Here is a 72,089-nt window from a genome sequence, read left to right on the forward strand (position 1 = left end):
CTATGTTTTGCAGGAGACCCCAACATATACCCCAACGCTGCCTCTGTAGTGGCTGAGCTGACCCCATACTGGAAACCCTTTGGTTGCAGCTAATAAGGTGTTAGGCATCTTATCCAGAGTCTAGTAATCATGTAAATGAGTAAGAGAAGATGTGGCATGGACCCACTCTAGTCCTCCGTTCAGAATGTCCCAACTGAGGTAGCATTCACGGAATTAGTACCGCTGGTAAGAAACTATCATAGATGCTTCCAATAACCACAGAGGGCTCTCAATACGGTGAAAAACAATGGATCTGAGAAAGCAAAGATTCTGGGTTATTTGTAGGCCTCCCAATGACTGAACAGATTTAACTGCTTGTACCCGATGCACAGAGTACAAATGGACTAGTCCTGTTAACTCCAACTTGGTTAATTTGGTCTATCCTCCGCTTTTTGTTTGCTTCTCTGGCCTCATCTTCTTATGAAAACTCCCTGTACTGTTTACCACACCCCTTTAACTTCAAGCACTCTGAAAGCCGTACTTCCTTCTCTTCTTTTTACAAAAAATATCTTAGTATCTTAGTCTTCCTCCACTATGAAAATTGGTGAAGCCTGAGGTTTACCCAAGATCTCATTCCACTGCTGGGCTCGTGCCCTGGCAGCCAGGCAGGGTCTTCCCGTAGAGTTTGGAGTACTTTGCAAGCTCCCTGGACAGATTAGGATCGAGTAATGCATCTCATTGGATCTGTTCTTCCATATACACAACACAAGTCAATGTTTGTTATGACTTTCTTGATCCTTATTTATAAGACAATACAAGAGGAAACCATGTGTGTATGTTTGAAATAGAAATGATACATTGCACAGATATAGTTCACCACGTTCTGGGATGCGTTGTCAGTGTTCAAATGGGGAGTCTGAAGAGTAGGAACAGATGCTTTTTTTCCTTAATGGCTCTTTCTCTAATTTAAAATCCTTCCATTTATTTCCCTAAGATTTAGTGATAACTTTAAACACTTTAACTAAATTACCCAGCGGCTTGGCAGCCATCACAGAGGCAAATCTTTTTAGAAATCCTAGCAATCTGTTAGATCATGGGTACTATGATACAAAATCTGCATGCTTCACATACAAAAATTAAATCAGTGCAATGGATACAAATACATAATGCAAATGGCACCATTTCCAAACTGAGGGTACATGACCTGCTTCCAAATATTGAATTTCTATGTTTTCTTTCCGTCATTGACTTTCTAAATTTGGGCCAATTTATTCTCATTATTCCTAAGTAAACCTACTTTGATTTTTTTTTTTAACAGTTATTTTATAATCAAATAGAGCCAGCCAGCCCTGATTCATGGATCCTGAGGTTGCTAGGATACATGGTTTCGTACTCGATGAAAGTGTATCACTTCAAAGGAGAAAACTTTCAAGTGTCCTAGAATATGACACGCCCGTCTTCCACTGTGGAAGACAGGCCCAATCCTAGAGCTTCTTGGAAGCTCACAGGCTGTAGGATTGGCCTCCCCTGCTTTGAAATAAGCATCCTTTCTGGGGGGCTGTGCAATTGCTAAAACTAGTCAGGTTGGTCTTCAAGCAAGGAACACATGTATTTATAATAAAACACGTTTTCATGTTTGGTTTTACAGTGAAGAGAAAAAACCCAGAACCCCCAGATTTTATGTACTTTGAAAATATATTTAAAAACATTAAAAATTCTATATTTAAAACATATATTATATGTTAATTAGTACACTTAAATAGAACTTATATTTACAATAGGCTTCTGATGCGGTTAAGTTTTAATGCCAATTTTTTTTCAATAACATAATTATATAAATATACTAAAATACAATAAATATTTTTTTTGTTTTGTTTTACATGGTGAATAATATCTTTACCATAGAGAAAACAAGGCCACAGACATTTACTTACATTTTCAATGGGAATCACCATAAAAAAGCAACAGGCCTGCTCGCATGCATGAAACACTTCTGCCACAAAGAGACCACAGCAAGACTTAAAAAAACAAAAACAAAACAAAAAAACAGAACTGAACAGAACAAAAATGAACAGCAACAGAGAAAGAGTTTAACAAAATAAATCTTAGGTCAACATAAGCCACCAAGCATGTGACTGTGATATATCCTATGGGGTAAGGAGAGAGCCAGTGACCACACAATTGCTCAGTGTCTCCTATCAACCACGTAACAGATCTGGCCTTTGCCAGGACTTTGCAGGACTTTTGAGATTTTGAGACAGGGACTTCCTGTTTTATAATTTTGTCCCTCAGAAGCAAGCTGCAGAAACTTAACGTACAGCAAATATGTGTTACATGTCAAAAATAATTACAAAGACAGTATTTTCAAACAGCACAAAACAAACCTCAACTAACATCTTCCCTCTTTTAAAGGCAGGTGTTCAGATGGTATCGTAAAGGATAGGTTCGGCTTGTTCTAAATGAAAGGCTGAACAAATCAAAATTATTTGCTGATGGCATCTTTATTCCCTGGGTCATGGTGGATGTCCACTTTTGCTGACCCCTCACCCAACTAAGAGCAGCAACTTCTGGAGGTTTTATGTTATTCAAGGACACTGGTCTAGGACATTTTCAGATTTGGATAGTGGACTGAATGGGTGAGTGGGTTTAGCACTATTTCTCCCAGGACCACTACTGCAGACCCCAACTTTACTTCTCCAAACCCAAGACGGCAGAGGTGAGGCAGGGACCCTCTCCATGAACAGACAGAATGGGTAGGAGGTTGCTGAGGTCTTCACTGGGGAGCAACACTTTGTCAGCTCTGTCCTGGCTTCTTCCATCGAGCAAGGCACCTTTCCAAGCCTGCGGTGTCCTAGATGTGCAGACACCTTGTTGAAGTCTTGTCTCTGGACAAGGTTTTCTGTCAGTAGCCTTGGTCATCCAACCTGAGTTTTGGGGCTTTTTCCTGTCCCTTCCCCGTTACCAAAGAAGACAAAACCCTGGTTTCCTCAAGTCTAATTTCAAAGCTTAAGTAAGTGTTCAGGTCACAAGGATATTCTCTTGCTTTGCATTAGTCTCAAGATCACAATGCCACATTTGGTTCTGAACCTGCTCCAGGCTTATCCAGCTTTAGGACAAATTACCCAGGGGTGGAGAGCATAAATCAGCCTGAGTGGGGTCCTCCAGCGAGAACCTCTTAGCACAGTTAGATAATGTAGGCACTTAAAGCGTGAGGTCCAAGCAACTTGACATAGTCATTCCAGAGACACCTCTGAAAGGTCCTTCAGAGGCCTCCCTTCTGGAATGTCTCAAGTACCATTCCCCACCCTCACCTAGACCTCAGGATGGCCACTCAGAAATTCCTCCTGCACCACCCAGAAATGACATGTCAGCTCCACACAGCCTCCATAGGGCTGTTCAGTCTCATTTCACTGGCAGTGTGGACGCCTACCCTGATCTAGGCATTTCTGGGTCCTTACAGAACTCCACCTTTTGCTTGCAAGACAATTTTTAAGCCTTACCATGATTTTGTGAAGCCTTACAATGATTGACTGAATGTTTACCCCTCGTAAAAAAGAATCTTCGTTTTTATATTTTGTTGTTTTTTTCTCTTAAAAAAAAAAAAGGAAAAGAAAAGAAAAAGAAAAGAAAAGAACAGAACGAAATCACTATTCTCCATGCTTATAGGAGTGCGACAAGGACAAAATTGGTTCACTCGTTCATAGCAGTGGTAAAATATTTCAGAGCGCGCAACTGATTTTTCTTCTGAGAGAAAACAAAACAAAGAGGGGACCCAAGGGGGAGGGAGAGCAAAGAATGTGCTCTATGAAAATGTAGGTCTTTCTGATAAAAGGAGCCTCCCCTGACCAAGGCCCAAAGGGCGAGTGGGAGCCTAGGAGGTGCACTGTGGGAAGTGGGAGTGAGCACTTTGTTCAGTTGCCTTAATTTTTATTCATTTTCCAGTCATCTGATTGATATTGCAAACATCTTTACAACATACAAATAAATCCCTTATCAACCAGAATATATAGTTAAAGAATTCTTTCCCCATCCCTACTCCCTATGGGAACTAAAAAACAAAACAAAACAAAACAACAAAACAAACGGAAAAAAAAAAACACAAAACAAACAAAAATATAGCCCTCCCATCCCCCATTCCCTAAGCCAGTAAAGCGATGACAACAGCACCTTGACATTGTTTTAATTCCAACGCTATCAGAAGTTAAAAGCAGTAAAACAGATAATAGTACTAACAAGAACGAAGATACTTACTGTCTAAAATGTAAACGGAATGTTTTGGTTCAAATTGTTGTTGTATTTTTTTTTTTTGTCTGTTTTCTGAAAGAGGACAGTTTATTATCAATTCACAATTAAAGCAGCATGCAATTTATTATTATTATTTTTTTTAACTTTTTACGTTTTCAATTCTTGGCAACGGCAACAAACCACAACATTATCGAGGAATGTAATGCAGACTTTTTAAAGTTGTGCGCAAAATGACTGTTTCCCTTCTGGTCATGGATAGGTCCAATAAATAGACTGTAGAACCACTGTACTGTATAAACTTCATTTATACATGCAGTTCATAAAATTATTTTTCTTAACTGAATAATTTACCCTGTTATGTATATATACAAATAGATAATTTTTGTCTCAATATAATCTATACAACATAAATCAACTATCTTCCCCTTTTAATGGTCAATGTACATACACAGGAAGTGTCAATCCTTATGAATCGCCAGCCAATTCTCTTTTTGCTATCCATGGTAAGGGCCCGCACGTACGACTGGGTAGTTCGGCACTGGGAGTTCCAATGCCTTTTGTCGATGCCCCTGCAGCCCTCCTTTGTGTAACCCATGGGATTGCACTTGGTCTCATAGAAGTACTGCTTCAGCTGGCCTTTTGATACGGGGACTTTTTCAAGGACCGTGACCGTCCCGCCCGACATGTCCACTGCAGTCTTTTTATCCGCCGCTGTCACCCACTCGCTAATGCTGTCGCACACGCTCAGCTCCCCACGGCGGGCGGGGTCAGAGTGGCGCCGGACCCTCATAGACATGTTTGCAGCATCCAGGTAATTTTTGTATTCCTCGAGCAGAAACAGGAGAGGCGGCTCCAAAGGCACTTGACTACTAAGCATTACCCTGGAAGTGTACAAGTCCGCGTCCTTATTGTTCTCTTCGTTGGGCCGCACTTTCTGGTCCTCGTCCAACAGCTCTTCTATCACGTGTTCAAAAGTGTCAGCCAAGGAAGTCAGGCCTCTCGAGCCTGCCTTGGGCCCATTCATGCTCTCCAGAGTCCCATGGGTCCGCACACCTGGGTAGGTCAAGCTGCCTTGTCCTCGGACGTTTGCTTCCTTCATAGGGGCAGCCTTCATGCAACCGAAGTATGAAATAACCATAGTAAGGAAAAGGATGGTCATCACTCTTCTCACCTGGTGGAACTGCAGGGAGAAAGCAGAAAGGAGACACAGAGCTCGTTAGGGCTTGCTTCCGCCGGGCGGGGGGGATGCAGTGCGACTGTACTATGCAGTGCGAAACAGGGGACTGTAATTCCAGGCCATTCTGCAGGGTCAAGGGTTTTATGTACTGGTGATAAACTCCAGCTGCAGTAGGACACAAGTTAAATGTCAGGAGTGTGCTCTCTATGTGGTTTAATATAAACCAGAGACCGTGCTGTGTTTGCCCCAAGACGAGGCACTGAAACCCGAGGTTAGATGGCTTCTAAGCAAGTGAAAAAAAAAAAATGGTGCCTTCAAGGTCTCCTCCTTCCTCCCACTTTAGCAGCTTTGTAAGTTTAATTTTTAATGATCTCTGCTCAGGCTGTCACAAGAAACACAAAATCAGAAATGTTACTAAGCAACAACTGCAACTGTAATAGTCATTTTTTTCCCCCCTGAGTTGGCAACATGGTCCTATTGAGGGAACATGTGACAGGAATGGTCGTGGCCCGAGGGGTCTGTGGGGGCCTTCCTAGCCTTGTGATATCTAGGCTTGGGAAGCATCATAAAAAAGAAGTCAGGGAGCTGTAAAGAGCCTTTACATGGACCCCCCCCCCCCCAGAGATAATCTATCAGAATAAAGCAGAAAGATAATTCCATCAAGCCATCCTGCTTTACAGATAAGGAAACCAAAGGATTTGTTTCCTGTCCTGAAGAAAGTTTATATTAGAGCCTGGGGCTCCCAGCATCAGCTCCAGAGTTTCCCTACTACACCTGGGTGGTCACAACTGAAAATGTTTTGCTTATTTCCAAACACAAATCATTTTCTACCCGTTGATTTTAATGGTGTGTCTATGCCTGGGGCTGATATGAAAACAATGTGTCTGCTTAAGAGAGAACTGGAAAAGTCTGCATTAAAAAGGCACTGAAGTCAATTTCAAATGCCTCCCAGATGCAGATCCACAGTTATCTCCAGCAACTCTCTGAGCTCCTCAGCCCTTGGCTTTCCTGGCTCACGTACAGACAGCCCCATCTCAGAAAGCTCAGCTTCTCCTTCCACTGAAAATGTGGTCTGGTGTATATATGCGTATGAGAGGGCTCCGAGTTTATCACACCTTTAAAAAGCTGAGTGGCATTTTGCACATTTTGGAATAAGCAGCTAGTGCTTCTTTCTGTGCTTTTGAAGTTTTCTGGGAAGTCCCTTAACAGCACACCACAAAATTAATCTTTTCCTGTTTGCCAGAGGGTTTTCCAGTGTAAATTTGGCTGCATGTCTACAGGCAGGCTCTGGGAAGCCAATTAGAATGGGCGAACAAACAACATGAAAACATACCTACGGACCGACCCAAGGTTACCATCAGATGGTGAAGGACTTCAATGTCACTTACCTGAAGCTCTGGGTCCCTTAGCAAGAGACAGAAGCATTCCCCAGGTCCGACACTCTAACTACTCCTAGCTCTCAGTCCCAGAGCAAGGATTTACAAAGAGACACACACATGCCCTAGTTGTTACGCTGTGCTACCTGCTACCCATGGACTTCCTGTCCATGAAGTGTCACCGTACGGGAAGGCAACAACCTACCTCCTCCAGTCAATAGGTCACACTGCAGAAACGGCTGCAAATGCTGGTACGGAGAAACAATGCTTCTGTTCTCCGCTTTTATAAGAGAGAGCTATTACCATCCCCAAACACCCACAAATTTCCTTGTGGATTCATTCTCACTTTGCACAAAGAGCAAGCATTCTCAGGGCTGTCTGGACACACAAGGGTCTGCAGGTAGGAAGAGCACCCTGGTTTGAATGAACCACACCTGAACTTTTTGTGAATGTCCCGGATTTTTCACCATCGAAGAAATGCATCCTCTGAGGAGCTTTGTACTCCTGGCAGGTGGTATTACCACTGAAGGAAAACCCTTTTTCCTAATGTTCCCTGTTCAAATTAAAACCTCCACCTCAGATGGAGGTTGAGGAAAAAATGCCAATCTAGAATATTCTACCCCAGCCATCTATATCGCTCGGGTACAGATCTGCTGTGATCAGTCATCTTTCAATACTATTATTTCACTAAATCTAAGATATTGGCATTACAAAACACACCATTTTGTGTACCACTAAGAAATTAAAAATACAGCCAAAAGTGCCTTCTTTATCATCCCAAACTGTTACTGTATACTTACCGAAGAGCTCTTTTAGACTTATTAGGACACATTTTATCATATATAATTTTTCTGCAAATGTAACAGAAGAAAACCAAGCAAAGTAAGTTGGTTAAGGTGATGACAGCTGTGCTGGGACTCCTTCCTACCTGGCCAACCAGAACAACAAAAGGACATCAACTGTAGGACACAAGCCATTTCGAAGATGTTAAAAATATGAATCAGAAAATGTTCATTTTGGAATTAATCAAAGAGAGTAAGTCTTGTAAATATTTACTAAGTGCCCACACAAACTGCTTAAAATGGGCCAAGTTCCTCAGGCATCTTCAACTACAGAGGTGAGACATTGCTTTTTTACCTCGACTACAGTCTCTTAATGACACCTTTTTCTACACTTGGTTTAAAGACGTTTATTTACCCTGCCTTTCACTGTTCTCATCTTTTTCTTAGTAACTTTTTGGTTACATAAGTAGTGAGTCCTTTGTATATTCTTCTTAGCAGTTCCATAAGTAACTGTTTCAGAGGAACAAAGGCTATCTAAGTCAATAGAACTTGGCTTACATCCTGAAGCCCACACTGGGCGCACCTCTCAAAGCTGAACATCTGCAGAGAGTCAGTAATGAACTTTCTAGTGCTGAAGTCCAGCCCCCATCTCCAGCCCTGCCCAGAGGGACACTTCTGGGATGCTCACTGCCTATTCACTCACAAGGCCCAGTAAATGCATCTAACACCCAACTCAGTACTTTTTGAGAGGACAATGTTACTCCCTAACTTTTCTGTTTCTGACAGTGATTTCTAAATGCTTTGGACCACCCAGGCCGAAGGTGAGGAGTCTTGGAATCAAGTTTGACCGTACCTTTTAGGTATGGTCTTCAAGTACAATCAGCAAAAAATCCTGCTCATTTTTCTTGTCCATCCCTTTTCCCTTTCATCCCGTTGCCGCCATCTTGGCTCAGCTGTCACCATCTCATCTGGGGACTACAATGTCCCCCTGGCGTCTTTCACATCCTTTCTGCGCCATTCAGCCATGATGACCACGGCCTGACTAACCACTCTTAGCTCACCATTCTCTTACAAAAACTTGCAATGGCATTTTTGTTCCACTAGGTCCCATCTAACCTCTTTGAACTGGTATTCACACCCCTCAAAATACGGTCTTCCCTTACCTCTATCTACCCTGATCAGGCCAGAGTCCCTGGAGCCCCGGAAACATTATTGCCTGGAAGTGACTTGCTCCATTCCCGGCACATTCTTTTCTCTCTGACGAAGTCTTGTTCATCCTTCATGGCCCAGTTCAAACATCAAATCAGACATGCCACCTTCCCTAATTACTCGAGCACACACTGTCCTCCTTCTCTTCCAAAATTTGCGTGTTACATCTCATTTAGTACTTCATTCCCTACTCGCTTGTTAATTGTTGATGGTGTCTGCCAACCACCGGCAGTCTTCAGTTAGATGATAAGCTCTCTGAGGGAAGGGATCATGTCTGACCCAATTAATGCTTAACACAGAGTAATAGAATAATTCTCAGTAAAAGCCTACTGATGAGTTGATTAAACCATGAGAAGACAGTTTTGACCTAATTTTCAGGGGAAGCCTTCCCATTTGAAAAGCACCAGCGAACCCAGGGAATTATTTGGTCAAGTACAGGCCATGCTATACCCAAATTATAAGCTCGAGGAGATCTTATAGATGTCAATGATCAGCCATGAGGAATCTCTTCAGCTTCTCTCAGAGCTCAACGCTTTACTTGGATGATTTCTAACAAGCAAATAACATGACATCATATGAACAGCCCCTATCATTTGTGTAGCTCTGTTTCTAATAAAAGACTTTGAAAAAGCAGCCAGTGACAATACTCACAGCAAAACTTGAACTTTTAAGTCTTGTAACTGCCTTTTTCGCTGTTAACCTCTTCAGTGAGTGATTTTATACACTGTCTCAGGAAATCCTAAACGTAAGTAAAAGCTTCCATGGTAATTCCAAACATTCTAGGCCCTTCAGATGAGACTTGGTTACGCCAAAGATGAGAGGCGGTGTGATACTGCTAAGTAGACAGTCTATATATCTCTTTATACGTAATAAATTCACTGGGGCTGTCTAATTCTGCTCCAAGGCTTACAACAATCAACTCAACCACATCTATAAAATGCTAGAGAGGATTTCTTTTTTAGCCTCATTCTCAAAAAATTAAATATAGTACACCAGGCTAAAAAGAAAATCTACAAAATAGAAGGAAAGTTAGTTTTAAGCATGACTCACAAGTCTTAAACATTCAACCAGATGAATATCCATGACAGCATGCTAGAGTAATAACTTAACATTTCTCTTAAAGACTGTAGAACACTCACAAGTATGATCTAATTTGCCTGTTAAAAGGAGATAAGGCAGGTATTATTATCCACATTAAACAGATGAGACAATTATGGTTCAGAGAGGTTTACAGGTTAGCTCTTCGTCCAGGTTTTTAACCATCAGGACAGGCTGCTGGGTTTACCATATTTAACGGCAGGGAGAAGAGAGGCTCTGCTACAGAGGGTGGTCAGAGAAGGAGCTTCTAAAATGTAGCCAGAGCTCTCGGCAGGTGTGTGTATCCTGGAGCCCGACTTTGTAAAGGCAGCACCACTGAGACGCTGCTTTGTAGTACTGGATAATTGTGACCTGTAAGACCCTTTGACTTTAATGCCATTCCAGTGGATGGAATTTCAGACAACATGGCCTTCCTCTAAAGGAAAGCTCTACAAAAACGTAGGCACCCTAGAACAACATTTCCATGGCCAAAGCTAAGAAGGGAAAGCAAACAGTAATAGGGGTCATTCAGGCAAACAGGAGAAAACACACAAAGTGTTCCTTGTTGCTAATCCCTTAGCATTTTGTCTATGAGCATGTAATCAAAAGTTTAAAGATATGGCTGCTCATCTTAGTCTTATAAGTAACAAGGATAACTGTAACGTTGAAGAAATTATCGATTAAGATTTAATTCCTAACATACATGATGCAAGCCTATGAAGAGACCACCTCAATGCAATCTTGCAAATCAATGTAAATAATCTTTAATTTGTATCCAGTTTCACTCTATGCATATATTAGCCTTTGTTTGTTCATTCATCACCCAAAGAATCTACCTTCAAATCTTACGGTCTAGGAGGGAAGCAGAACATATATTTAAGTAACAAAAACAAAAAGGTAGAAAAGACCCAGGAAAAGTAAAGAAAAAATTGTGTAAAGAGAAAGAGGTTACTTCCAGTTAGAGAATGAAGAGTGCTCTGTGAAGAGGAAGGGAAGGATAGGGAGAGTTTAGATGTGTCCAGAAAAGACACCACTGGATGGGTGGAGGCTTGGTTGGAGTCAAAGAGCACGTTTCGAGAGAAAAGAACTCTTTAAGGGAATAGTGAGAAGTAACAGTGAGTGACTGTCCGATTCGGAAAGGCTCTCAGGAGGATGCTAATGAACTCTGACCCTGCTTTGCAGACATGGAAGAGCCAGTGAAGAGTTTCTGAGCAGGAAAACGCTTCTAGAAGCCCAGTTTATCAGCAGGTACAGGAGGGCCTGAAAGAATGATCCAGTGGGAAAGACCAGTTAATTCACTGACTTCCTTCTTGGTGCCTGTTGAACTTCAGAAATAAATAGTGAGGGGTGCCTTGGGTGGCTTAGTTGGTTAAGTAGCTGACTCCTGATTTCGGCTCAGGTCATGATCTCAGGGTCGTTGAGACCGGCTCCACAGTAGGCTTGGAACTTGTTTAAGATTCTTGCTCTTTCTTGGGGCGCCTGGGTGGCTCAGTGGGTTAAACCTCTGCCTTCAACTCAGGTCATGGTCTCAGGGTCCTGGGATCGAGCCCCGCATCGGGCTCCCTGCTCAGTGGGCAGCCTGCTTCCTCCTCTCTCTCTGCCTGCCTCTCTGCCTACTTGTGATTTCTGTCTGTCAAATACATAAATTAAAAAAAAAATCTTAAAAAAAAAAAAGATTCTTGCTCTTTCTCTCTCTCCCTCTACCTCAGCCCTTCCTTTCCCCAGCCCTGTGTGCGCGCACACACACTTGCTAAACAAACAAATAGATAAATTCTGAGTAGTTACTTAAGTAAGATTAGAGTCAAGTTTTAACTTCATTTATTTCTATTTATTTTAACTTTCTTTTCTTTTCTATTCTTTTTCTTTTTCTATTTCTTTTCTATTTCTATTTCTTTTAACTTAATTTAGTTCTATTTATTTATTTTTAGGCTGAAGTGGGTTGCAAAAGAGAAGGAGTTAGAGAGAAGTGTGCAGAGATGAGTGTGAACCACAGGTCAAGTCCGGGTTGGCTAAAAGAACATCATGGAGGGTGGATGAGGGAAGGTAGCAATCGAGATTCTCATTCCAATTATAATTACACTGAACTTGGATTCCACTGCTCAGCACTTTTAATTCAAAGATCTCCAAATACTTTGCAAATATTAACTAATTAAGACTCACAGGGCCCTAGAGGTACAGGTAACTATAATTACCCCCCTTTTGTACAGGCGGAAAGGGGACCAGAGTTTTTAATCAACTCATCCATTTGCTGTGGTTCCCCTGATAGAACAAGGTCAGAACCTCAGATTCCAAAGGAAAACTAGGCCTTCAACTACAGAAACCAGTTTTTTTTTTCTTCATTTCTCTGCATTTTTCCCACTAGGTATATACTGCTTAGCTGAGAATTTAAAAAACAAACAAAAACAACAACAAACAAACAAATAGCTTCACACTCCTGAGGGAAAACAATTGGCAGTTGGAATCCCTGAGTAAAATGGCAGTGTGGGCCTAATGATCACGACAGATATTTAGTTACTTCCCTGAATGACAGATCAACTGAAACTAATACATTATTTTAGTAAATGAAATCGGATGAGGCAGATGTTCCAAAGCTTTGAAGGAAGTGCCTTTAAAAATGTAGTTTTCAATCATAATGTAGTTTATGTTCATGGGTATCCAACTATGCATTCTACACAGCACAGTCCTTCACACCAGGGGACTCTCTGATCTCCAGTGGGTGCACGGTATTGTGACACACATGGACATTACTTGGCTTAAGAATGACAGAGAAATTGCTGGTTCTTAAGACCCAGAATAATACATACATGTAATTATTGCATAAAAAAACATATTGCACTGAATTATTAATTTGATAAATTTACATACATCTTTGATAGAAAGCACAGCAGCTCTGATCTTTTAGTAACACCTTCTATCCCATACTCCGTCCTTGAAAAAAGCAAATATTTTTCTACTGGTAAGACACCCAGCTTACTGAGGAGTAACACTAGACCATATTCCCCATTAGGATGGGGAGGGGTCTTCTCCTCTAAATTACAATTTGTACAGTACCTTGTACAACGCACCTGGCCCAAGGCAGAGAACACCCTACCAAGCATCCCAATCCCAGGCACAGCTGCCACCATCCTAAGGTCTTCAAGTGCCTTTTTAACCCAACTGCCCCAAGAAACCTACTGGTCTGTGGTAACCAAGGAAGAATCCCTGGAAGCCAGAGCCACCCATAGCTAACGGTCCTATCCTTGTTCACCTCCTCGTCAAAGAGTAATACTGCCCAAAGAGCGCACACCTCTGTGGTAAAGTCAAGCATAGACAAGTCAATTGCCCATCAAATGAACAGACAACCAAAATTTTGCTTTTTAAAATACAGTTTTAGGGGCGCCTGGGTGGCTCAGTGGGTTAAGCCGCTGCCTTCGGCTCAGGTCATGATCTCAGGGTCCTGGGATCGAGTCCCGCATCGGGCTCTCTGCTCAGCAGGGAGCCTGCTTCCCTCTCTCTCTCTCTCTGCCTGCCTCTCCATCTACTTGTGATTTCTGTCAAATAAATAAATAAAAATCTTTAAAAAAAAAATAAAATAAAATAAAATACAGTTTTAAACTATTTTTGAAACTTTTTTCTTAAAGATTTTATTTATTTGAGAGACAGAGACTGAGAAAGGGAGAGCATGAGAGTGCGGAGTGTCAGAGGGAGAAGCCAACTGCCCGTTGGGCAGGGATCCTGATATGGGACTCCATCCCAGGACTCCAGGATCATGACCTGAGCCAAAGGCAGTTGCTTAACCAACTCAGCCACCCAGGTGCCCCTAAACTATTTTTTTAAAATTTCTTTTTTTTTAATTTTTAAATTTTTTATAAACATAATATATTTTTATCCCCAGGGGTACAGGTCTGTGAATTGCCAGCTTTACACACTTCACAGCATTCACCATAGCACACACCCTCCCCAATGTCTATAACCCCAACCCCCTTGCCCCTAAACTATTTTTAAAAAAGATTTTGTATACTTATTTGAGAGAGAGAGAGAGAGAATGTGAGTGCTCACATGCACAGGGGAAGGGAAAAGGGAGAGAATTGCAATCAGACTTGTGCTGAGTGTGGAGCCCAACACCAGGCTGGCTCTCATCACCCTGAGATAATGGCCAGAGATGGACCCTTAACCAACTCACCATCCAGGCATCCCTTAAACTGCTGTTTTTTAGATTACGGAACAAAATGGCAGTTAACATCCAATTAAAAGCTTAACCTCTTTAATTAGGATTTTGTTTTCTTTAGAATTTTAGGTGAGATTTGGTTATAATTAAGTTCAGACTTAATACTGTTCTGTTACTATTGTTCTCAACTTGTTAAGCCTCTTACTTTAAGTACAGTTAATTAACACACCGTGCTATGTTAGTTTCAAGTGTGCAACACACTGATTCAATAATTCCATACATGACCCCATGCTCATCATGGTTAAGTGCATTCCTTAATCCCCATCATCTGTTTAACCCATCCCCCCCATGACTCTCCCCGCTAGTAACCATCCAGTCTGTTCTCTGTGGTTAAGAGTCTGTTTCTTGATTTATCTCTCTCTCTTTTCCCCCCTTGGCTTGTTTGTTTTGTTTCTTAAATTCCACATGAAATCGTATGGTATTTGTCATTGTCTGAACAATGTTCTATTAAATTGCAAAAAAAAAAGCATTATTAAATTCCCCTAACATGGCAGATAGTAATGTTAATTGTGATATGATCTACCAGGTTCCATTAAGTTTCAATAACCTACTTTCCAAGGACCTGAAAAAAATTAAATGAAACCTTGCCTCTCAAAGGGATATCCATGGACCAGCAGCATTACCATCGCCTAAGAGCTCACAAGACATGAAGACTCTCAGGGTGCCTGGGTGGCTTAGTCGGTTAAGCATCTGCCTTCAGCTCAGGCCTTGATCCCGGGGTCTTGGGATTGAGTCCTGTCTCAAGCTTCTTACTCAATGGCGATTCTGCTTCTCCCTCTCACTTGTCCTCTGTGCTTTCCTCTCTCTCTCAAATAAATAAATAAAATCTTAAAAAAAAAAAAAAAAAGCAGCTCAGCTTCCCTTCCTCTATTCCATCCACTCTGTCCACTAAAACAGCATCTGTACTTTGACAAGATTCATGTACTTCAAGGTGATTTATATACTTATTAAAGTTGAGAAACATTGGACTGTAAATGATAAAGAGGAAGGAAGCTACTTAGGCTCAGGAAAATGAAAGGGCTGTCTGTCGACTTACGTATTTGTCGTGCATTCTGAGCCATGTCATGGGCTTACCTGCCATCTCTTCATTGGTTCCACTTGTTTTATTAGGACATTTATTATGTAGGAAAATAATTTTGCTTTTGTAATGGTAATAAATAAATCTGGGTTCCCTTTATATGTCACCTGGCTTTCCCACTATTGTGCTTATACAGTAAAGCACAGGGTACCCATAAATGTGATTCATTGAGAATTTATATTGTACTACTGACCTAAACCTGGACTTCTACTCAATCACTAATTTTTAATCTCAATGTCACGAGCCATGTGCAGGCAAAATTGGCCTCCCTGAAGACTTAGAAGGCCTAACATTTCTCCCTCGATCAGAATCAGACTGGAAATGACACCAACGGCATTGGCAGGTGATAGATTTCCACACACATGAATATTCCTTTCAGCCAGATGTCTCTGATGGTGAAACCAAGACAAAGGCAGGGAAAACTGACTCATTCACTCAATGAAGATTTATTTCTAAGTTTGCCCTAAAACTAACAGCTCTAATACCTAAATAAAACCCACGAAACAACAGCAATGGCAGCAACAACAAAACCCTAAAACATATCCATATATCAAGTATCCAAATCCCCTATCCAACCCAAATTCGTCTTTATCTCAGTAAGGTACCCAGCAGGCAACCCAATTTCTCAGTTGGGTTCCAACAACTAGGATCATTTGCTTCAAGACCGAAGGAGGAAACATGGTTTAAAAAAAAAAAAAAAAGTTTTCTAAAGAAAAGTCTAAAACTTCTTGAGTTACAGGGACATCCTCAGGGAGTTGATGGGGTAGTTTCATCAACAGAACTGGAGATTGCTTCACTGTTTAGGTTTTTTGCGAAGGATTGCAGAGACAGCTAGTTCCCAAACACCGAGTCACCAAGTCACCAATACGTACACAAATGACTCACACTGGGAACCCTGATGGTGTTGCTGTTAGATCACCTGCAAATGGGTGGGGCTGAGATGACACAGAACCACCTTTTCCCAGGTGGAATCCTAAGTATTACTGGGTTCCACTTTGAGCCCCACATGGTACAGATGTGAACACAGCTAAAGGGGTGCCTCCTCCAAATGACGAACACAGCACACCTACTATCTGGAATGCTGTGAAAGTGCAGCAGAGCACGGTCTTCCAAGTTCTGGGATTGAGGAATAAGCATGCTCTGTACTTTCAAAAAGTGCAAGGGTGACGTAACTGTGCCCTTTGTCCCTAAGGGGAGAGAACATGCAGTAACTCTCTCAAGCCAGAGGATAAAAGGAATCCCCCCTCAAGAAGTTTGCCATAATGCGGACATTGAGAACAAGCCAGAACAATGACAATTAAAAACAAAAACCAAAAACAAACAAAAGAGACTATATTTCAGTCTTCCCTCAGAATTGGAAACTTCAAATCAACAGGTTGCTTGTAAGGTGTTGCGGACACCCTGGAGTTCCTGCGGTGAGATGCTATGGGAATTTTGACAGCTGTGAGTCACCGCCCACGAGACACGGTCCCCACACAAACACACTCTTAATGGACCCCGGAGCTGTGGTAACAGCATGCCCTTCCCAGTTTTTCCACAGATGGTGCTCCTGAAATTTTCCACAGCCCATGTATTCCTGCGGTTAATTAGTTATCTGAGTGAATTCCATCACAAAACTATCTGTTCGTAATTAGAGCCATCTTAGGTCCAAACTGGAAGCCTTCAATGTCATTACTTTAGAAGGGGTAAAATGAGAAAGGGGACAGATGATTCTCAGCTGATGAAGAGACCTCTGTCTAGTTTAGATCCCATCCTCTGAACTACAACAGAGAACATTAATTTTTACAAAGCAAGAGGTGAAAAATAGGTGGGAGAAGAAACTGGACAGAGACAGTGCCCCTAGGACAAAAGACGAGCGATCCTTTTAAAAGCACTATGGAAATCCCAAGGGAAAGATGAAATTAGCAAGAGAATGCCATTAGCTCTCCGTTGCTCACCTTGATGAGACCATTTTCAGGAATCGGTTTGTTAAATTCCACATGCCGCAGCCCTTCTTCTGGGATGCACAGTCACACCGTACTGAAGCGTGTGGGCAGATGCCAAGACGTGTGCGGACACGCAGCCCTCTCTATAGAAACTCAGTGTTCCGAGCGTTAACGAGGATTAACCTCCTGCGCATGTGGGGGAAAACTGGTGGTTCCACACATCCAGTTGTCCTTCGGGTTATTTTTGCATCTGACTCTATAATTTCTTTTAATGACTTATTGTACAGCACAGGAAAGTGCTCATTATTTGTAGCTTAATGCAGAGGCAAGAATAAGGGAGTATGTGCCCCTGCCCACGGCCCTACCACAGCCCCCAACTCTTGTACGTGTCCCTGTTCATGTGAGAAGCACAAGCAAGCCAGTTTCTGGGCCCTGCGCATAATGAGCCATGTGGACCCTGTTCCAGAAACTGGCCGTGTTCCAGAGCTATTATAAAATACAAGGAAAATATTAACATCTCAGACGACAAAAGATCCATATGGCCGGTCAGGAAATATCCACAGCGTTTAAGCCAATAGATGTACCTATATGGAAACATTTGATTCTGTCTCATGAGCATCAGGACTGTGGGAACATCTGCGTGTCTCCATCCCTTTTCACTAAACATTGATTCCTACAAAATACATGCAAACGGAAACACCAACATATTTAATCCAAGCAGTGGGATGAGGGACGTTTCTAGCTACACAGTATTTTTAAATAAACATAGTACGGGAGGTAATGGTGTGTGTCCGGGGTGGGGGTGATTTGGGGAGAAGCTGTACAATTGGATAAATAAGTAATATCAATCTTCTCTTCGTATTAAAAATGATTAAAAATAATAGCTAACATTTCTGAGTGGCACAGTAGGTAACCGAGTCATCCGCAGCTTATAGCTAAGAAAACTGAGGCTCAGAGAGGTTCAATAAATTGCCTAAAATCACATGCCGCCTGCCCCCCCCCCCCCAGAAACATATACACCCAGCACGTGGTAGAAATGGAATTTGCACCAGAGATGGCTTGCATGCTTCTTTCCATACGGGGTCAGATGTGGATGTGGTCTCACATTTTGAGGGAGGTCTCCTTGGCAGAGACAGCCCACAAACCCTATGTATCAATTTCTTATTTATTTAAGCAAAGCCCTCTACGATCATTCCTGGTAAGCAGTTTATTTACACACTAATTTCACAAACATTGACTACCACTCTAATGTTTCTGCTTTACTGTGTCTTCCCCATACTGAAGCATTCCCTCAAGGTATCAATTGTACATGCATACGTGGGCATAGTGGTGTCAGAACAATGCACAGAGGAAATTTTGCTTGAAATGTCAGAACATCTTCCCCTGAGCTAGTTGGGCTCACTGGGTCTCGAACAGAACCCCATGGTTTTTAGATCATTAACCACAACTGCCAAATAATCCTGTGTCAACTCTACTTGAGTAAGAATGATCTCAATCAAGACCCAAGTGCCAATGTGCCTTCAGGAAACAACAACAACAACAAAACCAATTTAGGATGTAAAGTCTTTCTATTTAGTACCCCAACCTAATCCCCTCAAAATCTAGAGGACTGGTTCCCTAGGCCACCCCACTTGACTTGTGCCATGGTCCTGTTACTCAAGAACAGAGCTGAGGGGCTGAGACAAGAGTGGTAAAAAAGGTATGGCGGGACAGTCTCAAATTTATTCTCAAGGAGTAGTTCCCACAACTAGGTAGGACCACGAAGACAAGACCACAGAACAGAGGATCCAACATGGACAGAGCAGCAGACTCTCAGTGTGCCCACAAGGGCAACCAAGCTGAAACAGCCCAAGGAACAAAGGTCATAGGGTGAAAGACTTCACAGGGGTTCCTTGCCTCCAAACAGGTGCCCAGAGGCTGTTGGCATGAACGGCAAAGGGAAAGCCAACCCAAGGGCCACACTGAGTGGATACAGAACACGTACCCAAGATGACCTCCTGAATGTGTGTGGCAGGTTGGAGGCACAATGGCACAAAACACAGGATACCTGGCTTCTGGCCACAGTCAACCCTTGGATGATAGCAGACTTCTAGAGAAGTAGCTGCAAAGAGCCTGAGAACAGAACTGGAAATGCCTGTTGTGAAAGCCTTCGCAGGTATCAACAAAAGAAAATGGGTCTTTGTCAGGGGTGTGTCAGCTAGCTTCTGGCCGTCCACCCATATGCCGAGGAAATATTTTTTTGTGTAGCTACATACAGTCATCACTGCAACTCCCCAACTGCAACCAGGCCATATAGAGGAAGAGGACAGGTTTTCCCTTTTAAAGGGGCCCCCTCAAAAATTCAGTGAAAAAGAACGCTTGTTTGAATGGAATAACCATTCTGCCAGGCTCTTTTTAACCACACTTTTCTAGGCAGTAGAGCTAAAGGAATTTTTTTTTTTTCCTCCATAGAGCATTTTGTCTGCAGAGGAAAATAAGACTAAGAATCGATCTTTCCAACGAGAATGAGAGTCAGGTGAACGTGACCTAGAATATGTGCTTTTTGAAACATGGAGATGCTAGTTGGGCTACAAATCCCGTGTTTTTATAGGATTCCCTATTTGTATAATGCAGGAGACCGCCTGCCAATTTTGAGGGAAAAGTGTGACCATACTGTGTCACAGTTTTGTGTTTACATTGTACTTCCACCAGCTTTAATTCATCTTACAAAGTACTAATTATTGAATTACACATCTTTAGGAAAGTGCAAAATCATTCCTCAAAAGTGCTTCCCCTTGGGTGTGAAAGTTCTAAACTCGGCAAGACCTCGTCTGTGATTTGGGAGATATCTTCTGAACTCAGTACCTAGAAATAAGGCTAACAGCTGCGAAATGAGCACTGACAGCCTGATACACAGAGCGTTGTGGTGGGACAATTTCCTTTTCTGTTCTACTAAACACTGTTGTGGTCTTTAGATTTATGACTGCTAGTTAGGTGAATAATGAGTGCATGCTCAAATTTCCATTGCACAAGCTTCTACAAGTGGCAACTGGGTCCATTCTGTGTGTGTCACCAGAGCTGGCATAAACCCATGGCCATGGTGAAGCAGTATTTCCACTGGAATTGGTGTCTTCACCAAGTGTGGGACTGTGCAATATTCCCACTGCAAACTAGAGGCAAGGTGGGAGACGGGGATGTCACAAAGAAGTTTGCTTTCCACTTTTCATTGTTCAGATTGACATCTACTCTGCTGGCAATGCTGTGAAGAAACAGCCATTCTCATACGTTGAGGGTGGGAACACAAAGGGTTCGAGCTCTCTGTTTTGTTTTGTTTTTTTCTTAAAAACTGTACTTATTTAGTTGAGAGAAAGAGAGATGTTACTGTGAGCAAGGGGAGAGGAAGAAGCAGGCTCCCCACTCAGCAGGGAGCCCAGTGCAGGGCTCGATCCCACGGTCCCAGGATCATGACCTGAGCAGAAGGCAGACGCTTAACCAACAGAGCCACCCAGGCACCCCAGGGTCCAAACCCTCTGCAGGACCCTTAGGCAACATCAATCAAAATTATAAATGAAAAAAATAAAAAATAAATTATAAATGAATTTTCCTGCTGACCCAGCAATTCCACTTCTGAGGATGTACCTATATAGGTAGGTACACACATACAAAATGATGTATACCCAACATTCGTAATTGCAACAGGCATATAACATCAAAAAGACTAGATTGCCCAATTTCCAGTTGCAAGAAAACAGATAAACTACACAGCACATATGCAGTAGAATCCATGCAACTATAAAGAACAATTGGCTGCTTATATACTGAAATATAAGCTCTCTGAAATATACTGGCAGGTAATAAAAGCAAGGTGCAGAACAGTGTACGTAGAGTATATTACCTTTTGTTTAAAAAATGGGGGAAATTACGGACACCTGGATGGCTTAGTCAGAAAAGCACGTGACTTGATCTCAGGGTCATGAGTTTGATCTCCACGTTGTAGGTAGAGATTACTTAAAAAAAAATGGCTTCAACACTTGGGAGGGAACCTTAAAATAAATTTTTAAAATAAATTTTTGAAAGTGGGGGAAAATAACAATATATTCATATTTACTTATGTTTTCATAAAACACTATGAAGGATTCACATGAGATTAGTACAAATGATCTCCTATATATGGTATGTGCTGGGTGGGGAAGCGGAGGCAGGCAAGATGCCTCAACATAGGCTTTTAAACACTTGTTTGATTTTGAATCATAGAAGTAAATTAAGTATCAAGAAATTAAATTAAAACCAATTTTTTAAAAAAGTTGAACCTACTGACTTCACCTTTGACACCAATGACTCTCCCACACTGCTCTGGTGCAACAGACACTCAAGAAATGTTTGCCAGTTCCTTTGCTATGTCCCAGTAGTGACTAAAATCAAGAAGTCTGTTGAGTGCCATCTCAATTTCTGGGACATTTCCTGGAAGAGACCAGCACAAGGTGGGGCAGTTGGGTATAGAGGGTAGTCCCTGGGACTGGGGAATGAAGATCTAAGTTCTGGGTCTACCTTTCCCACTTGTTTTTAAGTTGATCCTATGAAGTGGCTGATAATCGGCCATTTCTTAACTAAGAAACTGGGGAAAATCACAGATGAATCATCATGGATGAGCCAATGGAAGGACCTGCTGCCTCAGCTCTGTGATAGGAGGATAAGAAATCCCACCTTGCCTGAATCACAGCATCATGCCAAGGGTCATCAACACATGGAAAGGGGCTTTATAAACTGTAAAGGGCAACTGTACAAACAACTGTTGTTAACCACACCACCAGCCAGAGGGGTGACCATCCATAGCCAAACACAGGAGGGGAACAAGACCCATTCCCAAAAGTTTCTGAGACACTGAGATGGTGTGTGTGTGGGGGGGAGTGGGAATGGAAAGGAAATCTCCAAAATAATCTTGCAATGTCAACAGAAAACAAGAGTGGGCTGACAAAAACAGACTTGAAGAAGACATGCGGTTAAATGACTCCATATGTAGTCATCTACAAATGGATATACTGGAAATTCCATAAGCCTAACAGGGAAATTAGGGAGACATGACATATACGTGAGAGAACTTCAAGAATACAGACTTTAATACACAAATGCAAAATCAATGTCAAATCCCAAATCCAAATCCAAAATGATGGTCCTTTATCCCTTGTGATCAGTAGAGATGTTGGAGACAGGTGCCTGTTCCACCCAGGTGGGCTCCCAACTTTCATCCCAAATCAGATGTAAACTTCAAACACTTCTGAAAATACTCCCTAGGGGACCTTACCTCAAATTTAGAGACCGGAAAAAAAAAAAAAATCTACTCTCCGTATATATCCTCATCTGGAAAGCAGATCTCTCACTAAAGGAATGGTCAAGGCCCCACCAAGATGTTAAACTAATCAGGAAAACCCAAGTGTGGCTTTCCACACCAGAGGTGCAACATTCCCAAAGGCAGGAAACAACTACAGGAGTAAGTTCACAGGAGGCGCTCTACTTGGTACTGCTCCCTAGATGGCTGGAGAGAAGCCAGAAGACTGTATGGAACTCAGAAAAAGAAAGCAAAGAACACCTTTCTATTCTGATTAAAGAAAGCCCTGTGCAAGGTTGCTGGTTCCAGCTGGTCTTAGGTAGTCTATATGGTGTAGCACATTCTGCGATCACCTCTTAATGAAATCAATCTTGACTTTGGGCCACTCTGAGAAATTCCAATGCCTCTCTGGATCGAAGTACAATACCCTCACCTCCACCTTCATGTCTCAGAGAAGCCCATGTTTCCTTACAATTTATCTAGGGGACTACTAACCTATAGTATTTCAAGTCAGAGTCTCTTCCTTAAGAGTGGTAAACTATCTCTGATTAAGAAAGTAGAGGCGCCTGGGTGGCTCAGTGGGTTAAGCCTCTGCCTTCGGCTCATGTCATGAAGCCAGGTCAGGCTCTCTGCTCAGAGGGGAGCCTGCATCCTCCTCTCTCTCTGCCTGCCTCTCTGCCTACTTGTGATCTCTGTCCAATAAATAAAAATCTTAAAAAAAAAAAAAAAAGAAAGTATTACATACCTGTTAGTTAATGATTCATTTATTTCTTTAGCAAATGTTATTAAAACTTAGAGTTTAGATGTATTTGTTTAAGGAAAATAGTTTTCAAGATTGCTTCATGTAAAGTGGGAATAATCAATTTGGCAACTCTTTTTTTTTTTTTTTTTTTTTTAAAGTAAGCTCTATGCCCAACATAGGGCTTGAACTCACAACCCCAAGATCAAGAGTCAAATGCTCTCCTGACTGAGCCAGTTAGGTACCCCTTGACTGGTTAATAACTCTTAATGAAGTCTTCAAGTGACTGAATCCTGAGTATAAACTGTCACTGACCTTTTTTTTTTTTTTTAAACAGGCAGCAATATTTATTTTTTTCTATTTTTAAATTTAAATTCAATTAGATAACATATACTATTGTTTTCAGAATCAGAGGTTAGTGATTCATCAGTCTTATATAAAATCCAGTACTCATTACATCACATACCTTCCTTAATGTCCATCACCCAGTTACCCAATCCCCCCACCTCCCTCCCCTCCAGTAATCCTCAGTTTTTTTCCTATGATTTAGAGTCTCTTATGGTTTGTCTCATTTTATTTTAGCTCTCTTCCCCTATGATGCTGTTTTGTTTCTTAAATTCCACCTATCAGTGAGATCATATAATTGTCTTTCTCTGATTGACTTCACTTAGCATAATACCCTCTGGTTTCTTCCATACCATTGCAAATAGCAATTATTTCATTTTTGATGGCTGAACAGGATCCCCACTGTATGTATATGTGTGTGTGTGTGTATACACACACACCATGTCTTCCTTATTCATTCATGGACATCTGGGCTCTTTCCAGAGTTTGGCTATGGTGGACGTTGCCACTACAAACACTGGGGTGCAGGTCACTTCCCCCCACTTCAGACCACTACATTTGTATCTTCAGGGTAAATACTCAGTAGTGCAATTACTAGGTCATAGGGTAGCCCTATTTTCAACTTTTTGAGGAATCGCCATACTGTTTTCCAGAGTGGCTGCACCAGCTTGCGTTCCCACCAACAGTAGGAGGGTTCTCCTTTCTCCACATCTTCACCAACATCTGTTGTTTCCTGAAATTGTCACTGACTTTTAAGTATGACAAGAAAATCTAAGACTTACAGAGGTGGGTGCACTTCCAGCTGCTGGTAGCTTTCAAGGAAGTGTTTCAGTGTTACCCCAAGTGGTTAATTTTATACAGTCAATCAGCTAGAGGCTCACAAATAAAAAGTTATTTATGGGAACACAGGGACAATGAGGTGACACCTCTGAGGTATACATCAGAGTCATGGACTCAAGCACATATTTAATCAGCAGAGCTCTGATCAGCTGTGTTTCTGTCAATTCTCTCATGTGAAGAAACTCAGAGGCAGATCATGAGTATTCCATGAGGGAAAAAAACCCACAAAGATTTTTAAAGCTCCATTTCTGCCTTTTCTCCTTTCAGAGACACGAAGGTCATCCATCCTTCTGTGGCTGGGTTATCCTTGAAAGCCTTTCATTGGGGTCAATGTGTTAAACTCACAGCTTAAGAGGACTGTGACTTAGCCTATTCCTAACATCTGTGCTTTAACAATCTCTGAACACAGAGGCCAGGGACACCATGATGAATGAGGCAGAATCCCTGCCTTTGAGACGGGATGGGGTTAGATACAGATTAAATCAACAACTACTGTTCATTATGGAACATGCTGTCATTGGCATGTCCCCAAGAACAGTCCCAAAAGAGGGAATGAAAGGGAGGAGGGGTAACAGAGAACAGGAGACTTTGACCTAGGTTTTTGTTCAGTGTCAATCATATTCTGTAGAGCAGAAGATTACATTATCTGATCTGTTTAACCTCTTAGCACCTACCAAGCCATAAAGCATGAAAATTGCCCATAAAGAGTTCAATGTTGGTGAGCTTCTGGGCCACGGAAGCTGGAAATCAAGACTCATTTATGGCCATTTACCTAGACATGGTTTCCCATTCACAGTGCTTTCCTAGCTGACCATGACAATGCTGAAGTCTTTTCCATGCCTGAAGGAGATGTTGACTTATTGAGCAACTACCACGGGCACCACAATCAGCTATATGCTATGGGAACTAAGACAATGTATAACACATAGGTTTTGCTTTCAAAGGGTTTACAATTTCAACTGCAGAACTGAGACAAAAATGCATTGTTGCTGAATCACTATATTGTATACCTGTAACTGTATAGAACACTTTATGTTATATAAAATATATAACTATATAACACTGTATGTTAATTAATTGGAATTAAAATAAAAACTTAAAAAGACAAATATAGCTAACAAAAAGACAAATAAAGCTAACTTACAAGATAGGTATTTGGGGACAAGGACCATAACTCCCATAACTTTGAAAAAAATTACCATTTAGGGTGCCTGGGTGGCTCAGTGGGTTAAAGCCTTTGCCTTTGGCTTGGGTCATGATCCCAGGGTCTTGGGATGGAGCCCCACATCGGGCTCTCTGCTTAGCAGGGAGACTGCTTCCTCCTCTCTCTCTCTGCCTGCCTCTCTGCCTACTTGTGATCTCTGTCTGTCAAATAAATAAAATCTTTAGAAAAATTACCATTTATTCAACTTTTTACTTAATAGTACATATTTGGGGTAACTATACCTCCTCCCTTTGGAAGCCTGAATTGAGAACAGAATAGGAACACACTGCCAAGAGGGAATCAAAATATAGAGCTGGCCTCATGTTAGCACAGCTGGGTTAGAAAACACGGTGGGCACAGGTGTCGGCAGGGCCTGAAGAAGCCAGCCCAGCATTTACTGCTTAAGGCATCACGGCTAGAATGCCAAGAACCTACACAATTGGACATGGTGCTTCCACAGAGCAAGAGAGCGGTGGGCTCAATTTCAGCACCAGCAGTCCATTGCTTTGACTTACGTAGTATACACTCCAGGAGAGGACAGGTTTAGTAAGGTACCACCAATCAGATTGATCACCACTTCTCACAGAAAGGAACAAGTAACAGGGATGAGAAAAGACTTCTTATGCATTTTAGGAAGTAGGTGCCCTTGTGGAACCACAGGATGGGGGGAAAGTATTTCCCTCAGCATTGCTCAAGCCATGGAGAATTTAGGCAACTTGCCCGAGATCACAGGTCTACTAAGTGGCGGACCTGGAATCCAACTCTATCACTCCAACTGGGTCTTGAAGAATGAGTAGGATTTAAATGGATGAAGGGGGAAGAAAGTCATTAATAAACAAATTAGACTCCAAAGATTAGAATAAAACAGAGTCTCGGTCTCGTCAACTTTGGTACAAAGTGAAGCAAATTTATGCAGGAAGCATGTTAATAAAGTTTTTAATTGTCTTGATAATAAGTCACAAATGGTGCTATTTGGGGCTGGAAAGTGCCAACAGCAACAACAGTGACTGAAATTGATTAAGCCCTTATTACGCCAAGCAGTGTTCCAAGCACTTTACTAATATTAACACATTTAATCCCTACCACTACCCCGTTGAGAGGCTGAGGCACAGAGAGTTTAAGTGTAAGTATAAGGTCACAATTCTAGTAAGTGATGGATCTACAATCTAACTTGATCACTGGGCTGGGGAATATCGTCCCAGGTTTTCTGCTCTCAAGATTTTTTCTGAGGAAATATCTTTTGAGTCAAAAGATCTTCAACAGGCTTCCCATCTCAAAGCCTCTGAACTTCTGATTATTTACAAGGCCCCAAATCCCTTCTCACCATGCCCTAACCCACATATTTGAACAATGAAGTGAATGATGTCTTTCTACATCACAGGATAGTAAATTTATTTGGCTTTTCATTCAGCAATTCTTAAACTTTCCTGCTTATCTAAACCACCTATGGACATTTCTAACCATAATCTATGTCCAGGCTCTGTCCCAAACCTATGAGTATCAAGGACTAGTACCTGTTATCTGTATTTTTTTTTTTTTTTACAGTTTCAAAGGCAATTCTGATGTTCACCATGTTGGAGGACCTCCCCCTCTGTTCTGTTCTTCTATGGCTTACATGCCAGGATTCTCAGCTTTAAGTAAAATTTTAACAAAGAAACTCAAGGAACAAGACATCAAAAAATCATATATTCTATTCCTCTCTCTTCAAGAGTTATTTTTTTTCCCCCTTAAAAAAGGGGTGGGGGAGGAACTACATTTAAAAACTCTAATAAACATTTTTGTTATCTTCCCATCATTATTTTCCTCCTTGGCACACAGAAGGTCGCCAATCTCTGCTCTATAGAGGGGTTAACAGTATCAGCCTATACCTGTGCCAGATTCACATTAATGTACCAAGGGTTTGAAATATGAAACCATAAAAAATATGGTTTCTTATGTGAATACTGTACATTATGGTTGGCAACAGTCAGCGATGGCATGAGGGCTAAGGTAGAAGTCACTGAGTTGCAATCCTTGCTCGGGTTCTAGAGTTGTGCGTCTTGGATCAAGTTATTTCAGGACTCTGAACTTCTGTTTCCCCATCTATTATGTGGGAATCATGTCTGCTCAATCTTTTTCAGAGGATCAAATGGAATGAAACTTGAGAACTCATTTTTAAAATATGAATCAAGATTTTGGACAAAATGCCTATTGAAGTGTGCAGCCTTGTCTACGTATGATGTCAGCCAAGAAAATCATGTAGGAATGTTAGTGATGACAAACCAACCAAATTTTTGTTCTAGTACCAATGCTTACTGCATTAAGGTGAGTTTTCACATCCTTTAATAATGCTTGGAATAGCGATGGTGAGAGTTCCCTGAGATTTTTACATGAGAGTGACCCTGAAGAACAATCAGAGGCTCTGGAATAAGAAACTTCTAAGAAAGTTGTTCTCGGGATTGTGAAAACCAGGAAAATATACTGATATTTTAGGAAAAGCAATTTAAAATATATTTTATTAATGATGATCCATTTTAATGATTAACAAAATCTTTACATTAAGGTCATCCCTCATTGCTTCTCAACCGTTACCCACCTACGATTATTTCTAAAAACTCATGCATGGGAAACATTTCATGTAGGAGCATTTCCTTTATCAAGTTCCACTTGTGACTACCCTGAACAAGCAGAAGAACACAACCTCAACGCAAGAGGACTGGCCAAGGAATGGGCAGGAGGACAGTCTTTTTCACAAAAAAAAAAAAAAGGAAGGAAGATTTAGGACTTTGGGATTTCTGTGTGATGACTTTTACCTAGAGAAACAGTTTTCCATCTGGGTTTCATAGATGTGTCCAGCAGAGTCAAGGTGCCTCTTGCAAGGGACAAAACTGATCAAGGTCAAAGGGGCAGGACCCTGATGCTCCCGCCTCTACTTCAACTAGAACAGCCCTGCTTATTTTTGTTTTACATACTCAAGTTCCATATATGATTTTGTTAGCGGTGGGGGAGTCCTACAATTCACTTATTTATATTTATACCACTAGTTTTGAGGTTAGTGCACATGGGTCTATCTCTCTGCGTTTGTCTCAAAACGCAAAGCATCGAGTGTTCTCTGGCACTATTCACTCTTAGCTGCCCTGCTCAGGAGTGAAACGGAAGTTGGGAGCATGGCTGTAAGTCTGGTATAGGAGAAGGAAAGTGGGACCTATTACCCCTTCCTAATCCACTTCCTGATTTTTCTGAAATTCACAGAACTACATGAAAATTTGCTTCCTTGTTATGTATCAAGAGGTTAAATATTCCTTTCGGAGTTGACGGTGCCAAACTGCTCGTGGTTACACTGGCATATTTACATGACCCATGAACACCACATACGGACTCTTACTTCTACCACACATTTGAGCAAAAATATCTCCTGACTTCACCATGAATGGAGGTCCTACGGATTAAAAAGCGGTTTTTAGTAAACTCTAAAGACATGCATTACTGAACTTAAACATGTTACTGACTAATCTTTAAAGGCAAGATAGTATTCACTAAAATGACTTTTCCATCTTTTCCTTACTCAGCATAATCATGAAACCAGCTTCCAGGAAATGGAAGCATTCTCACAATTTAAATTTATATACATACAGCATTTATAAACACTGTCAAATGAAAGACACATTCCTGAATACAAAGAGGCCCAAGCATGTCCTCGTATGTAAGGGAAAAAATCCATCATCAAGTCAGTGGAAATGAACCAGCATCTTTGGTTCAGAAGTTCTGCTGTGCTTTTTCCAGCATCTAGCACAAAGAGCTCCTCAGGAAATATCTTCTAGAAGCAAAATGTTTAAGGCAACGTCTAACAAGCATATTTTTGGTTATCTGAATATGAAATGACACCTGAAAATCAAGGGATAAGAAGGATCAACTCTTAAAAGAGAAATAAGTTATTTTAAAATGTCACAGCCCATCGCTGAAAATATAGTATGGACAGGAAGTTGAGAATTTGCTCAACAGATTTTTTTCCTTCTAAAGACCAGACCTCTTTTGAAGTGAGTATATGAAGAGGTAATGGAAGCCTTATATGGGAAAATCAATGGAGTTCCCTAACAGGTAGCACCGAAAGATGAATGGATCCATACAGGGAAAAGAAACCCCCATGTAGCCTAGTGCCTGGCACCCCCTAGGCACTCAATTTATGCTTGGTGAATTCATGAGTAACATATCATCCCCTGTGTATAACACTCTTACTATTTTAAAAGAAAAGCTTTGAAACAGGAGAAAAGATACATGTAGCAACACAAAATATGTGATGTCCTAAATGGGATGTAAATAGTAAACTGATAAGCTGACAATATGAATACTTGAAAGCAGTCTGAGAGATCAATCATAAAGAATAAATATTCATGAGTACTGGAGTGGGCTGTACACCCCACACTCCCAATGTGCATTTTAATGACACACCCATGTGGATTAATCTCCAACCATTCTACCCAAGAGCAAAGTAAGTTATAAAAAAGAAATTTACGTTGAAACTTGATGGGTTGGGAAAGGGGTCCATTTCTTTGACTTTATATTTAAAAAGAGAAACTGTAGAACTGTCTTATCTGAAGATCTCATGGTTCCCAGAAGGGGAAGGTGAACATTGAGAAGGTTTTTTCAGTTCAGCCCCTGAACTCTCTAGAAAATCTAATGTCGAAAGTTAATTTCTTAAGCCATTTGGGCATCTGAATCTGATCAGGCCTCTTTTTAGAAACATTCTGGTTAGTTTAATCCAAAGGAAAAAAGAACTACTTTTGAGAATCCTGATGAAAGTATGGGAAAAATAAAAGTGCAGCACTTTTCAAAAACAAACAAACAAACAAACAAACAACAAACAGAAAGCATTTCCTGATACTCAATTCAGGAAGCTGCAAAAGTAGAGGATTAAAAAACAAAGGTATGGGGTGCCTGGGTGGCTCAGTGGGTTAAAGCCTCTGCTTTCGGCTCAGGTCATGATTCAGGGTCCTGAGATCGAGCCCCACATCGGGCTCTCTGCTCAGGAGGGAGCCTGTTTCCTCCTCTCTCTCTGCCTGTCTCTGCCTACTTGTGATCTCTGTCAAGTAAATAAATTTAAAAAAAAATCTTAAAAAACCACCAAAGATATGTGATTATCATTATTGGAATTATATGTTAACTAAAAATAGGGAGGACACTTCAGGATATGATCAACGTGTATGAAAAACTTAGGAGGACAAAGGTACTTCAAATCCCATATACCTAGCTCCAGCCTCCCACATTAGCATGCACCCTTTCTGTATGGTTTGCAACCTCTGCTTAAACATCTACAGCAGGAATGGGCCATATCCTAAAAAAAGCCTCTTTTTGTTAGATTATAAATCACCCCCCAATGAAGTGCTTTGTATGCAGTAAGCATTCAATATTTGCTGAAATTAAATGGAACTTAAAATATCTCTAGACACTACGTATGGTTCCCTACATTTGTATGTCTGGTCCTAGATTTGCTCTCTGGGGGACACAAAATGAACCTACTCCCTCCTCCACATGTGAAGACTGTCCTGTAAATAAGGATGTCAAAAACATGATCACACAAGCTGCGACTAATCCCTCTGCCATGGCGTCCATTAGCAGTCAGAACATTCTTTTTCTTTGAGCCTGGACAGCTTCAGAATTCTTAAGCCAGCATTCCAGGTAGCTAGAATCATGTGATGGGAGTTGCTAAGAGAGACCAACCCCCCCCCCCAAACAAAACAAAAAAACCACCAAAACAAAACCCCCAAACTCCAACCCATTTGCCAGTCCAGCCTAAGCTTTTCTGTCCCCAGCCACCCCTACCGAATTCCCTCAACCATTCCTCACATGCCCTCACATGCCTCACATGATTTCAAATGCCCTGTGCCTCTGTGTCACCAAGATCTCAGCAGATGAAAGCAATTTCAGTTCCTTGAAGATAGTATCCTATATATAGTCTATCTAAAAAGTGGAGGAGAATTATCAGCTTCCCCATTTGAGGGTTATGCTTCTACTAGTGCAGACCAAAATTTTCAGTAGCTATGTGCACTGCCTGTAGTAACACCTCCCGCTCACAGTGAACCTGTGATTATTTAAAACACCTAGGATTCCTTTGTGTAGTCTGGTAAGTCATCTCCCCAAACCTTTTCCCAACTCCCTATTCTATCCTGTATTTATACAATTGATTTTAACCGAATCATCCTATTTTACATCTAAGTAAGTGTAAATGATCCAGATTCTATGATTCAACAGACTGTCTCCTGGCTTTACGTTTCAATACGATAAACATATCATCTGCGCTTTAGATACACTATCAGCCAACATGTTAATGCTAGATGTACTTTCCCAGTGTTGCAGAACAGACAGCACCTTTGACAGTTTGGTCTCGGAACGAGGCCTGGGACTCTGCCCAGCATCCCTTCCAGCGGCGTGAAGCGAACTGCTTGACCTTCAGATTCTTTATGATGTAAAAGAAATTTATCTGTTTTAAAAACACTTCCCATGGGGCGCCTGGGTGGCTCAGTGGGTTAAGCCGCTGCCTTCGGCTCAGGTCATGATCTCAGGGTCCTGGGATCGAGTCCCACGTCGGGCTTTCTGCTCAGCAGGGAGCCTGCTTCCTTCTCTCTCTCTCTCTGCCTGCCTCTCAGTCTACTTGTGATTTCTCTCTGTCAAATAAATAAATAAAATCTTTAAAAAAAAAAAAAAAAACACTTCCCATAACTCAAGAAATAAACAAACATGTGAGAAGATAGAGAAACTTGTTTCGATTTGGGCATAGTTTCAGTTTTCAGAAACACAGGAAGGCAGAAGGAACATCAGAAAATGCAGCAAATGCTGATGCTAGCAGCTGGCAAACCAAGGCTGACTAGACTCCATCTCATGTGGCAAAAATTACACTCAATGCGTTTCCTCCTTCCTTCTCTCTTGTTCCCCCTTCCCCGAAAGTTTTCCGCACCTATGCATGACACAAAATACAGACAATATAATGACTTTCTTTGGTTATCTGCTTACCAGAAAAAACGGGCACTAACTTAACATATACTTTTTTTTTTTTTTTTAAAGATTTTATTTATTTATTTGACAGAGAGAGATCACAGTAGGCAGAGAGGCAGGCAGAGAGAGGAAGGGAAGCAAGCTCCTGCTGAGCAGAGAGCCTGATGCGGGACTCGATCTCAGGACCCTGAGATCATGACCTGAGCCGAAGGCAGCGGCTTAACCCACTGAGCCACCCAGGCGCCCTTAACATATACTTTTAAGACACATATACACACTCTTCCACTCCCTGAAGCACAGCAGCTGACATCCAAAACTTTGAAAACGATGAAATGAACATCAACCAGGAAGTGTAGAGCTGCTACTGCATAAATCGACACTAACATTTCCTATGTTCCAAACATGATTGATTTTATAAAAGAATAAAACTGTGCATAAGAAATTTCAGAACTAAGCCAACTACAGGACATCAAGCACCAGTACCAGAAACAAAGTAGCACTACACTCAAGTTCTTCCAGCTTCTGCTTCTCTGCCAGCAAAACACTTTTCTGCAATTATGAAGTTTCTTCATTGTCTACATTGCTAGACAATAGACTCTGAAGCAACTATTAATCAATCTATTTGTTCATTCAACAGTATTTGTCCAAGTGTCTCTTTTGCTACCAGCACTGTTTTGGATGCTACTGTGGGAGCATGCAAAAATGAATTAAACACAGATGGTGGTCATCAAAGAATTTTAAGCTAATTTGTAATTATTGGTGCCTTGGCTCCCCTACTATCTTTTGGTGCTGGCTCATTTGTCTATCTTTATCTATGCTAAGGCTGAGGCAGCCCTTATAATTTCCTTCTCCTTGTCTATTTTTCCCCTCTTACTTTTTTGGTGTTTAAAGCCATGCTACATATATGACCCTTTATTTTATTCTTAATCCTCCTCAAATCATTAAAGTTAAAATTGGATCTCAGATCAAAGACTTCTTAAGGGCTCTCTACTCAATTTATTTGGTGTTATTGTATCTCAGAAAGAGCAGTGAACTGCCTGTAGCAAGTGAATAAAGTCAGAACCTTTGTACTCAATGCTTCAATATACATAAATAAAAATAATAAATATTTTTTTAAAAAAAGGCCAGCTTTTATTCCTTGCAGGCTAATCTACATTTGGCTACTATACTAACATGCAAAAATGACTTCGTGTATGCATTGAGCTGTGGATCTGCAGTTTTAAAATCTCATCTACAATCCCAAATGCATAGTAAACCTTCACGCCCCACCGGCCCCCACACTCACCAAATCAGAAGGGTAGCAAGCAAATCCTAGTGACTAGCCTTTAATCTAACTATTGCCTGAAGAGAAAGGGTTCATATGGCAAATGAGCCATTTGGCTTGGTAAAGCTGGTGATTTTGTTCTCTAGGTGGCACTATTACTTCAACTTTTGATGACTTCCTTAAATTTCTTGAAAATGCCGCTTTATTTTCTTTTTTTGAATTTCCATTGTATAAATCTTAATTTTACACACGCTAGTTGTAATTAAATGACGGGCTGTCTTCTAGCTTTATTTTAATAAGCCCGTTTGAAGTTAAGTGATTTCTTATCATAAAATTTTACATTTCCTAGTTATAGTGTCTTAGAATTAAGGCATCTTCCTTTGCCCGCCCACCTCCCTCTAAATATGCAGAGGCATGTCAAAAACACAGAAGGTGGTCATAAAGCTTCAGTCAGACCAAAGGAATCAAGATGAAAGCACATTTAAGAGCTACTAGGTTCTGTGAGCTTTCAAAATCAGGACATTACTACCATGACAACCAATGAAACGTTCTTTCAAGTGAACCTTTGGGGAAAACTGCATAATGTTCTTTACTCTCTGGGATCTTTGGAAATAAACTTGTGCTATATTATGGTTGTCACTGAAGCTTGTAAATTTACTCTGCTTCCAACTCAGTCACTCTTCCTGGTCCTGCACCCGCCCCTTCCGATTCATTTAAAGGATCCCATCCTCAAGCTCCTGACCATGTGCAAATGAGACATCAGGACACTGAACCACTTCTTAGCATCCAGCATATCTGGTCAGATTTGTTTCCCCAAGAGCCTACCAGTCCCAGAGTCTGAACCTGAATTTGAGTATCTGCATTTAAATGAAAGCTTCCCTACTTATCTGATCACATTCTCGTGTCTTTCTACTGAGAATATTTCAGTAGAATGTTTCTTTCTACCTTTCTGTTCCACTTCGGGAACACACACATTTACCATCCTTTACCGACCCCCCCGCCAAGCTTTCAAAATCAATATATTAGCGAGCTTCATTGTTTCATGTCTGCCATGAATGATCCCATATATTTAATAACTGGGTCCATCACTTATTCTAAGGGTTTACTGTAAGTGTTCTGGAAAGCCAGAGATGCGTTTAAGTGAAAAATTATTTAGGACTCAACAATTCTATGCTTCAGTGGAAGTTTAAGGGGACTTTGAGGACACATATGCCTGAGCTTAAAAACACCAAAGCCTTCTTCTGTTTCCTAGGGTTAAACCCCATATACAAATGACATATGGATTTCATTTGCCAACATCATTTATTGTTTAACATTACTCCATACTAAACACAGTAAATGGATGCAGAGAGTAACCAATAAGTTTGGTTATTCACTTTTGAAGCCCATCTGGGTATGTTATTCATCCTAATAAAGACAATGTATCACAACGCAACTTAATGTGATTCTTGTTCAAATGATTTCTTCCTCCACCAAACAGCCAGCATTTACCTAGAATTCCCCTGAATTCTCTCCTCCATTCCTCTTTAAAATGCAATTCACAGCTTGAGATTACAGAGCCTGCCAGTGGCTGAATGGCGGCTCTAGACGGCTGAGAGTCCTTCAATTAAGCAGCAATTTTGCAATTAGTGGAAACTGAGTGCTCCATAACAATCGTTTGAAAACAAGTTGAGAAAAGTTAGCAATTACCCTATTAAAGGGACATATTCACTCGCATTTGGCTGAGCTGGCCCCCTCACACAAATTGCAATCATCCATACAGGGAGATGGCAGATGAAAATTGTTTCAACCATTAAAATAAATTCGCTATTATCGACATCAAAATGGGAGTGCCCTTCATTTTAAAAGATCTTCAGAGTTTAGCTCTCATACAATTTCTATGCTCTCTGTTTTCATTCACGAAACTGAGAATTATTCTCTCCACTCTGGGACTCGCTTCCTAGATCTCAAAATGTTAATGAACTGCGTGCATGTGACCTTTCTATTGTGTACATCTTCAATATTCTTGAAGCTTAGTAGAAGAGTTAAGTCCATGATTGAGACCCAAAGCTGCTGGCTGTTAAATTCCACAAGTTCACTACCTGGATGTAGAATACAGAGCTGTGTGCTCTGTTTGAAGGGGGGTGGTGGTGGTGGTGGTGGTGGTGGTGGTGGTTTAAGGGATATTTATTTACAGAGAGTTTAAACACAAATGAAAAAACATGTAACAGAGCTTTTTGCTATTATCAGGTGGGCGTGCCCAGTATGCAGTGTGTTCTGAGCTACAAACTAGAGCTATTTGTGTTTCAAAGAAATGAGATTATCACTTATCTGCATTTTGACTACAGAAAAGTGAGATTCCAGGAAGAAAGGAATAGTTTACATTCTAATGGTGTCCCTATTAAACAGGAAACCAAAGAACTTTACTCCAGATTTTATAAATTTGCATTTACAAGATCCCCCCCCCCTTGTAAATCACAATGAGCCAGCAATATTCCAGCACCTCCCCACCCCACTTTGGCCATTAGGAGCATTAGACAATTAATTCACTTAGTATAAATGAACCATTTGCTTCATTTTCTCAGTTCCTCTTGTTCGAAAGTAAAAGTTACACTTAATGAGAAGACATCCTAAAACAGATTTCCTTAATGCTTTATTCTGAATGTTGACCTACTTTATACCTTAAATGACCTTGAATATCACCTTCAAATAAACGTGATTTCCAGTTACTAATTCAGTTCTGAATGGGCTATGAATGGCTCCAAATGTATGTGAAAAATTACGTTGTTATTTCGCTTTTTAAAAAATGTGATGTCTAAGTGTTCTAATGCTTCAAAAACATGTACGTAAGTCTTGTTTATCTGGAAATCATTTCTTTCTGCTTACATCATTTATAAATAGAATACGTTCTGTAATAACTTAAAATAGCCCTACCTACATAACAATTCTCCTATCAAAATACTTATTACCAGTCTGTATTTACCAACATTTATCATATATTGCAAAATAATGTAGAAAAAATAAAACAACGATTTTATGGCCCTGGAATTCCAGCAATGGTGACCAACATGTTTTAAATTCCAGTAGAAGTTATGGTTACATTTCAACAAGTGTCTCTTTCCTTTCTCTTACCTCTGCTGCTAGTCCAGGGGTAAACTCATAAAAGAAAAATCTTAAACAAGATGTTTGCAGAATAAGGGAAGAGGAGTTAGTGAGTGTTTTAAAGGGGTGCTGGTCCAAGGGCCAAGACTAGGCAATCTCTCTGTGCAATGTGGGATGTGATCAACACGGCGCACTACGTGTCATCATAATCTCAGAAACTCCAACTTAAAAATGATAATGTTTTGCAGGAGGTAAACACTGAGGATTCCCACGTTCAGACAAAATAAACCTGTAATTATACCTCAATAAATAAATTTTTTTTAAAAAGTATATAATTTTAAGACCAATATGTCTTTTGACCTTATAATAAACACATATACAAATAAATTTTTGTATAAAAATAGAGAAGGGGTATTTTCCAAGAAGTAGAGCCAGTCTGAAGCTCTTATTTAACAGCATAACACATTTCATATGCAGTTTAAAAACAAAAACGTCCTCAATTAGACACTGGTTTGCTTTAAGAAATCACTATACTAGAATTAATAAACACTCAGAAATATGATTTCCTTTGCTTCTGGCCAAGAACATTCCTGCATTCCTGTCAAAAAATGTTCACTGGCTACTACTGACATTGAGGAGTAAGTGTAAGATACCTGAAGAATCCAAAAATAAGATCCAGGGAACCCTAACACACCACCAATCGTAGTCCATCATAACTCCCCCCGGGCGAGGAAAACTTTTTGCACTGGAGCCAAAGAGGAGCCACGGGTCAACTACATCCGAGTCGAGTGTCAGAAGCATCATTCAACAAGTCCCTCCTACCAGCTCCCGAAGGGATCCCGAAGTCATCCTTTAACCGCTTCCCCACCCCCAACCTCCCGGGCCCCAGCAGCTGCTCTGGGTAGCTTCGCCGGCAGAGGGCACCCTCTACCTTCCCTAGCACCAAGCTCCCTGCCCCCTCCTCCTCGCCCCCCAACCCCTGCCTCCCTCCAAACCGCTCCACCCCCAACACATAAACGCAGTATCCTTCCACCACGACTTCAGTTCATTCTAGCAACCCCAAGACTTTTCTCCCCTGGGGGTGCCCCCTGACTGCAATTTCCATTCTCAGCCCGTCGGGCGTAAAGCCCCCAACGCTCAGCTCTTGCTTTCCCGGCACGGCTCACCCATTCCTTCTTCCCGGCTTTGCATCCCCAGAGACCCACCCGAGTCAAGACAGCCCATCCTGCTCCCGAAAGTCAAAACTTGTAATTCCCTGGTAGGTGTTCCAAGGGAGAGGCGCGGGATGGGAAGAAGTGTGGGCGCAGCCAGCCCCAGGGTCCTGCAGCCCCTTTCAGGTCCGAGCTGCAGAAGTGTCTCAAGTTTTCCGAGATACACTGCACTGGACCTGTGTTAAGTCCGCGTCGGTCTCAACTCCTGAGGCGCAGGTGACGGTGTGCAGCCCGGTTGGAGCCCCGGGGGGCGGTGTTGTGGGCTGAGGGAGCCAGGGACCCCCTAAAATCTGCGCGGGGACCGCCCAGCCCATAGAAAAGATTCATACCCCAGCTCCGACACAGTCACCGCAGTCAGGGCCCCCGACAGCTGGCGCCCTAAATCTCTCTCACGACCCCGGCTGTGCTAGGGGAGGGTTTCGGGGGATCCCCGGGGCTCCGACTCCGCTCCCGCTGCGCAGCTCCGCCTCTCCTCTAGGCGTTTTCTCCCCCAACTTCAGGGCTGCCTGGGGTCCCTCTCCCTCGGGGGGTCCTGGCTGCCTTCTGGGCCGCGGGATGCCGAGGAGAAAGCTCCGCCAGAGCAACATCAAGTCCCCTTTCTCCTGGAGGGGAGGAAGGGAGTTCCAACCTCTTCCTACAACTTCGGGGTCTCCCAGCCAACTTTCCCCTGCGGACGGGCGGCTCCCGCGCCAAGCCCCAACGCCTGCTACTTGCCTACCTCGGAGTCCACACAAAGCTCACGGGTCCCCGGCGGAGGAGTCACATCGTTATCTCGCTCCTGGCCCCTGCGCCCAGCCCCGATCCCCGTCGCGGAGCCGCTGGCCGCCCGCCCCACAGCAGCGGTGGCAACTGCAGTTCAAGTGTCTCATCAAAGCTTCCCGAAGAGGAGGCGGGGGGCACGCCGGGCCGGCTCCTCGGCCCCGCCCGGGAGCCCGCGGCGCGACGGGGGGCGCGGGACAGCGAGCGGGCGGGTGCGCCCGGGCGCGGCGGCGGCGAGGACCAGGAGCTCCAGCCTGCGCCTCGAGCTCGGGTCAGACATTATTTAGCTCTTCGGTTGAGCTTCGATTGGTCAAACCGCGCCGCCCCCCGCCCCCCTCCCCCGGCTCGCCCGCGCCACCGATACCCGTGCGGGGCGGCCGCTTAAAGGGAACGCCGCGCCTTTTCCTCGCTCCCGCTCAGCTCCTGGGACTCCCGGGGCTCCCCGGGTCCGCGCATCGCACTCCGCCCGTCCCTGGGACCCCACGACGTGGCCCCGCAAGCCCCGCGCCAGCCGGGGGTGGCTGGGCAGGACGTAAGCGCCGCACCCGCCGCCTCGAAGGGCAACCTACCCCCCGCCCGGGGGAACCCCGCATCCGCGCCCTTCGCGGAAACCCCGGCTGGGCGCGCTGGGGCGGGCAGGAGCTGGTGCGAATCCCGCGTCCCCGGGGTCTTGCTCCCCTCCCTGGCAACTCCCTCCGCCCCATCCCAGCACCCAAGTTCTGCGGGAGAGGGCGTGCGTTAACCGGGCCACGAGACACACCTTCCCGCACCTTCCCGCACGACGGAGCTGCAAACGCGAGCACACAATGAAATCTCACGGAGCATGGGGGCTCTTGGTTTACTCCGCTGCCTTAAACACGCCGGCTTAAACAGAGTTCGTGCACTGACCTCTCCAGAGTTTGCCTAATAGGAATTCAATCAAGATAATAACGGCATTTTTTATTAATGAATGCCCCCAGATAACATTACACCAAGTTACTTGCTCCAGCTAGGAAGCCGAGGCAATGACAGACCTCACCAAAGCCAAACGCTTTCTAGCTGACCAAAGAGAGAAAAACGGAAAGAGAAAGAAAGAAAAGGAACCCACCTTTTCAGTCACTACTTGTCAAAGTAAACATCAAGGCAGCTGCTCTGGGGAAGACTTCAGCCCCAAAACTCCCAGACTCTATTTTTTTTCTTCTTCTTCTTTTTCTCACGTTCCCTTTCGTTAAAAAAGAAGTCGGGGGTGCGAGTCTTTGGTGCCCGGTATGTACTCCTTCTGTTCCGCAGCAAAGAAGTTAAATTATTGATAGTGGAAATTGCATGGCGGAGGTAATACTCGCACCCCCTGAGCGAGGAGCTCCATTTGATCTCGGCAGGGGCAGGGAGATTTCATGCTAGCTCGCCAGGGGGAGCGGCAGCGCGAGCAGCCCTCTCCGCGGTGAATGGGAAAGTGGGTGGGAGTCCACGAGAGGGCTCCACGGTGCCTTGACGTGCGGTGTCATATGATACCTCCGCTGCCTCGAAATAGACACTCTAGTGCACGAATTACCAGAATCAAAATTCAGCGCATTTAAAATGATACATCTTTTATTAGAAGAGTTCCGTTCCAGGGCATTGCATGGTTTTGCAGATGTTTTCCCTTCCCTCCCTGCAAACTTACACACATAAACCAATCCTTTTAATAATGAACCTGGGCAGCAAAGATAAAGAGACTTCTGTTCTTACCTGTGTGTGTGTGTGTGTGTGTGTGTGTGTGTGTGGTAGGAGGGGGGAGGGGGAGAAGCAGTTGGCTCAGTTAATCCTCCCCTTGCGCCCCTCCCCCACCCAGCGAAGAGCAGTCTGTAGAGTGCAGGTAGCCAAGACCCTCGGAGAGAACTTAAACAGCTAGGGTCGAGAGGACTATTTTCAATTTGCCATTGGACGGACACTGTCAACCGTCTACCTAGGTTCCTGTGTTGAAGCTGAATTTTCTTCCCATTAGTTCAACCGGTTCGTACGCTACCGGGGAAAAACCTTAAAATACAGAATAAGGAACAAGAGGGCAGTACTTAATTTGTAGTCCTTGGACCTTCCGCAAGCATACAAATCATCTGTGTGCCTGCAAAACCCCAGATTTCTTCTCCTGAATTTGTGATTTAGTAAGGGTGGGGCCGTGTCTAGGAATTAACGTTTTAACAAGCACCTCAGGCAATTCGGATGCAGAAAATGAGGTCACACTCTGAGAAACGCTTTCTTAAGGGTGTCAGAGGAACCCCCCATCCAATCCCCCAAATTTGGTAGGCAGTTATATGTGTATATGCATTTTTCTCTTATCTCAGAGGGGTTTGACCCAATAATTGCTAAGACTCATTGCTATAAGAATTTTCCTAAACATTCCAACATTAATTTGGGGAAAGGGAAAGATTTATAAACAGTTTCCTTTCTTGGACCCTCCTGTGGTTATCAAGAATATGCTGGTGAGCTGAGTATATAATATTATATCTAAGGGTTTACAGTCAACAAAATGTATTCACTTATATTAGCTGTTTCAAAGCTTCTTAAGACTAGTGACAGAAACAATTACTTTATAAATGAAGACGTTGAGGCTCAATGCCATGAAATATTCTGCCCAAATTCGCGCAGCTAAATGCCAGGGACAAGATTTCAATGAACTCGGGAACTCCAGCTAGAAATATCCCTGCTTCTCCCCACATCAAAATAAACAAAGCTATCTGTTCTTTGGAAGTGTTATCAGAAGGATTTTGCAAATTGGTGCACTGAGTAGTCAAATCGTTCAAAAACATGCATAGTCTTAGAGTGTCAGACATGTAGCTTTGCACCTCTATCAACGTGACAGGACACATGACCAATACAAACTACCCTACAGCACAGATGATGAGGTTTATTGTGGGCTATTTAATGCATGTGAAATCTGCAGGCTAGCCAGAAGCAATAAAGGACAGTGGGCATTGAAGCTGGGCTTGGCCGCCCAAGAGAACCTCTGCATTGATTCCCAGGGGTGTAGGCTGAATGCAGACACAATTTCTTTTAATACTGCAAAACAATTTAAGAGACTAGATTTACAAATTACACACACACACACACACACACACACACACACATCTTGTACTATATAAAGTACTAGAGGAGCCTTACCTAAACTTTTTAAAATAACTTTATGCTAACTTCAAACCCATGCTTTCCAACTTTAAATTTGCTTGAAAATTAGTTATTTCCCAAGTTTTTAAGCTCAATTATAATTCACTTTCTTCAGGAAAAATACCTACCAAGTTAAAGTCAAGATCTTCACATTCTCAGTGCTGCTCAGTTAGAAGTTACAACAAATCTTCTACCTGCTAAATCCACATTGCCACATCAGCATTTTTGCAGAAGGAAAAAGTGTTCTCATTTCCGAGACTCTGATTGTGTCTACGGCCAATCTTCTTATTCTTACTCCCTTGATGTTGTACAAATAAATGTTTCTATCTCTACTTTCCAGTGTGTGGTGCAGTTTTACTGAGGAAAAGACAGAGTCAGAAATGGCAGGAATATTTAGAAATAAAAGAAGACAAAATGCCAATTCAGATAAACGCTTTGATGAATCAGACCTCTTGACATTTCTGAGCATTTTGAAACTTTCTGATTTGTGATTACAGTGTTACCAAAACAATAAAAGACCTGACTTAAATTACTTTATTTGCCTTAAAAGTACATCTTACATTCAAAAGCAATGAAGCTATGATAAACTGAAGTTGTACTGGTGTGTTGCACGGAATTCTGAATAATTCTCTTTGTTTAGTTCAGGTAGCGTATATGGAGATAGTGCTAAAAGCCAAAGGTCAAACTTTTTACAAAATTATTTTCCTATTATGATCAAGAGTGATGCTGAGAATACAGAGCAAACATTTCTGATTCTCCTTAAAGATTAGTCTCTTGCATGTTTGATATGTTAAGAACAAAGTTCCAAAATTCATGATCTGAACATTTTTTCAATCACCCAAAGTTGGCAAAACTTGACTGCTTGAAAAGAAAATGCTCCCTATTTCACTTTTGGGGGGCTTAAAAATTGATTTTAAATTTGTTAAAATATTTATTTATTTTTGGTTATGGGTTAATTCTATCCTAACCCAATGTTCTAGAAGGACAAAGGTCAGGAAGAAATGTGAATTCCCATCTATTCTTTCAGGAAACATAAGCTAATCCTCATTACCCACGTGGGAACAGAGGCAGTAGACTCAGATTTGACACTGACATATTTTTTTCTATTAATAATTTTAATTGGCTGAGGTCAATTCTATTATCGTTATAGGCATTTTATGTTTAATTATGTTTACTTAAGTTTCCTAGTTACTTCTGCCTTCAATCCTCCTTGCAAAAAAAAAGAAAAATAGTCATCTAGAATCAAATGAATTGACCTCAAAAACTGTTGAAAATCTTAGTAATTAGCATAGTGAAAATAATAAATAAACAGAAAACTCTCCTGGTTAGCGTAGTGTCAAAGGTATTTTCATAGTCATGCTGCATGATTTCAAAGGCCCAATCCAGCCTGAACTACATTACTTCTAATCCTACAAATTATTGAATAAGGTCTGTCCTGAGAAAAATCTTAAAAGAGAAATAATATTCCTGTTTATTAAATGGTACTTTAATATGGGGTGTATTTCTTCTCTGTCAGCTTTTCTTGAACCATAAGAAAAGCTTCTAAAGGGTACCTGGGTGGCTCAGTGGGTTAAGCCTCTGCCTTCGGCTCAGGTCATGGTCCCAGGGTTCTGGGATTGAGCCTCGCATCAGGCTCTCTGCTCGGCAGGGAGCTCTCCCCCCCCACCCCCGCCTGCTTGTGATCTCTCTCTCTGTCAAGTAAATAAATAAAATCTTTAAAAAAAATAGCTTTTAAGCCATAATCAATTGTGTCCAAATTGGCCAACACCTGTTACAGGAGAATTATGTAAGCAGGCATGACCATTAGTGGCAAACAAACAAACAAACAAACAAAAGAAAGGAGCTACAATATGAAAATGTTAGAAGGGCCAAGATTAGGAGAATAGAACAAGAAGGTCAAAAACCGATCCCACCTGGGAATAATATTTTGTTGGATCAAGAGAAACAGCATCGAAACCATTATAAAACAACTGAGACTAACCCCCAAACATATGAGAGTCATCAACTTGGAACCCTCAGAGTTACCAGATTTTCCCTGAGAACATTCAAAAATTAATAGTGAAGAATAAATTGGTTTACTCATTGTAATGTTTCTGTAAGCATGGTCAAATGGCTGTGATAGTAGACTGAGACCAAAAGTTAGAACTGACAGTGAGAGCTGCCTGTGGTATGTTGTTGGTTTTATTAGGAGAAAGTCATGAGAAGAATTAGCAAGTTTAAACCAGGGGGTTTCAGGACATTGAAACAAATTTTAAGAACAGATTACCTTATTTTTGTGACTTAACTATTTAGGCTGTTTGATGATGGCAGTAAGAGATTTTCTACTATTAAATTTCATATTCTTCATGGAGAAGTTAGAAACGTGCAAAAAGAGAATTTAGAAAAAGCCATTGAACTTCATAAAGCTGTATAAAAAACAAAATCACACTAGGAATTTGGCCCTTTTTATATGATTCTGAATCTATACAGTATCTATCTTGAATGGTCTCTGATGAAGGACCTGAGCAGGACATGCAGCTGGCTCTCTTGACTAAGTTCACCATGGTAGGAATAAAATCCTCAAAGCTACACGTGTGGCAACTAGGGTTGAGCCTTACATTTCTCTAGCATACAGCATCATTGGAAACATCTCAAACTCTCCATTTTCTCAACTTCAGTTCATCTTCAATTTACTACCTTCATGTCATGGTTACATTCGATCAGTTGATGAAAACTTGCTGAATACCTACTACCAAACATTGGTCTACATTTTGTTTTGATTCTATTTTTTAAGTAATCTCTACATCTAACATAGGGCTTGAACTTGCAACCCTGGATTTAAGAGTCCCATGCTCCAGGAACAGAGTCAACCAGGCGCCCTCACTCTTTGGGCTATGTTAAAGGCAGATGAATAAAACATATTTCAGCTCTTTAGATACTCAAATTTTAGAACATAAGAATTGTCTTTTAACGCTTTGGGTCATTTGTGAATTAAAGGTTGGAAATTATATTTGGTTTTGTTTTCCCTTGTCATGGGTTTGGTGTATGAGAAGATGACCTTCAACATGCTGGCAGTGGTCAGAGATAGTAGTAATGAATAAGAAACTTGTTCCCAAAGCTGGAAGGGCACCTAGAATCTGGTTAGGGCCCATCATGATTGAACAGTGCCTTAGCTGCCCTTAGTTAGCAGCGTTTTACAGAAGGTAGACAAAGGATAAGGGATCATGATGTAAGCAGTGGTAGGAAGGAAATGAGGCACTGTTCAGGCAAATAATTTTTCTAGGTGCTTAGGTAAAAAGAGATCCAGAAGGGATCTTAAGAGATTATCTCATCCTTCTCTCCCCTCATAGGCTTATCATTTCAGACCAGTAAAACAGATTCCGCATTCTTCTTCTGAAGACCTTTCTAAGGACCCAGCAATTCTAGTGCTTGGAAGTTCCCACTTACAACACATTTTTGTTCTTGTTGCAATTTGTATCTTATTTCATTTCATCCAACCTTAGTGAAGATGAAGAACAGCTGCTTACTAACCTCCTTGTGTTATTAAGTCACTACTCGGACTTTTCTCATAACAAGAAATCAGATCTCACAACCTTTCTTCATAAACTCCAACTTCCAATCCATTAATCATTTCCCTTGGTCTACCCTGGACCTCCTCCAAGATCTCCATATTCTTCTGAAAATGTGGAGCCCCATACTAGACATGTGTGTGAAATTATCCAGGGCTCAGGAAACACAGGAGTCACGAATTATCTGAACACAGCTGTTGGGAAAAACTAAAGGGGAGATTCAATCAGATTGACAAATCCTTCCCTTGCAGCTTAGAGACAGAAGTGGTTTGTTCCATGAAAAGATGAGCCTTCATGTCAAAGCTGGATCTTCTATCCTTAGTTTTTAGATGAAGCACTTTGCAAAAGAAACAGATCTTAAACAGGATATTTAGCTTTTATTTCTTTTCTTCTCAATAAAATTGTTTAAGAGCAAGTGATTTTTCTGTAGTCCACATAATATCCTAAGTTGGGAACCTTTATCTGTTAAAAGTGGGATAGTGCTTATATATTCTCAAGTGTTTATTTCGATGTAACTTCTCTCAGAAGGTAAGGACTACAAAACACTACACTACTTTTTAAGCTTCTACTCTCTCCTAATTTGAGAGAGTTCTCCTATTTTCATTTTTGTCTGCATATAAAGCCTACTTAGAATAGAGTAAAACTAAACTGAAGTCCATACAAGAGAATCAGGTTAACCTACATGATATCTAGAAGCAAGTTTAACTGATTATTTCACTTGTCATTTATATCTCTGTTATGACCTCACAACCCAGTGTGACCAAATATTTTGGGCCTTTTCATTCTTTATAGCCCAGATGAAGAACATAGGATCAGCAGAAATACCATTTCCACTACTCATGGTTGTCTCTTTAGGGTATGTTTAGGGTATTCAATGGTGACTACAAACTCAATCTAGTAGTCCCAAGAAGAAATTAGGCAGTCATGGAATGAAATCAACACTTTAAAAAGAAACTGAATAGGAGATGAGCACATTTATTTCCCCTTCATAATATAATTTTGAGAAGTTGTCAAGGGACTCTGTGACCAAAAGAAGACTACTGGGCTAGGAGTATTTGTTCTAAGCAGGCACTTCTGAAACCTCTATCAATGTAGGGCACCAACATCTAAGAAAGGGTGATGTTGATGCAGATGGATAGGACAAATATAATGTTTGATAAATGTTGAGGACAGAGAGATGGGACAGAATGGGGAATGAATGGGGGAAACACATTCTAAGACCCCTACATTGATTTTTTTTTGGTCAGTCATTGCTATATATACACTCAAAGAAAACTATTTTTCTCTGCTTGGACAGCAGTTATGATCTGGGAAAGGTGGATGATGTGTGTGAGGTAGTGGGGTATGTGGTTAGATATCCAATTTTGGAAGTCAGACGTTGATTCCATGATAGAAATTAAATATGTTTCTGGGATGCAAATTCAGACCACAGTCAGTTTTCCTTGAGACAGCCTCTATGCCGAATTAGAAAAATGAAGACCCAACACATTAGTACCAAATTTCATGCCTCCCCCAAATGCAGTACAATGTTTAGGACTGAGGATCCTTTATTTCATAGACATGCTTTCCTGGAGTACTTGGGAAGAATGAGCCAATACTATTATATATTCTGACCTTTTTAATTTAAAAAAAGAAAAAGATCCCAGGATAAATAACTGAAGTTAGCTTGCATTGCTCATTGCTTTATGTCTATACTGAATGCTAATTTGAATTACCATTCTCACATAATAAACATATTCTTATGGCATTACAACCAGATTGTGGATGTAGATCATCTTAGAACTACTTTGCAAGCCAAATTTCCATTGCCTTCCATTTTATCTGCACACAAAAACTAATTAAAGTGAGTAAAAATAAGTTGAATTCCATAAAAGAGAATCATGCTAACCTACATGATGCCAATTTGTCTCAAAAAATATATAGAAGTTTGACATATTCTTGACTATTTTCTTGGCTAATTAACATTTTTAATATTACTTTTTGTTATTGTATTTTTGATAACGCATATTGTTGTTATTTATTTATATAAACTGCATTCTTCATTTTTAGGAAGAATTTATAAATATCTAATTTACCCATCAATTAATTGGTTTTTACAAATGCACAACTTCAGAACAGTACTTAGTAATAGAAATTAATCACAAAAGTGGAATGATGTGTATGGGTGTCATATGAAGAACAAAGAAACAGCCTTAAAGTGTATTTCTTAGGGGCGCCTGGCTGGCTTAGTTAGTGGAGCTTGCATATCTTGATCTTGGCATCGTGAGTTCAAGCCCAATGTTGGGTGTAGAGCTTACCCCTGCCTCGAAAAAAAGAAAAAGAGTACTACTTTGAAAAATGATGTGGGTTAAAAAATATAAAGTTTAAATTAGCAAACATTTCCCTAACTAGGGAATTTAAGAAGTATAATTAATATTATAATTCCCCTCTAATTTTTGATCATTTTAAGGGGAAAAAATCAATTTTTTGTTTCATTTTGTTTTCATAGAGGGAGTGGGGAGGAAGCTACAAAAATTGTCACTGTAAACCAAACAAAACTGTTTTCAAATCTCAGATAAGAACTGAGAACCAAACGAAGTAACTGATAACTCAGGGAATAATATAGGAATCAATGAAAATTTGAGGTTTCAATTCATCTTGTTTTAGCTAGTATCTCAATAATCCTATAGTAATGGTGGAGTGCTGAAGAAATTTAAAATATAATTAGTTTTGCCCCATCAGTTTAAAGTTAACAAAGTCTTATTGGAATACTATCAATATCTTGTTAATTATGTTTCTATTTTAGTAATTAATATAAATTATATATAAATTTAGGCATTCATTGTTTTATCTTTTTATTATTGGAAAATAGAAAAACTACCATTGTCACATGATGTGACTTTAAGGCCCATAGAGTAGTCAAGGGAGTTTAGGTCCTAGGTTAAACTTCATCACTTTCTGGCCATATGACCTGGGTAAGTCACTCCACTAGCCCTCATGGATACTAGAAGTTTCCTAGAAATGTTTGTTGAATAGGTTGAGAGATCGTCACTAGTGTGTACCCCAGGTGCCTGATCAATAGAATGAGGGCAGTGGGCTTTAAACAGGCAGCACATTCAGACCTTAGCGCAGAAAGAACAAATGATTCACATGATTTCAATGCACTAGAGGTACCTGTGAACTAAATCATCTTTAAGATACTTTTGCCCATCTACATTCAGACTCCTTTCAGGAATTGTCTATCACTTGGTAAACTAAACTTGAAACTCATGTAACTCTTTCTCCTGAAGTTAGAGCCCTGAGCCAAGGTAAGAATTCATACTCTCCTGTCTTTTAGAGAATGCAGTTCTGACAAGGATTTTGGTGGTCTTTTTCATACATTAAAATGTCCTGTAAGATCATCCTTTCCTGGTGGAAATGGTTTCTGAGCTCCAGGATGTAACAAATATATTATGAGTTCAGACCATCCTTTCTTGCATAAATCAGAGGGGAGGCAGGATGATGTCTCCCCATCTTTGATTCCTTACGTAACTTTGGCAGCTCTGCAAACACCATTGACTCATGCTAAGACTTACTAGTATGCCTCCAGTTCCTCATTTAAAGCTACATCTTTCTCGGAGTTGCTTTTCAGGAGGACGATGGATGCATTTTATCAGGAAGGTGCTCATGTACAAGTATAACTCTCTTACCTGGACTACCTCTCAGCTTATTTCTAGAGCTGGTGTTCTGAATTCTGAGTTGGTGCAAAGACCCCAAGGACCCAGACACCAAGTTCTGCATCCTCCCAAATGAAATGTGACTTCCAGAGAAATCCCAAGTTTGGAGTGGAGCCTTTGGAAGAAGAACAGTGAATTGCACAAGGAAAGCCAATAAACATTTTAGCTGCTAACATGGGCTGTAAAGCCCTATAATTACATTCAGGATTGGGCTTGTCCATCCTTCTCTTCTCCATATCTGTAAACAATGTGTTAGCTTTGGAGGTTTGTCATCCACTGTGTTTTTGGAAAGGGTGTGCCTCATCTCAGCATCTGCCGTGCTACAGCCACTAACAGTTCGAAAAGGCAAACTTATGAAATGGCTTCAAAACACACTAAGTCCTAATCTAAACAACTTATAACATTCCTTACTCAGTAACTCAATAACTCTCAGAATCAGCTAACTTGAACTGCCCTGAACAAGTTGAGAAAGGAATTAGACATCATCTGTTAAAGTAAGTGGAAGGAAAAACAGGCAGGTGAAGAGTTGCAGATACTCATCTTGCTCTTCGGTGGTGATATACTTATTTCTGGAAATTCTCTTTCTTGCTAGCGTTTCAAACACGACATCAATTGTAATAAACAGCTAAGGGATTTACAGATTAGTTTACTGAGTAAAAGAAAGGGCTTTGGGATGAGACTGACCTGAGTTTGAGTCAAGCTTTATCACTTATTGGCTCTGCTAATTTAGGACAGTTAATTAATTAACTGATGCCTCAGTTTCCTTATCTTTAAAATGGGAATAATAATAATCTCTGCCTAGAAAGATTGTTGTGAGGATTCAATTAACTGGAAGTATAAAATGCTCACCACAGTGAACTCAGTAACATTTGATTTTATTATTAATTTATTTGATCCCCACAAAACTCTAAGTATTATCACTGTCTCCTTTTGGTGATTGTGAAAATGGGGTGCCAGAAAAGATAGATGACAATGAGTGGTTTGAATGTCTTTCATTAGTTAGCAGAGATTCATGATAATTCTGGACTAGCACTTGTGGCTACCAATTTTGAGATTCCCAGCCATCTCAAAGGGCAGGTTAAAGATCTCTTAACAAAATATATGTGCAAACCTGAAAATGGGAGATGCAAATCCAATCTGGGTGGTAGCTACTACATAGGGAGTCATGATTTTATAATGGGCTTTAGAACCAGAGAACTTTAGGTTTGAATTTTAGCTTTTCCACTTAAGATTTGCTGTGTAATTTTGGGTACATCACTTAAACTCTCTGAGCACCACTCTCCTTATTGGTACCATTAGAATATAATCTATCTCAGGTCTCAGGGAGTTGCTTTGAGGGTTAAACAGTATATTCAAATGCAAAGCAAAGAATTTAGCACTGAGTAGTACAAAATAAATGTTATCCCTTCCCATGAAATTTGCATATAGTTTCCCATAGTATCGTAGTGATACTATGTATCACTATCTATGATACTATGTATCACTACAAAGTCTCTGTAGTTTATTGAGGTTGGTGAAGTCACACAAGGTGTCCCAGGCAATGCTGAATCTGAACTTTCTCTCTCTCTCTCTCTTTTTAAAGATTTTATTTATTTATTTGACACACAGAGAGAGAAATCATAAGTAGGCAGAGAATCAGGCAGAGAGAAGGGGAAGCAGGCTCTCTGCTCAGCAGAGATGATGAAGGACTCGATCCCAGGACCCTGAGATCATGACCTGAGCCAAAGGCAGAAGCTTAACCCACTGAGCCACCCAGTGGCCCAAAACTTTTTCCCTTTTTCAATACAGTAGTGGATTTCTAGGGCAGTGGGTTAGTGTGGGTGATACTAAGGATAAACCTCAGAGTTACAGCAAAGTCAGCCAGTAGAAACATGTCACTCACTATACCCTAACCACATTATCAGTTGGTTCTTTCTCCACTTAACAAATTGTCTAATGGTAAAAGTATATTTTAAAAGTTTTCCCGAAATGCCAGTTTCCTTCTGTCAGAGAGAAAAACTCAATGGCTAATTCTGGAAGACATCAAGAGATAAGAATTTCTGAATCTATACCATGTTCATAAGCACCCCCCAACAGGTGTGCTGTTAAATGCTTGTGAAATGCTGCATCGTAGTATTTGTAGACTTTGTCACCAGTAGTAATCACAGACACCTTCATATCACTTGCCCATTGTTACAGACATCTCAAAATATGTTGATGCTTATCACTAGTTCAAAATTTTAGTATTTACATATTGTTAGACCTTATTTCATGCATTAAAAAATCATATTCCTGCATCACATAATATACTATTTTAAAATATTTTTATGACTGTATTAAATATAACTGGCTTCCTTTGTAGCCTTATAATTTTTTATTTTACTTATTTAGAAACATTATTTTGAGAAGGGTTTACATAGGCTTGACCAGACTGCCAAGAATGGAGTCCATGGCACAGAGTGGTTACAAAGCTCATGCTAATGTAACAGATTTCAAGGAGAAACATTAACAAGCTCATTTAAAAATATTCATTATGGAAGTTGTTAAGGGAAAAAGTAGCCCTTAGTGGAGGAGGATGGTAAAAGCAGAATAATTTCCTGCCAAAGTAACCAGAATAAGGAGCATGGATTGTGCAAATCTGTCTCAATGGACGAATGGCCTCAAGGAAAACTCAGAGGGGCTACTTCCAGAATCCCTGTTTAATACTGATCCCATTTTGGCTTTTTATTTTCTCTGCTTAATTTTCTTCACTGTCATGTTTCTCTTTTCTATTCACTCACCCTATAAAGTCCTATCCCAAAGGCTTTAGATACGTGTGGAACCTTTGCATAATCACCCAGGTTGGGTATTTCCTCCTACAGTCCTCTGGGGGTAGGGTAGTAGGTAGTTGGTATTTTCCTTGAAGCTGGAGATAAGTCAATTCCAGTTCCTTGAAGCTGGGGATAAGTCAATTCCAATTCCTTCTAGTCCTGATAAGTATGGGACCTAGCATATTCTGAAGGAATTTCTAGAATTCCATACATTATAACATGCACTCTGAGCACAAAGATCTGAGTTTTTTTTTTTTTTTTCTTTTGCTTTTTGGGGCAATTGATTGGAATTCTCTTTCCCAGTGTCAGTTTTTTTTTTTTTTTTTTTTTTTTAGTGCATTTAATGTTTACTCAGGGGTTAAAAGCATCAGCAGAGTACTTTCAAACTCCTGTGGTGGTCCTGAAAATGCTTGCAATGTGACAAAATGTCTAATGTAGAGCACATTTCTCCCAGCTTCAGACGGAACTCTTAAAGTCAGGTGACATGTTGCTCAACTTCTGGTTTTTAGAAAATAGATTTTAAAGTTGTTTTTTTTTTTTAAATTTTTAAAATTAATACTTTGGAATATATTTTGCCATTTGTCTAAAATAGAATTCAAGAATGATATCTGTCATCCCTAGTGCATCAGAAGTTATTTTAAATATGGCATCTTTATAAAAGTCAATAGCTGCCTCATCAAAGGGCAATCATGTCCAGTGTGGGTGGCTGTGCCAATTGTTTTTGAACTACTGCAGCAAGCTAGCCAATCCCAGGGAATAACTTGCAGCCTTCCTACACCCACATTTTTTCTTAATTATCTCTACCAGGCTGAGTTAGCTAAGGACAGATCTATAGCATTTCCTGGATGTCAAAATGCCCACACACCTTCTGCAATCCTTGAGCTACCAGATCCCTTTCATGTTTTTTCCTGGTTGGTCCATCTAATTATCTATTATCATGTGTATATGATGCATTATTCATGAGGCCCAGACAATTTCAAGATATAATATCTCTGATTTTAATAAGAAATGACCTGAATATTAAAATTTATGCTTGCCCAAAGAAAATAAGCAATTAATTTGATAGTGAGTCAATTTCATCATCCCGTACCTTTAAAAAATAATCTGTAGGAGTTCAGGATAATTGTTCAAATTAAAACTCTCCAAGTCATCATTTCTCAGAAAACGATAGGCTCAATATCTAGATTTCTTCTATGCTGGGTTTAAATAAGTTGCCTTCACTTCTCATAATGTGCTTCTTAACAAGTTAAAGACCCAGCAGCACCCCAAATTATAAATCATCAAATGTTAGGGTGACTTAGTACTTACCTTCTACCAAGAAAGAGTTATCCATTCTATCACTCAAACTTGGAGCTAAAGTGGAATTGAGAGTTTATCCTGAGAACATCTTCTTGTCATATGTGTGAAGAAATAGAGATCGAGGGAGACAACTGATTTTTTCTCAGGTACTGACTAGTTGGGAGTAAAGCTTTAACTCGGGCTGTTCACTGTGTCCTCTTGAAAGATTCTAGCAGTTTGTCCCCTTCTAGGGATTAGAGCAAATTAAAGAACTAGTCAAGTCTCTAAACTATAAGCTCCACCAAGATAAGAACCATTTAGTCTTCCTTATTGCTGAATCTCCAGGTTGTCAGTTCATGCTTACCGTATAAAATTATAAATTTTAGTGGGTCCATAGAAAATATACCTTTTGGGCCTGAAGTAGGAAATGGCCAGGCAAGCTCACAATCCCCATAAGTATCAGAATATCTACCAAGACAAGCAAGATTCCAGGAATCTAAAACTGGGGTGAAATTCCAGAGGCTTAGAAGGAAACAAGCCAGCCTGAATTCATGCATCAGAAATGGGCTGGGCTAAGTGACCTCTGAGGACCTTCCCAGCCCTCAGATTCTATGACTCACAAGTAAAAGCAAAATGATTCTCAGTTTTGGCTCTTCCTATTTTCTGTGTTGGTTTTGGGGGACTTAGTGATCGTTGATTTTGGGGGACTTAGTGAAACGGGCATGTTTCCAGAAGGTATGTCAGCTACAGGAAGACTCTTGCCTTCTTTGAGCCTCCAATTGTCAGAGATTGAAATGGTTTAGGAAGGGAAGGTCATAGCAGAATTCTGGGAACTATTTGTAGGTAATTTTTTTTAATCAAATAAATCAAAATAGGAGAAATAACATATAAAGTCCCATCAGATGCCTAAGTGGGATTTGAGGCAACATCGTCTGGAGAGGAACAAGCACAATCCTTGAAATTTGAAGAAAGAGACTCTGTCAGTCTTCACTGCTTACCAGCAACATGGTCTTGGACAACTCTGAATTTGAATTGCCTCATCTGTAAAAAGGTGACTGCTAATTCCTACCTCACACAATTGCTGAAGAGAACAAACAAGGAAACTTATTAAAAGCCATCACAGCACTACATGCCTACAAAACACGATTATCAGGAAATACAAATAAAGTCTGCATAATCGCAGAATTATTTGTAGGACTCCTTTAGAATGTTAAGAAAAAAGAAAAAGCATTTAAAAGTCTGCCTAAATTAAAAAAAAAAAAAACAAAAAACTCAGAATGAATGCTCTCAAAAATAGCCAAATGAAAATGGAGGCAGGGATAAAGAATTTAACATTCTGATCTTTTCAGCATGCTATTTTGGGGTATTAGTTTTCATGCAACATGTATATCTTCCTCAAGACACACTTACTAAAGCAGTAGCTTTAATTTCCTAAGTAAAAAAAGGAAGAGTTCCTATTTTTGAAAGTATGATCACTCTTAAGTCAAAGGGGGGAGGAAATTTTCTTTTTATTGGTTAAGAATTTAATCTTTCTCCCCTTAAAGGCATTCTCCCTATTTCCATTGGGTTTAATAATGGTAAGCTCTCACTAAGTGTTAATATTTATTTTCATTAAGTACCACACTCTGTTCTTTACATGGATTATGGCATGTAAACTTAAGAGATCTCTGCTTGTGAAATTCACCAGAAAACATAGAGAGACAAACATGCCCATACACACACATACACACACACAGCAGTAGTAGATCAGCAGAGAAAGACACGAGCCAAAGAAAGATAATTTGAGTTACTTTTGAGGTAGCAGTTGTAAAATTAAAATAGGCAACTCATTAAATTATCCATAGAGTGAAAAGAAAGCTACAAAAATAGATATTTTCCTGGCAAGTCAGTGCTTTTCAGAAAAAAAAAATTAGTTTTAAGCAGAATTTTAAAATCAGGTATCAGTTCATATTCATTAGAATCATTTAAATGGTTAGCTTGTCCTAATTAAAAGCAAAGAATAACTTTACTGGCCCTTGGTAGAAGAATATTTAATAAAAAATATGTTCAGTTAGACATCATTTTAATTGACAGATTGTAAGCAATTTGATCCTGTGAATGTTATTTCAGCAAGTTGGAGCCTAGTCCCCAAATCATAGAATTAAAAACAAAAATCCCTTTTCAGTCGTGCCTCAGTGCTGATTTTTTTTTATTTCTCTTTGTTGGTTTTTGTGGCTGATTATCTGTTTTGTGTCATCTAGGCCTTGCCTCTCACATTGCCTGATTTAGGGATGTTGTTTCTTACTAATGTTTCCCCTAGAGAACAGGCCAGGAAAAGAAAAGAAAAACTAAATTCACTAGCTTCTCCTCTTATTAAGAATTTAGATGAGAGACTTGTTAGAAAAAAAGTCTGGCAAATAAATGAAGTTTATGTAGGTTGATTTTAGATCTTTCATAGGCCTTCTTTCCAATTTACACTGATAGGCAATTAACAAATAATATTTTGTAAGCCAGGAAAAAACTTGCTTTTAAAATCCCCACTTTTTTACCTTAACCATACAAATCAAATGGTTATCTAAAATTAATTAGTACCTTGGTTCCATTAAATGAAAATGTGTCATGTAAAAAGAATGTCATAGTGATATTTCCCATTTATAGAGTGTCTGCTTCCCAGTTTGCAAAACCCTTTCAGACATTTTTTTTTTTCCAATCCTCAAAAATTGCTGTGTTGTAGGTCTTACTATCAATGACACTGAAAAAGCTACAGGCAGGATGAATATATTTTCATCTGAATCAATACTGATATATTCCATTGGGGGAGCTAGACCAAGCTAAAATCTCACACACGGAAATATTAATATGCAAGACCAGGGGTATAGAAGTAGGCTAGAATACGGTTAATTTTTAGGGTTAAAAACACCCCCCCTCCCTTTCTTCCCCTATCACCTTCTAATCTTCCGTCTGATTTCAAACAGGAGAATTGAAATTTCTTGCCTCCGTGCTGAGCAGTTCTATGTAAATACACATAAACAGTGAATATCAGGCGCACATTCTTAAAGTGACATTCATTTCCACGGCACTTTAGGCGAAACCATTTTATCTCATAAATCGAGGATGTGTGTGTGTGTGTATGTAAGAGAAGATGACGCGATACTTTGCAGGTTTAAGTGGTTAATGATGTCGAGGTTACAAGAATTAGACTGTTAAGCATTTTCCCTCCTTGCCTCCCAGAGCCGCGAAATCTACAATTTTCTCGGTTCGACTGTCAGATAAATTGGCAAGTCGACTAAAAGGATAATATTCCCTTAACGATGCATTCATCTGAAGCCCTAGCAACTGTATTAGGCAGCAGTGAGTATTCGCTAGAAAGACATCTCGAGGAGAGGGAACTCTGCAATTTAGAGTGACAGATGATTTTTTTCTCATCCATCAAGCCGCCTCGAAATGTCACAATATTTACACCTCTTCCTTGGTGAATTAGAATCCAGACAGGCAGACAGGGGGAAAAAAAAAATCCGACCCGTTGCCGCTTGACTGGGGAAAAGCAAGCGTTGCACCTTTAAATTCTGCCCTACCATTCCCTGTGCCCCCCCTCCCTTCTCGGGATTTTGCAATAAATCTCCCAGTTCTGCGTTCAGCCCTGCAGATCCGTATTTAAAACAGCACCATCTGGGAAGGGTGGGTGGCGATGGTGATGCGGACTCCTTGGAGTTCCTTTGCAGCACGCTTGGAATTGCATCAGACTGATCAGAAATCCCCCCGCCCCCAAGACCAGCCCCTCCCGCCTAGTTCCCCTCCCTGCCCCTCCCCTCTCCTCCTTTCGCGTAGATCTGACCGAGAAAACGACTGGATCTCGGAACAATCTGTGCCCCATTCGCTGCTGCAGACTTGCTCCGTAAACCCTGCCCTACGCTCCCTTTGTGTGCGGAGCAGCCTATCACCGTCATCTGATCCTAGTGCTTCTTTTTTTCTTTTTTTTTTTTTTTCCTTCTAAATCTCCACAATATCCTCGCGTTGCCTATGAATCCGTCCCTTCCACCTGAGCAGAGTTGGGATTCTTTCGTTCGCGAGAATAGTCGAGTCTAGAGTTTCGGAAATAGGTTTTCCCCTACACTACCGCCCGCCCCCACCCCAAGCCCTAGACTCTTAATTAAGAAGGGCTGATCCGGGAAGGAGGAGTCCAGAACGCCCAAGCCCTGGGGCGAAAACTGCCAGTGGGTTTGGCTTGGCGGCCGGAACAAAGGGTCCGGGAAGGGGGTGGGCTGAGGTTTGTAAGAGTGTGGAAAGGGTGGTGGCCCACGCGCTGGGGCGCGCAATTCCCTGGGGTGCCAGAGGAGAGGCCAAAGGACAGTGCTGCCGCTGGCTCTGGCCGCTCCGGGTCCCCCCGGGGGCGGAGGCGGGGGAGGTGGAACGGAAGGTAGGGAGGCTCTGAGCAGTGTCGATCCTCCCCGCCTCCCCGCCCAGCGCGCCGGCGGCCCCGGCCCGGCGTGGAGCCGGCCGCCCTCCACCCGCGCCTCCGGGTGCATCCTGGCGGTGGCTAGGCAGTCTGAGCCCCAGCTGATTGGTGGCTCTGTCCAGCCGCCGAGCGGATCTGCGAGTGTTCTTCTCCATCGCCTCCAGCCACCCAGGCCCCCTCCTCCGGCCCGCTCCCTGGCTTTTCAGCCCGGAAAGGACCTTCTCCTCCCAAGCGGAGGCCCCCCCTTTCCTTAGTTACCCCGACTGACTCGGACCTGGGCTCAGTGAGGCATCCGGCCCGGCGGGGGAGCGGAGCGCGGTGTCGGCGGCTCCCCTTCCCTTGAGAAAGCGGGAGCCCTCTAAGCCAGCGCCCGAAACTCGTGGGGAGGGAGGGGAAAACACACACACACACACACACACACACACACACACACACACACACACACACGGAAAGAAACATCCAGCTAGGCGCGAGGGCGACAGAGGGGAAGAGATAGAATGAGGGAGGGATGGAGGCAGGAGGAGGGGGCGGGGTAGAAGAAGGGGGGGCGGGAAGGAGGGAGGGGGGAAGAGAGGGAGGGGGGAGAGATACATAGAGAATGAATTCTTCTCACTAGCAGAGCTGAAATTACCTTGATTCATTTTGTGTTGGAGATTTAGCGTTACCTCCTACCCTCTTCCCAACCTCCTCCTCCCCACCGTACACCACGACCACAGCCTAATTCTAAATGGTACAAAGTCAAAATTTAGGAAACTGAATGTTGTGTAAAAGCCTCATAATTAGTAATGAATCTACTGTACACACACACACACACACACACACACCGGCAAAGAGAACGGAAAAGGAGGTGAAGGGGAGAAAAAGAGAAATCTTACATTTGAATCAGACATATGCAGGTCCAAGTTAACTAAACTCATTATATCCGCAGGAAGACTGAGCATTTTTTTTTCTTTATCCCCCCCACCCCCTTCTCGCTTTACCCCAAGGCTCTCACCTAGGGCAATCCAAACTGGGCAAATACCAGGAAACAACCCCCCTCTCATGCTCTCCTTCTACCTCCTCCCCTTCACCACAAGTCCTCTCGGGAAGACCGAGTATCAAAATAGCTCAAGAATTGGGGTTGCAGGGGGTCCCCGCCCCGATGCTTACCTTCTTTGCGGCTTACACCACCCCGGTGGCTAGATCCTGGAGATAAACACTTGCATTTCCCAAAGTTAACCCAGTATACCAACCCGGAGCTTGCCAAGAGTCTATTCCAGCCTACACCGCTAGGAAGCCAACTTCAGCGAGCTCAATGAGGGGACCAAACTGGGGCTCGCTTTCCAAACGCTCCGCTCCAAAATCTGACTCTCTCCAGCCCGATCTCGGTGTGAGCCGAACCTCAGAAAAGACGCTTCTTAAGGGCGACACGAAGCTGGCTTTACTGCGGGGCTAAGACGGCTACTTAGGGTACCACCACCTCGGACAAATCCGTTGGCTCTGTCCAAGGTGCTGAATGGACTCCGATCGCCCAATTACACACCCCGCGCAGCAGGAGGAAAAGGCTAAAAAAATCTCTAATTCAGTGATACTTGATATTGCTCTAGACGGTTTCTTCCACTTCCTTACGTTTTGTCACGTGTGGATGGCTTTGCCAAAGCCATCCTGTTAATAGTTGATCACATGTTGATGAGACCCTTTTCTTCTATGAGAAGATTACCCATTTCATTACCGGTGATATGCACTTCTGACTTATTTCTCCCCCACCAACCCCACCCCCATCCGCACCCAAACTCCCAGTCTCTACCCCATCCTTACCCCATCCACCCCCTAACCCCAACCTCTAGTAGCATTATTGTTTTTAGATGGAAATTAACCCCCCTGTGAATGCCAATTACATGCCCACAAATAAATCATAGAATATGCTCATACACCACACACATAGAGGAAAAGAATGGAATGCAAGAAGGCTGGGAGAGAAGCATCAGCCTTGAACAGCCAATATAACACCCCCCCCCCCAGCTCCAAGTTTGTTCCACGCAGTTCCACATTGCTGTGTTAAATCTCAAATGATTCCAATTAAAGTTGCACTATGTAAAAACCCGATTCTCCTGGCCTGAGTAGCTGCTGTTCTTTGGCGTGTTAAGTGCCAGGAAGAGCTGTGATATGCCCGTTGTTAAGCAACATGTCAAGATTTTTCAATTATAATGCGGGGTTTATTGCTACTCACCATTGTGCCTTTGCTGTCCTGGAGACTCAAGTGTCTTAAAATCCCGTCTCCCCAACAGATGCTGGAAGGTAATGTGTCTTGTTTGAAGTCATCATGTGAGAAGTTCGGCTTTGCTCAGTGGATCGCCCACCACTTGGTGTGACTTATGAATCTAATAACCCTTTGCAATATCCGCAAGCTTAAACTCTCAACCACCTTGGCGACTACAGAAGACAAAGCAACTGGCATCGAGGTTGAAAAACCTATAGATTTACGCAAACGCCCTCAACTCCGAGAGACACGTTTTCTCTTGAGTTCTAAGGTAATTCTAATGAATGAGCGAGGTTACCAATGACTGCCCAACTGCCCTGCTAAATAGCGGGTGGTTCCTGGGGCTTCCTCCCAACCGCCCGTCGCTGGGTCCTGGCACAGAAAGTTCCCGGGGAAAGTGAGGAGTTTCAGGGTACCCTCATAAAAATAATCCAGCCTGCACACCGCTTCCTTGCCCACTGCTCAGGTCACACCTGGGGCTCTGGCAAAGCCGAGCTCTGCTCGGGAGATTTCCCTGTCGCCAGGTAAGAAAATCTTCGCCTTGTCAGGCTAGGGCGGGAAGACCGCTGGGGAACTTGTTGCTTATCAGCGCCAGGAGGCTACCGCTTTAATAATAATACAAGAAGAACGCAGGGGGAGGGGGTGGGGGGCGGCAACGAAGACTCTTCGTGCTGTTTACGTGACCAACTCACTGTGACGCCCTTGGTAGAAAGGAAACTTCTTAGAAAAGTTCGTGCCCCTCCCCCTTCCCCATCATGACTAAGGGTCTCCCGCTGATGAGGTCGTGAGTGATGATCAAGTGGGGGGTTGGGGGCTAGGCGGCGGGGGCTGTGGGTGAGGTGACTTGTCCTTGGGAACAACTGCCTGCGTCGAAGCGCGCATCAGCCCGGTAACTTTTCCTTTCCCTCTTAGGGACTGATGACTAGGCGAGAGGCACCGGGGCGAGCCACTAGTTGCCCACAGGAACCTGTGTAAACCGAGCTCTCGAGCGGCTGAGTTGAATGAAGTTATAACTGCGTTTGCTCTAATAGGTTATGGCTTCTCAAATGAGAGTTAACAGCCCCGGCGCGCAGCTAGGTCGGCCTGGCGCTCCGCGGACTGTAGAGCCGCGGGCAAAGGCAGAGAGGGGTGCCACCGCAGCGGCTCGGCGCTCCGCGTCCGCTTGGTGCTTCTTCCCCGGAGTCGCTTCCGCATAGTCCGGGGGGCCCCTCGGCTGGCCGGGTGCTGGGTGAGCGCGGCGGGGAAGGGGAGCCACGCGCGGGTTGAACCTGGGCTGGGATTGCGAGCGGTGGGAGGGGTCTCTCCCAGGAAGCCCCGCGGTTTAGACCCGCGCTTCCTCACCAGTGGCTGCGCAGGCTGGGAAGTGGAGAGGTCACGTGTCGGCGGAAAGTAACTTAGAAAGGAAAGGATGAACTTCAAGGAGAAGAAAGAAAAAAAAAGCACGATAGAACAGACCACCTTCCCACTCCCTCACCTCCCCCCCCACCAACCCGGTGTAAAATAAAGGCCGGAGAGGTAGGAGAGGGGCCCCGCTCTATGAAGACTGGGGGAGAACTCGGGAAATCTCAGGCAACAAGCTATATAACTCGATCTTTGGCGACGTTTCCTCAGCCTAAGGAGGCGCTAACTCAAGGTATCTTTCCATTGAAGCTGCCCTTTGCCTTCCCTCAGCCGGTGCCTGCGAGCCGAGCAGAAGAAACGAAGAGGATTGTAAACCAGTTGTTATGGAGATGCCGGTCGCTCTGAGGAGCGCAAGTACCCCGGGAAGTCCCCAGAAGGATTTCAGGTTTCGTTGTTTTGGCACCAACACCATGATTTTGCTTTCCACCCAGAGTTCCCACAAAGGAGAGCCCATCAACGTCGTCACAGGCCCTGGCCGCGGCGCTATTGACTGCAGGGATGAGGCAGAGAGATGCTGCATAAGATGGTGGATAGGTCTTAAGTTTCAGACCACCGAGCCCTTTCCAAGCTGCACTTTCTTTACGCCAGTCTGAAGTACTGTATTTGAATGTCATTCGTGCTTCCTTATGTGTAAAAACCTCAGTTACACGATAGGATTAGAGGCAACAGAACATTAGCTTTCTGTGGCTCTTCAAGGTTCTACTCCCCTCCCCCTCCCATCCCAGAAATGCCTTCCTCCTGGGAAACAAGCTTTACTTCCTTATTCTGTATATGGACTTCTGTTCATTGGAACTCCCATTGGCACCAGGCTATTATTACTATATGTAAGTCTAGTGTTGAGTTGACCTCTCTAGAGATGCTTCCAGAGCCAATGCAGTTTATCCTAGGCTCCAGCCAAGGTACACATATACAGACGCTTCCTAGACCTCATTAGGGACAGTTGTAGATTTGCCAGGCTCCTGGACACCTGAGTCAGATTATGATAAAAGGGTGACAGACACCCTCACAATCATCAGTGCGATAGTTCCCTCCAACTGAAAGGACTGCTCAGATTGTCTACAAACTGCCACTTTTTGTCGATCCATGAATTAGCCAGCAGATGCTGCCCTAAGACTGGGACAGCTGGAACATACCATCCTCAGAGGTCTTGGGGTACAGGTTTTGTGGACAAAACTGGTTTCCTGAGAATGCAATTCATAATGCTATAATTAAGTTTCCCTGCCTATTCAGTAACTCCATTACAGATCTGAAATCTTGAAATAACGCAGGGAAATGATCGCTATATGAGCATAATTATTCCCATTGTGTCCATGTTGTATGTATATTTGACTTCTTTGTCAGCAGTTTGTAGTTTGTATAGAGACTATCAGATATTTCTCTGATGGATCTTTATTCTGAAAACTAATGCCATATTTTATGGTAGGTCACCCTGAATTGTTAGTCTGGGTGACTGTGGATTCAAAACATGAATGATCAATTAGTTTGAAATGATTGAAACAACACATAATTGTACTGAAAATATTTTCCAAGGAATATTTTTGACTATTGCCTTTCTTTCTTGGAGTCATTGCTAAAACCTAAAAGTCATAGATCAAGATGAGGGAAAAGGGCTGCTATATAATGTGAGTTATTACAGAGTCTTGGAGAGAGGAATGAAGAGAAGGTGTTTAACACGCAGTATTTTTTTTTTTTTTTTCTGGACTTGATTTCATCAGTGATCTGAAGGTGAATTCTCCTGGTGTATGATCAGCTCTCCATCTTTTTTTCTCTTCTTTCCACTCATTTACATATTTTCTTTTTTTTTTTTTTCCATCTGCAGAAATCCAGTGTCTAATATAAGCAACTATTGCAGTCATTTCATTTGTTGAGACATATGCCAAGTACTGTACCTGCCACAGTTTTCATCTTAGGAGCGCTTATTCCTGAGGTCATCTCATTTTCTCCACACAACCGGAGTCAGCTGTGATATGAGTATCCCACTTCTCTAGGTTCATCTGACCCCATTCATTTTTAGTAATGGTAAGAACATTTCAAACTGTTTTTAAACAAATCTTGTTCCTTAAAGATCCTTTTAAACAAACTGATTTAAACAAATCTTGTTCCTTAAAGATCACTACTTAACAATGTACCCAGATTTTAAAGCAAGATGTATTAACATAACCTAGAAGAAAGGATTTTTGCTTGGAAACCATGAATATTGTGTTCTTGGTAGGTGAATTCTCTAATGTTCACATGCAGCATTCTGCCAAAGCCATAGTTGTAAAATTTGTTCTCTGAATGTAACTTTATGAAGATGAGTATAAAAATTAATAAGAAAGGACTTATCTAGACTAGAAGGCACAAGAACATCATTAAGAAGATGTGTAAAGAGTCTTAGGATTAGTAGGAGAGTGGTAACAAAACAGGAGTCTGGGCAATCAGAAATGGAAGAATATTTCTTTTTCTTAAGGAATTAACAGATGCTTGGAATATCTCTTGAGACAAAGCCTGCTCTCTTATAAAAGGAAATTCAGTATGTCACATTAAAAAGGATGGTTTGGTTATTCCCTCCCCCTATCAAGGCAGAAGTGATGAGACAGTACTTCCATTCTTTCTTTCCAAATCTATTTGATTGTAATTAATTGCCAAGTGTTCCGTCTCACCTTGTGTTTGATGGATTAGTTCCTTTCTTCTCTCTTACTCCTACTTCTTCCCCTTTAGTACTTTTTCTTTGCCTGCCATTTCCTGAGGCTGGTGACCAATATATCAATAATTCCTGTTCTAACAAATCTCAGAGTCAAATAAACCCAAGATCTAATCCACGAAGAGTTGGAAGTTAGGTGAAGATGACACACTGGAAGAGTGTTTGGCTAATCATTGCCCAGATGTCAGCAATCATTGCCTAAGGATCACTTGTTATAACCGATGAAGAAGAGTGTTCAAAGAGAAGCTTCAGATGGTGACATAAGTGCTGTCTTGGAGACTAAAAAAAAACAAAAAAAGAACACCAAAAAAACCAAACCAAAACAAAACAAAAAAACCCCAGCAGAAGAGTTCTGTTTATGATATAAGAAGTGATTCTGACCAGGTAGGAAGAAAGATCGGCTCCCTTAGTCACTTCCTGATTTTTAATGGTTCTCCACAGGCAATAGAAGGAGAGGCAAAGAATCACGATGCACAATTTGGAAAGCTTTCTAAAAACAAGAATAGGCAATGATTGCCAAGAACCTGATGTTGAGCTTATATTTAAAAAGAACCTAAGGAATCTTCCAGTTACAAACCTAGTTTAGATAGGAAGGAAACAATCAGAGAATCCAAAAGAAGCAAGCAAGAGAAAGCTTTGGAAAAGTTATGGTTTAGTTGCAATAACCCTGGTGCATTCCTAAGCCTGACAGGTAAGCACAAGACAAAAGATCTGATCATGATCTAACTCAATTTCAGAAAAACCAGACAACCGCATAATGAGGTTGAATCAAGACCACATGGGATTTTGAAGAACTGAATGACTCTTTCCAAACCATCTTACAGACAAGAGATGAATAAGAGGAAGTATGGGTGGCAAGTAGGGGGAAGTGACATTTTTCATGTGAAAAGCTGATAGAAGATTAAGACAGGTCAAAAGCATGTCAGGTCAGGACTTGGAAGAAAACATACTTATAAGTATAAGTATATAAGATAATGTTAGAAATCAAGTAAAATGAGGAAGCAAATCCCAAGGAGTCACATAATTATGAAAAGGCAAATGATAACTTGTAAGAGTAATAGAGTCTATATTGTGGTAGAGCCTCACAGGCTATGTTTGAGATTTAATCTACTTAAAACATCCGAGGGATAGTTTCACAGGTGCTTACCCATGCATTTTTCTAAATAATTTAATGGGCGCATAAATTTCCTGGGCAGCTTTTTCTTTTTTTCCTTTAAGTAAACTCTAACCCCACCGTGGGGCTTGAACTCACAACTCTGAGATTAAGAGCCACATGTGCTATTAAGTGACCCAGCCAGGCACCCTACCTGGGTAGCTTTTTTAAAAAGCAGATTCTGGGGGCTCCTGGGTGGCTCAGTGGTTTGGGCTGCTGCCTTCGGCTCGGGTCATGATCTCAGGGTCCTGGGATCGAGCCCCGCATCGGGCTCCCTGCTCCGCAGGAAGCCTGCTTCCCTCTCTCTCTCTCTCTCTCTGCCTGCCTCTCTGCCTACTTGTGATCTCTGTCTGTCAAATAAATAAATAAAATCTTTAAAAAAAAAAAAAGCAGATTCTGAGTCTAGCATGAGAAATAAGATTTGGCGTTTTTAACAAATTCCCAATGGGGCTGGACCACACTTTGCACATGCTGCTCTAACCCATGGCATCATTTGGATTACAGTCTTTGTTGAAACCCGGCTAATCACTTTATTAACTGGAGTGAATGCCAAATAATGAAAAATAATTCAAGTGATAGTCCTCTTTTTTTAATCCTAATATTACACCAGCCACAAATTCTAACATGCTCTTAGAAACATTCTAGAAAGTTCCTGAACACAGTGAACATCCACCTCTTACTATAAGTAACATTGGCCATAGTTTAAATGTTTGTCTTTTTATATGCTTTGAAATAAAAAGAAAGTGAATCGGCTTGGAATTTTCTGGGCACATTGCAAAACTGAAAAGAAGTCAGGAAAATTATTCTAGTCATGTAAAGAGGATTGGTTAGGTCATATTATAAGTCCTGAGCTCATTCTGGGTTTCTTTCTATAAATAGGATATTTTGGAACTAGAGAAGGCATAGCAGAAGGCAACCAGAATGACAGAGGGATTTGGGGAATTTGCTTCTGCTGAAAGGTTAAAGAAACTAGGTCTGTTTTCTTTTGTAAGGAGAGAAAAGATGGTACCTCACTGAGGTGATATCATTTAAAAGTAGTGGAAGTAATAGGATGCGACAAGAGTGCCTTATGGAAACAAGAGTAGAAAGATTCTGGCACAGAATGAAGGCCAGAAGAATGGCTCTAGCTTTTCTAAAAGGCCCTCGGTGAGTGTTCCTACCGGCAAAATTTCACTAGTCACAAAAGGAGGGATAAACAATGGATTTTTGATCAGAAAATAAGTGAGAAATAGAAAATAAAGAGACGGGGGGTAGAGGGTGAGTTGGGGGGGGGAGAGCCTTGTCCATTTATTCATTGAGAACATTTTAAAATAGTCATTTATTAATCCTGTAGAAGTCCTTATTCATAACACATGGTGAACTTGACCAACTTTCCCAGGCTCAAGGGCTCTGCTGTTGTAACACATCACATTTCCACTTGCTCTTCAACCCAAAATGGTACTTTTTCCATCAGTTCAGCAAAGAAATGTAAATAATCAGTTACAACATGCAGGACTCTTCCTCTAAATTACTTTTCCCTTTTCATCAATCCTGGAAAAAGTTCTTTCTTTCTTTTTTTTTTTCTTTAGGTCATAGAAAAAGCACTGTCCATGACTTTGCCTATGATCCTAACTCCTTCATCTGATCCCTGAGCTCAGAGATGGACGGACTAGCAGGTCACTGTGGTCAACCCCATCATTTTATAGCAGAAAAATATGGAGCTTTTAGAATGGATAATCATGCAGTTTTGCCTGTTTGGTATTAGAAAATATACACTTCCCAGAAACTTTGAAAATTCCCCAATGAACTATGTGGAAAATACCAGTCATACCATAAGTTAACTCAGAATTCTAGTTTTCAGTCAAAATTCCTTTTCAGCTCTGTGTCTTTTCAGTTAGATAGCTCTTGGCAGGAATTGTTCTAGGTCCACTGCTTTAAGTGGTCTCAGGCTGCTATGAGTTGTCAATAATTCAGGGAAGCAGGTAAGAGAAGGAGGCATTTCTCTGGAGCTTCTCCTTAGATGTGTATGATGCTCTTATGCATGTTGTTATCTCTAACTGCCTCTCCCTCCGTCAAGGTAACAAGGGGTTGCCAATCCCTGCTTTCGTACTACCCTGCCCTCCTCTGCATCCCCAGTAAGGGTTAGCCTGAGGAACAGAGGCGGAATGCATGTTGCAAGAAGAGAAAGCAGCTTCTGTGAAACTCCTGAAGGGATATTTTAGGTAGTTACTGCTATGTAACAAATCACTCCAAAAATGTAGTAGTTTAACATGAAAATAAACATGTATGACACCAATATTACACCAAAATATTGGTGTCATACATGTTTATTTTCATGTTAAACTACTGACTTTAAGTATTTAGTCAGGAATACTTAGTTGGGAAGTTCTGGCTTGGGGGGCAGGGCAGGGCAGATCTCTTGTGATACTGCAGTCAAGATTTTAGCTAAGGCTGTAATCTTCTGAAGATCTGGTGGAGAAGCTATTCACAGACATGGAAAATTGTTGCTGTGTTGGTGGAATTTCTCCCCACGTGGCCTTCTCCACAAGCTGCTTGAGTGTTCTTACAATATGGCAGCTGGTTTCTCCTTGAGCAAGCAATCCAAGCAATAGCCAGGCAGAAGCAATCCTTTTTATAACCTAGCCTCAGATATCATAGAACTTCACTTCTGCCACATTCGATATGTTAGAAGTGAGTCACCAAGTCTTATCTATGTGCAGGGAGAACATTAGACTTCATCTATTAAATGGAGGATCGCTGAAGAAATTTATAACATATTTTAAAACCACCAGAGGTGGGAAAAATGTTAAATTGTATAACTTGGTACCAAAAAGGGGAATGTGGGGCGCCTGGGTGGCTCAGTGGGTTGGGCCGCTGCCTTCGGCTCAGGTCATGATCTCAGGGTCCTGGGATCGAGTCCCACATCGGGCTCTCTGCTCAGCGGGGAGCCTGCTTCTCTCTCTCTCTCTCTCCCTCTCTCTGCCAGCCTCTCTACCTACCTGTGATCTCTCTCTGTCAAATGAATAAATAAAATCTTTAAAAAAAAGGGGGGGGGGGAAATGTAACTGGGGTATAGTGAAAGAGGAAGGGAAGAATGCAAGATGAGATTGGAGAAGTGAGCAGCTAGGTTAGACCATGTAGGGCCTATGGAACATTTTGGATTTTTATCCTCAGGGCTTTGGGGAACCATTAAAATGAAGAAGTTACATGATTAAGTTTATATATTAAAATCTGGATGCCCTGTGAAGACTAGATTAGAAGGGTCTAGGTATAGAGTCTGGGTGAGAGTCTATTACAAATAGAGGTTTACAATTAGAAAAGTGGATAGATAGGAGATGTATTTAGAAGGTAAATCAAAGGACTTGGTGATATATTCATGTGCAATAAGGATGGCAAAGCGTTCTGGCATGAGCAATGGCGTGTTTGAAGAAATCATTTACTGAGTGGAGAACATTGAAAGAAAGGCAGATTTACAGTGTAGGGGAGGTCTGGGGAAGATCAAGAGTCTAGATCGTTTGATTCTTACAGTTGCACTGGGAGACATGTAAAATGATAGCTACCATCTATTGGGTACTAACTCTACGCCAGGCACTGTGTTCAGAACATTACCTACATTATTCTGTTAGGAATCCTCTCAGTGTTATATAACCAAGTTATGGAGAGCTGCACTAACTTTCCTAAAGTCAAACATCTTGTACGTGATAGGGTAGGGTTTAAAACTCAAGATTTTCAGATTCCAAAGCTCATGCTTTTAAGGCTACATTTACCCTCTTTGCCTTCTCCCTCCCTTAATATATCTCTGATGGATTTTTTTTGCCGTCTAATGTGTGTTAGAGGATTGCAACAAGCCAGTCTCCATTAACTATATCGCCCCTATCCCATCCCCCACACCATGGCTGGTAGATAATTGAAGCTTAATATAATTTTGTTACATGAGTTGGACTTAGACTTTCCCTTTTATCTCTGGGAATATTGTTTTCTAACCTCATACAGCACAGAAACATAGCTTGGAATGCAAGGTGAGCCTGGAAGAAGAGCACAGAATATCAACTGTCTTGTGTTCCAGGAAGGTTTAAGCCGCATCTGGTGTCTCCCCTTCTTTCAGCTCCATCCTAGAAGGTGGCAGATGCATCGTAGAAGAAGCCTAGACAGAACATAGGCCAACTCCTTTCTAAGATGCAGGTTATTCTTGAAATCCAAGAGCTACAAATCAAAGATGGGGTATACACTGCAAATTAAGGGGCACTAATGCGATGACTCAGAGTCCCAGAATGGGTCTGAGTTTGCAAATCGCTGAGGAGATGTTCCCAAAGTCTTGACAGATCTATGTTAAGGCAGAAACAAGGACATCATATTCTCTAATATTACTGTGATTCAGAATCTAAATAGTGACCTGAACATCAGAAATGTCAGCCAAGAAATGGGGAAAGAAATGAGCAGATCAGAGATCTAGGTCTGCAGAGAGGCCCATGAACCCAATGACTTGGAATAGAGGCAACTGTGAAAAGCCTGAAATTTCAAGAGAAAAGGAGAAATCTCTGGTCCTCACACTGGGTCTTTCTTGGTTTCTTTGTCTATTTCCTGACTCCTTTAAGACAGCATACGAAGTCTTGGAATTATCCGATGTGCTAGGAAAGGATTCTGACTCTATTACTCATTGTATTGTTTGACCTGGGCAAATTTTTCCACTTATATAATGGTATTAGATTTGACATTTGTTATGGGCTGAATTGTATTCTCCCTCCCCCCACCCAGCTTCCAATACTTAAGTCCTAATCTTCAGTATGTTAGAACGTAACTATGCTTAGAGATAGAGGTGATTGAGTTAACATGAGGATGCACAGGTAGGGCTTTAATCCAATATGAATGGTGTCATGATAAAGAAGAGAGAGACTCCAGGGAAGTGTGTGCACAGAAGAAAGACCATGTGAAGACAAAGTGACGTCTTTGCAAGCCAGAGAGAGAGACGTCTGAAGAAAACAGCCCTGCTGGCACCTTGATCTTGGACATCTAGTCTCCAGTACTGTGAGAAAGTAAATTTCTGTTGTTAAAGCCACCCAGTCTGTGGCATTTTGTTATGGCAGTCCTAGAAAACTCATACATATTTCAAAAAGGCAAATTATCTGTCTGCCTGTTTCTGTGAAATTTCCTTCAATAGGGTTAGTATTGGAATTAACTGAAGTTGACTGCGTTCTCTCATCAAGAGGTGGCATCTAGGTGCTCCTCCCTCAAATCCTTGTGGGGCTTTCTGACTGCTTTGACTAATAGAATAGGGCAAAAAAATAAAAAAATTAAAAAAAAAAAAAGACACTGTGATAGTTTCTGGGTCCAGGCTTTAAGAGATTCCTAGCTTCCTCTTCCTGTCTGTTAAAACACTTGCTCTAGGAGCCCTGACCCACCATGTCAGAGTCCAGCTACACTGCTGGAGAAACCATGTGAAGGTGCCTGGATGGCTCAGTCGGTTAAGTGTCTGCCTTTGGCTCAGGTCATGATCCCAAGATCCTGGGATCGAGTCCAGGGAACCCGCTTCTCCCTCTGCCTCTGCCTCTCTCTCTCTTTATAAATAAATAAATAAAATCTCAAAAGAAAAGAAAAACCACGTGAAATCCATGAAACTACCTGGAGAGGGAAAGGGGCCCAGCTGAGCCCAGCCTTCCAGTTTACCCTGCCAAGATGCTGTGTATGTGAGAGAAACTGTCCCGGAACCTCCAGATCAGCCCAGCCCCTGCTGAAAGCCATCAATTGTCCTTGTTCAATGCCACGTGGAATGAAAGGATTGGCTAACCAATCCCTGCTTGAATTCCAATGTCACAAAATTATCACATATAATATGGTTGCTGATGTAAATAAGCCACAAAGGTTGGGGCTAGCTTGTTACAGTAATACTAAAAAATATCTATTAGAATAATGAATATAATAGTAAATATAATAAACATTTCTGGACTGACTCACTGGATGCTTATTGTTATATGAACTCTCTACGAACCCAGTCTTACCAGGTCTCATTTTGTGGGAAAAACTCAGTGCAGTTTTTAAGGGATTGGGTTTAAGACTGAGATTTGGATCTTGATAAACTCTGTCATTGACAGGTCACTTGTTTTGGTTCAGTCACTTGGCCTCTCTGATCTCAGTTTCCTCATCTGTAAAATAAGGATGATCATCCCTGCTGTGTGGGCTTTTGAGAGAATTTAATGTGTTACTTAGACATCGTATGGCTATGCAGAGAGGGAGCATACCATGAATGGTAACCACCTAATAGGCATGGGTTGCTGTTCTGATCCTAATGATAAAACCAGGTCATCCTACCTATAGCTGTCAGCGGAGTTGGGTGAGTTGCAACTTTTAAATAAGAAGCTCTCACTGGTCTGCCACAGGACCCAAATCCCACCACTGAGACCTTCCAGTTGTGGCATATCAGATTAAGAACTCAATAGCCTGTAAAGTTCTAGTTCTACCTGGAGAGATTCATGTATGCAATCCTCTGTGGCATTAAGGATACTTCCCAGAAGATGGACACTGGTTTTGCTTATATCCCATCGACCACAACTTAGTCACATGCCCAAATCTATCTGACATAGATACAGGTTGGGGAATGTAGACTTGAGTCAGGACATCTATGTGCCCAGCTAAAATCTAGGAATTGTATTTAGCCATGGAAGAAGAGAGCATTGCCAAGGAAAAGAATAGTCTTTCTAACAGTTACCAACGACTGAGCATTGCTTCCAGTCAGGAACAGTGTTGGCAATTAGAATACTTCACTGTTCTGTGTGCTTACTCTTCTCATTTCCACTTAAGGGAGGGGAAAAGTGAAACTGAGAACTGACTTGCACAAAGGGACACAGCTCTTTAGTGCCTGAGACAAGATGGGAACCAGGTCTGTGTGGCTTCTAAGTCTACGCTCATTCCACTCAAGCAAGCTGGTTCTAGTCCCGGATTGGCCAGTGTCCTCACTGTGTGACCTTGAGGCAGTCATTTCCCCAGGCAAAGTCAGGCTTAC

The 72,089-nt window shown here is 41.7% G+C and overlaps 1 protein-coding gene across 4 annotated transcripts; it reads right to left on the minus strand.

The window, feature by feature from the left end:
* Positions 1-1,694: 1,694 nt before the first annotated feature.
* Positions 1,695-60,465, minus strand: BDNF (brain derived neurotrophic factor). Of its 4 annotated transcripts, none has more exons than XM_082682687.1 (2): positions 59,847-60,465; positions 1,695-5,404 (listed from the first exon to the last, which is right to left on the minus strand). In XM_082682687.1, exons 1-2 carry the CDS (start codon positions 59,847-59,849, stop codon positions 4,640-4,642), a joined length of 768 nt encoding a protein of 255 aa, XP_082538813.1. In that variant the 5' UTR covers positions 59,850-60,465; the 3' UTR covers positions 1,695-4,639. The 4 variants fall into 4 exon arrangements, with proteins under 4 accessions (XP_082538813.1, XP_082538816.1, XP_082538815.1 ...); XM_082682690.1 differs by lacking the exon at positions 59,847-60,465 and adding an exon at positions 58,787-59,086; XM_082682689.1 differs by lacking the exon at positions 59,847-60,465 and adding an exon at positions 39,860-40,186.
* Positions 60,466-72,089: the final 11,624 nt, after the last annotated feature.

Source organism: Mustela nivalis (genome assembly GCF_964662115.1).
Source record: "Mustela nivalis genome assembly, chromosome: 9".
NCBI classification, from domain to species: domain Eukaryota; kingdom Metazoa; phylum Chordata; class Mammalia; order Carnivora; family Mustelidae; genus Mustela; species Mustela nivalis.